The 72,089-nt window shown below is 43.0% G+C and overlaps 2 protein-coding genes across 2 annotated transcripts; both read left to right on the top strand.

The window, feature by feature from the left end:
- The first annotated feature begins 43,430 nt into the window (after positions 1 to 43,430).
- LOC119742758 (leucine-rich repeat serine/threonine-protein kinase 1-like) lies at positions 43,431 to 57,001 on the top strand. Its single transcript, XM_038218926.1, has 12 exons — positions 43,431 to 43,496; positions 44,474 to 44,653; positions 46,021 to 46,287; positions 48,035 to 48,200; positions 48,923 to 49,196; positions 49,368 to 49,622; positions 50,411 to 50,637; positions 51,774 to 52,744; positions 53,599 to 53,931; positions 54,624 to 54,791; positions 55,504 to 55,605; positions 56,759 to 57,001. Exons 1-12 carry the CDS (start codon positions 43,431 to 43,433, stop codon positions 56,999 to 57,001), a joined length of 3,252 nt encoding a protein of 1,083 aa, XP_038074854.1.
- A 1,363-nt stretch (positions 57,002 to 58,364) lies between these two features.
- Positions 58,365 to 59,429, top strand: LOC119742757. The gene is made up of 2 exons (XM_038218925.1): positions 58,365 to 58,532; positions 58,621 to 59,429. Exons 1-2 carry the CDS (start codon positions 58,365 to 58,367, stop codon positions 59,266 to 59,268), a joined length of 816 nt encoding a protein of 271 aa, XP_038074853.1. The 3' UTR covers positions 59,269 to 59,429.
- Positions 59,430 to 72,089: the final 12,660 nt, after the last annotated feature.

The following is a 72,089-nucleotide window of genomic DNA, read 5'->3' as shown; positions in this document are numbered from 1 at the left end:
CATTTTTCAAAGTAAAGTATAGTTGCCATAAAACATTAACCAGTATGTAACCGTTTAGGGAAGGACACAGGAGAATAACATTAAATTGATTTTCAATCAGCTTTTATTGTGTAACAACAATTTCGTTTGGCCAAACAATTCAATCAAAATACAATCAATGTTTAATTAAAAGGATATGGATCCACGATGCTCAAGTAATACACACAAAAATGGGCCCAATGATGCGCACAGTAGATGGCCGGCCGGCAAGAAAGTCAATGTTACTCTTGGAGCTTTCAGTTCCAAAATAGTGACGTCCAGTCAACCGACTTGACTGAACCGGTGACTCCAACGAAGTCAGTAAACTAGCCCGGTACTGCAAGGCAGACGAAGTCGTTGGTCTCCTTGAGTAGGCTCACTCCAGTAGTTTTACGGAGCACCTCTGATGACCACTGGCCTACTGTAGTAGTTTCCTTTACCAGGTGAACTTCAGATCTGGCAAACGTCAATCAGGTGAGGTCGTCCCTTCAGTTATCTCAACGAGAGACTAAGAAGTTCTCACTTGTATCTGAGAACCTGAGAACTGAGAGCAAAATGCAATACAAAACATGTACATAAGGTACAAAACATAATATAGCCACGTGCACACAAGCTATAAACTTTTCAATGTGTGTCCATTTCAATAGGGCGTTGCAAGGGCATGCAAATTACCATAGCAACATGTATTTACAGGTACAGTTACCCATGCAGCTGATCCACCATGAATCCATCATGAGCACTAAACAACTTTTAACCAGCGCAACAATCACTTTAATTATTTCCAATAATTAACAAATCTAGACATGCACATGTTTCAACTACGCATGTGTACTAATGTGCATGTAAACTAACATTGACCCACTGCATTTGCAATCGCAACAAAGTTTGTCTGGGAAAACAAATCAACGGAAATTACTGCTTTCCCTAAATAACAAGAAGGCACAATAAATGCAAACAAAGAAATATAACCCAATGTGAAAAGCTACACGTCAACCCATTTTCTAATCAAAAGCTAGCACTCAAAAATGTCCGATTCAATCCCCTATATATATCCCTGCATTACACGCGTTTCCCAAATAAACGTGTGCTTTTACACAGCATGAAAAGTCATTAATTCACACCCCTCAAATATAGGAAATATCACACACCTGAGAGCCAACAGTATGCTGAGCAGAAATAACGGCTCAAAAAGCGACTTTACAGCAAGATGATTCTGGATAAATTTGTCGAACAAAACTTTTATCGACAAACAAACTTCGTGAACAATGGCGATGGCAAGAAAACAGGCGCGTTTTTAGCGAACGCTTGAGGGCGCTATATCAATTGTCGCGACTCCTGGAAAGCAAGTGGCTACAAGTAAAACTACTTCCCACTCAGATTCAAAACGTTTGGGATGTAAGTAGATACATACATATAATTTCCTTTTACTTTACCAACAATTAAAAAACTTACTTTGAAGTACCAGAAAAATCACAAAATTCATATTACATATTTAAATATAACCTTGTTAATAATTCAGAACACAATATAAAACTGTTTGATAGAATCGTATGACATTTCGAGGAATAAGCTGAGATAATTGCGGTAATAGACATATAGAACCAGTGTTTGTGTGGGAAAACACGCAAAACAAGTGCAAGAAAGCGGAGCTTCTGAACCCAAAAGAGCAAAGAAATGGGGGAAAAACAAAGGTGGCTGATGGGGTGGTGGTGGGTTATTTTTCATGGGCAAAAGATTTGCCTTTTCTCCAGTCAGAGGTGGAATCGAGAATGAAGAACTTTCCACCAATTACCGCCAGTTATTCACGCGTTCAGCGTGTGACGTAATCGTAAACAACCACATAAAGGAATCTTCTCAAAAAATCTCGAGGTGTCCGCGCGTCCATAAACCTGATTAAACTGCGCTTAATCATCATTTACGGACTTGCGTTACTCGAACTCAAAATGAATACACATCCAACTGAAACAACCAATCTCCATTTGGGTTCAGGAGTCCTTAATATTTTATTTAAAATTTAACACATTGTATATTATTTATAGTTTATATTTAATTTAGTATTTGCAGTTTTATGTAAATTAAGAAATACATTGCAAGAAAATATTCATTTAAATCTTTAGATTGTTTTCATAGCAATATTATATTTTTCAAAGTAAAGTATAGTTGCCATAAAACATTAACCAGTAATACTACTTCCCACTCAGATTCAAAACGTTTGAGATGAAAGTAGATACATACATATAATTTCATTTTAGTTTACCAACAATTAAAAAACTTACTTTGAAGTACCAGAAAAATCACAATATTAATATTACATATTTAAATATAACCTTGTTAACAAGTTAGAACACAATATAAAACTGTTTGATAGAATCATATGACATTTCGAGGAATAAGCTTAGATAATTGCGGTAATAGACAGATAGAACCAGTGTTTGTGTGGGGAAAACACGCCACAAGTCGTCCAAGCAGATCGGGTTGCCAAGCAGCATCTGCGTAGGACGGCTCCCCACAAAACACTCGGAGAAAAAAAAACGCCAACAGGTTAATGACGAAAACCCAAAAGCAAAGAATACTCGGAATAGTTTACCATAAATGGTTCAGATTGAAACAAATCATTTCATATGACGACATGTAAACGCATGATAGAATGTACAACCATATCATTTGCTACCTCCTTCCTTGGGCGGTGCTCCAAAGGTTGTAGTTGTGGACCCTGGTAGGGTTTCAGTCGATCAAAGTGCACTATTTGCATCTTTCCCCTAGGCTTCTTCTGGATCCTGTAAGTAACGTCCGACAATTTCGTGAGTATCAGATATGGGCCTTCCCAACGAGATGTTAGCTATTTTATTCTTACTTTACCTAACCCCCCTTGCAATATTGTTAATGATCTTAATGTTATGTTCTTTAATTTTATTTGGAAAGGTAATGATCGAGTATCCAGAAACCAGATGACTCAAGATTATAAGTTGGGTGGTTTACGAATGGTTGACGTTAGGGCATACATGGACTCTCTTAAAATTACTTGGCTGCGTCGATTGATTGTTGCAGATAATTCTGGTTGGGCATACCTGTGTCGTAAAATACTTGGTATTCATGACCGGTTATTGCATATAGAAGGAGGATCAATCGATTTACTCTTTGTTCGTAATGCTTTGTTTCATAGTAATCAATTTTGGGTTGATGTACTGAACTCTTGGCAGAAATTTACTCTGATTCACAAACCCTCCTCTCAAAGTGACGTTTTAAAAACCACGCTGTGGTACAATAACCTGATTAAGGTCGGTAATAAGTGCATCCATTATGAGCACTGGTCGTCAGCCTGAGTTCACTTTATATGTGATCTTTTAGACGACAATGGTTGTTTTCTATCATTGGCCGACTTCAGGGCCAAGTTCAATGTTCGGTCAAATTTTATTGAATATGGAGCTGTAGTCTGAGCAATTAATTTGTTGGTGAATAATATAAACGTTCCGTTTCCATTTGTTCCCTTCAATTTTCACGTTCTTTTAAGCGATAAAAAGGATTCTCTTAGATTGTATGATATTTTTATCTCATCTAAAAAAGTCGTTAGAAAGTTTGTGGACAAATGGGAAGGGAAACTACAAATCAATTACGATTTTGGTAAATGGTCTCAGGTATTTAATGTACCTTTTAATTGTACGGTTGATTCGAAGCTTAAATGGTTTCAGTACCGTTTAATCCACAGAATATTGGGCACTAATTCGTTTTTATTTAAAGTTAACAAGTTAGGTTCCAATGTTTGTACTTTCTGTAAGGACGAAGAAGTACGAAAGCCCATTAGCGCCACTGTAAGTATATATGTTGCGGATTATTTAATTCGTTATTACGGATTATTAATTCGTTATTACGGATTACTAATTCGTTATAACGGATTATTAATTCGTTATTACGGATTATTTAATTCGTTATTACGGATTACTAATTCGTTATAACGGATTATTTAATTCGTTATTACGGATTATTAATTCGTTATTACGGATTACTAATTCGTTATAACGGATTATTAATTCGTTATTACGGATTATTTAATTCGTTATTACGGATTACTAATTCGTTATTACGGATTATTTAATTCGTTATTACGGATTATTAATTCGTTATTACGGATTACTAATTCGTTATAACGGATTATTAATTCGTTATTACGGATTACTAATTCGTTATAACGGATTATTAATTCGTTATTACGAATTATTTAATTCGTTATTACGGATTATTCATTCGTTATTACGAATTACTCATACGTTCTGAGTCATTACTCGGCAACTTAGTATGGCACAGGAGTGGTGCTGGTGTAAAGCAAACGTATGCAAAGATAGCGCCGCCTAGCGGCGTTATATACATAGGCCCCTGGTCACGTGCTCTCCACATGTGAGAACATCAGACTTAATTCGTAATAACGAATTAATAATCCGTAATAACGAATTAATAATCCTTAATAACGAATTAAATAATCCGTAATAACGAATTAGTAATCCGTTATAACGAATTAATAATCCGTAATAACGAATTAAATAATCCGTAATAACGAATTAATAATCCGTTATAACGAATTAATAATCCGTAATAACGAATTACATAATCTGTAACATATATACTTGCAGTGGCGCTAATGGGCTTTCGTAAAGAAGAAACCCTTATTCACCTCTTTTGTAATTGCCGTCATGTCACTTCCTTCTGGAATTCAATTATAGATTGGATCAAGGACAAGACTAATACTGGTTTCGTGGTAGACAATGAGCTTCTTTTGTTTGGTATTACTGATAGTAGATTCAAATGTCTCAATCTTATATTTTTAATTTGTCGATTCCACATTTACGAAATGAAAATGAGTGACAAACGTCCATCTTTTGTAGCTTTTAAAAAAGATCTCAGGAGGTACTACATGTGAAAAATATATGTCTGTTGTAAATGGAGTTGTACAGAAATTTTGTTCGAAATGGGCAAATTATTCTGTATTGTGTCAAGAGTAATCCCTTTTGTTTAAGTTGTCATTGATTAGATCTGTATCCTTAGCCAGTACTGTATTTGTTTGTCAATGGATGAGAGCTGATTGAAGAGCAATAAAATGTTATCCCCGGGATAAAAAAAAAAGATGTTAGCTTGGGGGAAACTCCCTTCTTCTTAGCATGGACGTACAACCATGCAAATTGGCCTTCCTCGAGACCAGTTCCTGCCGTTCTCTTATCGTATGTCTTCTTCTGATGTCTCGCACTGGTCCCAAGCTTCTGCCTCGCCCGGTCGCGGGCAGTTTGCATTTGATGGCGTAGGTTTTCCCCATAGTCCGTATTGGGACCCCTGCCCTCCACTGCAATCGTTTGCGTGGTAAGGTCAACTGGCAGCCTGACTTCTCCTCCAAGCATGAGCATATTAGGAGTCTCTCCTGTTGACTCCTGGGGAACAGACCGGTACGCACATGTAGCAAACGCCAACTGTTTATCCCAATCCTTTTTGGTGCTTGGTAGGGTCTATCATCATTTAAACAGTGTTTAGTAAGGTCCGATTAAATCGCTCCACAAGCCCGTCAGATTTCGGTTGTAAGCCATCGTTCGGGTTTTCTCAATACCAAGGATCTTGCACATCTCTGCAAATACTTCTGACTCAAAATTCCTTCCTTGGTCTGAGTGTAGTTCGCGCGGAACTCCGAATCTGCACACACAATTCTCCACGAAGGCCTTTGCCACTGTCTCCGCAGTGCTGTCCGGAAGGGCATATGACTCCATCCATTTTGTGAAGTATTCCCCTATTACGAGGATCCACTTATTTCCGCTTTCACTCTCCGGTAATGGTCCAACGAGGTCCAAAGCAACCCTGTCCATGGGCATGTACACCTGGTGTTGTTGAAGAGGTGCCCGCCTTTTCCTGGGCGGGGATTTCCGCAGGGCGCACCTCAAGCATCTTCGGCAAAATGACCTTACGTCCGCCGCCATCCCAGCCCAGTAATATCTGGTCCTCACTTTATCGCCAGTGTACGCTCCACCCCAAAGTGTCCACTGGTCACACCTGCGTGTAGCTCCTCCAGGACAACCTCCCTGTATTCTCGTGGCAAGATCACCTTCCACTCAATATCTCGCCCATCATGCGACTCCCAACGTCGGCACAGCACTGAGTCCCTTATTTCCAACCGTTCCCATTGCCCCCAGTTTATCTTGCCCACTATGCCTCGTGCTTGAGCATAGCTCCAGTCCGGACGTTCTTCTGATCCTGTCTTGCAGTTAACAATCCCGCAAAGTGTGGGGTTCCGGAGCTGGGCCTCGGCGATATCCTTCAATGTTATGGTTGGTTCCATTTGCAACAACCTGGTCACCATTTTCTCCTCTCGTACTACACTGTCTTCACCTGACAGAACGTCAGTTACTTCAACTTTGGCTCCAACCTCTGTCTTAACATCATCCGCCAGGCCACACTGACTACAAGGCTTGCGCGACAAACTGTCCGCATTGCCATGTTTTTTGCCTGGGCGGTGAATGATCTCGTAGTTGTACTCTCCAATCACTTGTAGCCAGCGGGCTACCTGTCCTTCCGGGTCTTTGAAGTTGACCAGCCATCGTAATGCGGCATGATCAGTACGGATGGTAATCTTTCTCCCATACAAGTACTGTTTAAAGTGCTTGAGGTAGAAGACGACCGCCAAAAGCTCTCGGCGAGTCACACGGTAGTTTCTTTCAGGACGGGAAAGAGTCCTACTCGCATAAGCGATTACCCGTTCTTCTCCTTGTATCTGCGACAGGACTGCTCCGGTGCTTTCCCCGCTGGCGTCCGTGTCCAGTACAAAGTCACCTGTTGGGCCCGGGTATGCCAAGATGGGCGCCTCCTGTAAGTGATTCTTCAGAGTCACGAATGCCACCTCACAGCTATCATCCCAAAGGAAGTCCCTTGACTTCTCTGTGAGCCGGTGGAGTGGGCGAGCCACATCTGCAAATCCCTTAATAAATCTGCGATAGTAGGAGGCAAGTCCTAAGAAACGTCGCACTCCTTTCACATCTGTCGGGGTAGGTCATGATTTAATAGCCTCGATTTTGTCCGGGTCAGTGGAAACTCCGGCTGGTGAAACCACATGTCCCAGATATTTCACGGTCTCCTTGAAGAGAAAGCACTTTTTCGGCTTTAACTTCAATCCAGTCAATCTAAATCTCTGCAGCACCTCGCGTAGGCGCTGTATCTCCTCCATGACGCTTCTCCCGTACACGATAACGTCATCGAGGTATACGAGTAAAGTCTCCCATTGTAGTCCGGATATGACCCTTTCCATCAGCCTTTCGAAGGTGGCAGGGGCATTGCACAAGCCGAAGGGCATGACCCTCCAGCTGTACAAGCCCCCGCGCACCACGAAGGCTGACTTTTGCTTCGCATCCTCATCGAGCTCGACTTGCCAGTAGCCAGATGCGAGGTCTAAGGTGGAAAACCACCTCGCACCTGACATGCATCCAGGGTGTCGTCGATGCGAGGAACTGGGTACGCATCCTTGATAGTTGTCTCGTTAAGTCCGCGATAGTCTACACAGAAGCGTTGGCTTCCACCTTTCTTACTTTATACTAGCACCACATTTGAGGCCCAGGGGCTGTCTGATGGCGTAATCAGTCCCCTCTTCAACAAGTCCTGCACCTGTCGGTCAATCTCCTGTTGCTTGCACAATGGCTGCCGGCGGGGCCTCTGCCTGACAGGTCGTGTTTCTCCCGTGTCGATATGGTGCCCCATCCAATCATTTCTCCCAATGTCATGATCGCCCTCCGAAAATACATCCGCGAAATCAGTGAGCAGTCGAGCCACTGCGTAGTGATAACAGGGATCCAGATTCTCCACACTGCGTTTCCAGAGATCCTCAAGGTGGCCGGGGACATGTACATCCATGTTTTCATCTCCGGGTTCAACTGCATGTGCCTGCAGCACATCTCTCTCTACCACCGGTGTGAGGCGTCCAGCTGTCGTGCCCGACCGAACCGTGCACTCCCGGCTGCCCGGATTAAGCAACCTTAGGATCTACCAACGTTCTTTCAAGAATCAAGCCTTTTAGCGCCAACTCACCATCTCCTTCAATCGGTTCTATAATCCCCAGGTCATCTGATTCGAAATCACGGGTCACTCTTCCTTGAACAAGAGCTTCATGTCCGGGCGGAATGGCAGTCGTTTCTGCCACAACCACCCTGGCATGCAAGGTAGTTCCCCATCTAGTTGTGCACCGTATGTGTTCTCTGTGAAGCAAAAGTTCACACTTGTTGAAATCCAGTGTCCCTCCAGTTGGGAGCAGAAAGTCCATCCCGAGTATGCCTTTGGTTTTGACTTTGGCAATGACTGCCCGTACTGGGCACGCTGTCCTTCCATTACGCAAGTCCATGTTTGCCACACCTACTGTTTCCATGACACTACCATCTGCCTGCACGACTCGGATGCCATCCTGCTTCAACGGTGGGCGTCTCTCTGTCGGTATCTGATAGTAAACCTCCTCCGAGATTATTGTGTCCGTCGTCCCGGTATCCACCAGGAACGGGATAGTGACTGACCGAAACTCTCCTTGTGCGTAAAGTCCCTGCTTTGGAACAACCAATGGTGCAAATATTTCTCTTTTGTCGTCAGGGTTGAGATGAGTTTTGTCCTGTTGAACTTCTGAGCCCATTGTCGGTTGACCCTTCTGTTCGCCCAGCCTTCTCTTGGGTCGCAGAGTCGGTTGGCGGCCGTTTCCCGAGCACCTCCGTGCAGGGGTAGTTGGGTTTGGGCAATCCTTTGCAAAATGTCCCTTTCCTTGGCACCCGTAACACCTGTCATCCGGGTTGGCTATCCTACGCGGTCTCGGGTGGTATACGCGTGTGTCTCTTCTCTTTTCAGGCTGAGGTGACTTTTCCTTAGTTGCCTGCTCGTCTCTCACATTCTTGTAGTATTGCTCCAGATGGTCGACCACATCAGCTATGATGGTGTCCCGGTACTCCTCCTCATCTCGCCCCATGCGGCATTTCTTGTCCTTTTTTCCACAACGTTGTTCCTCAATCCGTTCAAAATTCTCCGTCGCCAGCGCCGCACGAACGGCGTCATTCAGAGAAGACGGCCTTGACCGGAAAACTCCCTCCCGAATGCTCTGGCTGGCGATTGCGTCTGAAAAATGTCCACGAGCCAATCTATCCCTACTGTCTTCCGTTAACTCCGGATATGATAGGGTAGCCAACTCGCGGACTGCTTCTCCAAGTTCCTGTAAAGTCTCCTTTGGGCCTTGGCGACGGTTTCTCAGTTCCATAAGGAAGTTCTCAGCCATCTGCCCCGGCCCAAAACTTGTATTGAGTAGTCCAGTATACTTGTATCGCCGGGCTTGTCCTTCCCCTTGGCGATTAGTCAAAATTTTCACAGCGGATCCTTGCAAACTTGCGGCCAGGAACGCTGCAGCTGCCTTATCATTCCAGCCATTTACTCGCCTAGAAGAGACTCGAAGAGTTCCCTGTAACGTATCCAGGGCTGTTTTCCGCTGAATCGATCCGGAACAATATTAGGTCGTTTGGCTTTTCCTCGATTGAATCCGCTCCTCTCTCTTCAATGGCCACGGGGTGCTAGGATAGGTCGGCCAGCCCTCCATCACATCACCGTGTTTGTCGTTTGTGGGGGTGGCGCCTCCACTCTCTGGAGAGCCCTCCACCGGAGGCGTCATCGCTCCTCCACGATCAGTAGTCGGATGTGTCTGTGCCGTCGACTGTGGTTGTGGCAAGTATGTTGTATTTTTTATCATCGTTCTCATCGGTGTAGATGTGTTTTACGCGCCCAAATATGGAACCATAACCAGAGGTCTCCATGTCACGCGTTAAGTCATACTTAAATTCGATTTCCTTGTCATCCCTCTCGGGCCTTTTGTGTATCCACCCACGTTGGTGGTGTTCCTCTTCCGGAGACCCCGGGGATTGAGACAGAAATTGCCCCAACAGGGTCTCGGCACGTTCCTTTTCTCTCATCGAGTTTGCCAACTGATCCTCTTTCAGTTGGACTTCCATACGCAGTAGGTCAATTTCCTCCTGCAATATCGCCACAGGACGCTCGCCTGTCAGGGTACCTGTGCTTTCTCTCTGTTTACTGCTCATCTCGTCCGAGCACTTGGCCTTGGCCATTCAATGTCAGCGTCCTGAGAATTATCCCTCCAAGTCCTCCGCAAAATTCGGAGTGTCCAACTTTGTCTAATCACTCGCAACACTTGATCAACTCCAAATTGATTATGCAATCAAGATTAGTTATCAGTCTGTTTACACGTACGCTCGTAAAGAGGTCAGTGCACACACACAAAAGTGTTCCAAGCGTCCAATAATAAGCTGAGCATACAAATCCCCCCGCTGCCACCATTTGTGGCGGGTTTACTATTGCCAGGTCGGTTGTCCTCGGCGAACACTCGCGGGTAAGGCGAGTAACCCTAACAGCGCCGAGGTGCAGGTCCGTTCGGTTGGAAATATACCACCACGTATATTAAGTCTACTCACTAGATCGCTCTCTTCCAGACAGACAATACAGACTGACAAACATGTAAAATGACTGTGACGCAATGACAAAAGGAAGAAGGTTTCACTGATTTATTTAATTAAATCAATTATTATGATTAAAGTGATTTACTTGAATAAGCCCTAAATAGCGCCTCAAGTTAGTGTTATGGCGCCTCTAGTGAGTGTATAGCGCCTCCCGCCACTAGTTTGCACTTATCCACCACGCAAGTGCCGCATTTATGAACTTCTAAATGTCGCGCACGGTTGTTCCCTCGGCAACGCCTCTCGTCTTCTCGGGCCTCAAAGGGGTAGGCTCCTCGTGAGCCTGGTTTATATGGAGCATGTAACTCCTCGATGAGTCCTAACGCCTCCACCGCTACCTACAGCAGCCCTGCGCCTCAGTGCTCGGACCGATGCCTCAGTAGATGTACGCTCGCTAGCGTACGTCGTCCCTCGAGGCGTCCGGCCAACAGTCGCGCTTCTATGGCTCCGCTATATGTCCCACGCTAAAGGTAGGTAGGCACATATACTTACTGCAGTACACCCTTTCGCCTCCTTGAGATTGACGCTCCGGTAGGCTTGGTTGGTCCTTCCAGCACGAGTAGCGTTCACCAACTCACTAGCCCGCTGGCGGCGACAAACTAATCGCGCGTCTATCGATTTCTATGGCGCGTCAAGTCAAAACAAATTGTGTCAATGGCACACATGTTCATGTACATTATTCACTGAGTTATATCTTAACCTGAAGCGCAGTGTAGCCCATGCAACTTTTGGCTTGGCAGACTGACGTGAATGCGAGTTAACAGTTATTTACTAAATTAAAATTTTATAAAAAGAAATTAAATCGTTTTAATACCATAAAGCAATATCCAGCCTAATCTAGACTGGCAAAAAAGCAATTGATAAAATACAAAGAAAAACAAGTTTAGGTCACAATGCTGAACTTGCTAAGAACTTGGCCATACAGATGCCTTCAAATGGGAAGTTAGGGCGACTCACAGCTTCACACAGTTGTGTTGTATGATAGTTAATTGATTCGTTAACAATAAACAGGTAGTCCGGGATCCTAATTTTTCCCAGGAGCTACAACAAATGCGAGCGGCCCACCAAGAAATAAACATCCCATATTACATTTAGGAGAACAAATTCAATCGAGATCAAGCGTCGGAAAAAATGACACTTTTTCAGTTATAAGTACACTTTCATGGGCAACAAGAAAGTGACGCCCTCCTTAAGTTGTAATTGCTCCCAGGAAAGGCGAAAACCCCATCAAAAAAAAAAAAAAAAACCTCATTAGTGGGGAAAAAGGGAACATTCCCTTCCAGCCCCTAGTCAAGGCGACCAAGTTTTCCTCAAACTCTAGAAACAATCTTTATAGTGTGTCATTGTTAGAAGGAACTAAATAAATGTGTGGGCCTCATCACTTTGTTCTCGCTCCCTTCTCGAATAATAAATACACAATTGAAAGCAGCCAAAACATTGCCAGTGCAGAAATAAAATATGTTAACTTACAATCAGAAAAATAATTAACCACGGCAGTTGTGCAACTCTACAGCCCACAGATAATTCGAATCGAAAATCAAAAATCGCAAGGAGCGCGTTTGATTTTTATGAACAAATTGGCAATGGTGCAGGCCGGTCAAGTTGTGATAATTGCTAGATTATTATCGATATCAGACAGCTGTATTCATGCCATGCATGGATTTTCACGCCACTTTACCACCTTTTACCATCATACCATGCATGGCAAAGACATTACACTCAGCAAATCATTGTTCGCAAAATTGCGGGTTGAATATTCTTTCTCCTAAATATCGCACACCTAGCATGTAACCAAACATTGTGCACTGCGGCTAAATGCATGCATGTCAAGAACCGAGGTCACGCAATGCGCGCAAAAAGAAAGGTCACGCGTATGCAAATTAGGCATAGAATACTTTAAGCCAATGAAATGTTTCGCCCTGGCGTGAGGATACACGCCTAGAGCGCGCCTGGCGTGCACGTAATAAAGTACGTGCTTGATTGAACGCAGCCTGAAAATTATTCATTTTGGGGTCATGCACTCGTGATCCCCGCCAGTGAATGTATTGCGCGTTGTTCGTTTAAATTTATACATTTCTATTTTCTAGGTCACGTCCACAACGGGGACAATGGCCTTGTTTACTAAAACAAATGACGTTATTTGCCATGATGTACAGTGTGTATATGATTTTTTTATATTTTCGCAATTGTTAAACAAATATAACAGGAGGATGGCTGCATAAAGAAGTTAGCACCCATTCAACAACCCCTCCGTTAAAGTGTGAGGGTTGTTTATTATTAAAATATCTGGCCGATAGAACAAAGGATACTGAAAACAAAGTTCAACCTTGTTTTATTCCATGTTTCCTTTCAGTTGTCGTTGGACGCACAAATTGTCCAAGGCTCTTGATGACCGTTGTCCACCGATTGTAATCAGAGTTCGGCCCCTGCCCGAATCCCGAGAATAACGGTGTTAACGAAAACAGTGACATGTCCAAAATTCAGTTGTGGTTGGACGCCAAAAAAGTCCAACGTGATGACCGCTGTCCACCGATAATAATCAGAATTCGGCCACTGCCCGATTCCCGAGAATACCGGTGTTAAGGAACACAGTGACATGTCCGAAGTTCAGTTGTGGTTGGACGCAAGAAAAATGTCTAACTTGATGACCGCTGTCCACCGATAATAATCACAATTCGGCCCCTGCCGAAATCCCGAGAATAACGGTGTTAACGAAAACAGTGACATGTCCGCTTTTTGCCGAAATGACTGTCCGGTAACCGAAGTGGTGGTGGTGGTCGTGTCTCGGACCGTCCCAACTCATCAGACGTTTCTCCACACAGTTCAATTTAGAGGGAGAACAATACCTGTATCCATCATGACCGCGCACTGGCCTGTATCTTGATCAACTTATGAAGATTGTGAAATGAAGACCTTGAAATGAATTCCATGGCTGCCCTTCGTGCAATCACGGTTAGAAGTTCCCGTCCTCAGATGAAGTTGCCGAACCGTTTTGCCTTGGCATCCTGGGTTCCTGCAAACAGATAAAACACTCAAAGCAGCAGTTGTCTGTTGCGAACTATAATGTTCTGAAATAAATAATCAAATGGCGTCCTCAGCCAGCCTGATTAAAAAAATCACAAGGAAATTCAGCTGGATGAGTGTGCAAATTTATAGCACTGAATGTTCAATTCGCGATGAAAAAAAACAACGACGACGCAATTCAAGCACATTAAAACAAGTTCACTCTTCATTATGTATCATTAATAAATACCTTGGGGAGTTGATGGTTTCTGATTGGTCGAGACTCGATCACGTAGCCGGTCATTAACGGTGATAACGGACCGGCTTCAAAGATCAAGCGAATAAATGGCCCCTGAACCAGAATTGATCCAGCCCCGCTCAGCCCCATGCAAGCCAATGATTGGTCAAAATAGTGTAACGAACACGGCCGGGTCACGTCTGCTCTAACTTGTGTTACTGGGCAACAAGCCAGGTTTTTCGCGGGCTTTTAGTAGCGCGCTCACTTTCCAGCTGGGCGTCGGACTGAGAGGATCGTGCTAACGATTCGGACAGCTTTTGCGACAGACCAGTGACTCGTGCAACTTATTTGACAGGAAAGATGTAAGTGGAATAAAGTGGAATAAAGTTATATCGATCACAAGAAGAATTGTTCCTGAACCCAACATCTGTGTCCGTGTTTATTTTACTTTGCCTTTTGTCTGTCTGTGTGCCGTCCACGTCCGTAGCTATTTGTCACAAGCACCCGACCTAATTTTCCCTAGCAAATCCGCCCTGAAAAGCCCTTGACCGCAACCAGACCCGTTACATTGGTGGCAGCGGCGGGATATGAACTCTTTTGTGTTATGATTTTAATCGAAGCTAGGCTTAGAACGTAGGTTGTAGTGAATTTTCAAACCAAATCCCCCCCCCCCCCCCGTGTCCGACAAACCGCCCGGAAAACCAGCCAGCCGGCCGGAATTCCAAAGCCGCCCGGAGAGCTAGACAACCGGCCGGAATTCCAGAGCCGCCCGGAGAGCCAGACAACCGGCCGGAATTCCAAAGCCGCCCGGAGAGCCAGCCGACCGGAATTCCAAAGCCGCCCGGAGAGCCAGCCAACCGGCCGGAATTCCAAAGCCGCCCGGAAAGCCAGTCAACCGGCCGGAATTCCAAAGCCGCCCGGAGAGCCAGCCAACCGGAATTCCAAAGCCGCCCGGATCGAGAGCCAGACAGCCGGCCGGAATTCCAAAGCCGCCCGGAGAATCACAGAACCAGCCGGAAATCATAAAGCCGCTCAGAAAGACATACATTGTAGTCTGCTAAATAAATAAAAGACAGAATTAATTTTGCTGTGAGAGAAAGAACGATGGCCTTTGCGATGAACTGTGGAACTGACTTCCACCTGCTTTCATCACCACAGGGACAAAGTCGGTTGTATAAGCTTCTCACCAGAGAGTTAGAAGAGGTTGGTAAAGAAATTGAAACCCTGTCGGCAACTATAGCCAGCAAATGTGAGTCAGTAAACACCAAAAGCATGCAACAGGAACCCAGTGATGCTTCACAGCCGGACCAATATTTCTTGAATAGCGGAACTGAGTCTTCTAGACCCGGAATAGAGCAAGTGGCGCCTCAACAGAGCACCCCATATGGTGTTCCAGATTCCAGGATTTCCAGTCATGCCGCCGCAGGCTTCGAACCAAGGTTTAGCTATGTTCCTGATTCACCGCCGATGGAGAGCTACCAACCTTTCCGGGCGGATCCAACCCAAAGTTTACCCAGTCGGTTCAGCTTACAACTGCCTAGGGACCACATCAGCCCCGATGCTTGCATAGAAGCGAACACCCATTTCGCAGAAGAGGTGCAGGTTGGAAAATCACGTGCTACAGACCACAGCGGAATCAATTTTGGACTGCGTTCTGACAAAATGCACTCCAGCAAATATTGTGATCGTCGTTCCACCGGCGAACAACTAGCGCCAGCTGACCGAGCCCCCGGTGCCGGCAAGCCGGCCGGAATGAACCCATGGCATTACGGTGTGCAGTCTGGAAATGCGAGCCCAGCCTTTGCAAATGACATGGAAGCTGACGATTCATCTTTGAATGCAGCGGCCGGAAATCGCCGTGACCTGATGGCCACAAATACCTCGACCCGCGAGTCTACCTCTGCTCACCAGAAACCAGGGCCGGCGCTGACCGAAATTTTCCCTCCTTTGCCTCAACTCACAGAGTATATGAGTTACAGTCCAGGTAGAGAGCCAGGCCGTGCAGACAGAATTGCTGACGCTACGTGGCCTGGGATAGAACCTCCAGTGAGGTATGCACCATTGGGGACGACCCTGTTTCCCGACCCGTCTTGCTACTTGCATGAGCCTGAGCGTAACCTAGGCAGGATACCGGATTTCTACACCAGCAGTCAGCCGCTTGCTAACTGTGACAAAGGAACGGCACCTAGGCCTATCGCGAAACCGTTAGGAGGTTGTGAAAAAGTGTCAAGATTGAGTCCAACCCAAGGAACACCAACTGAGCCGACGGTAGATCGGGAAAAGCCTAGTCAGCCAAATCCGTAAACACCAAAAGGGAAAGACCAACCGCGGGAGAGACCTTTGATGAAACCGGACCGTTACGACGGAAAGACATCATGGACAGCTTACCACAAGCACTTTGAACTGTGTGCCGAACTGAACGGCTGGCGTGAGCGCGACAAACTTCAATACTTGGCAGTGTTGCTAAATGGTCCTGCTCAACAGATATTAGGTGGTTTGCCTAAGGAAACAACAAGTGACTACAAATTGTTGGTAAAGGCTCTGCAGGCACGTTTTGACCCTACGGGCAGACTGGAATTGCACAGAGCGCAACTAAGGAGCCGCAGGCAAAAGAACACAGAGAGCTTGGTGGAAATGGCTGAAGACATAAGGCGATTGGTGGACAAAGTCTATGTCGATCTCTCGGCAGACAGCAGAGACCGCATGGGTAGGGATCATTTTCTGGACGCTCTACAAGACAGCGAAATCAGGATTCGGGTCATTCAAATGAGGACAACTACCCTTGACGACGCAGTGGCAGCGGCAGTTGAATTAGAAGCTTTACAAAAGGCCGAAAAGGCCCGCAGCACCTTTGAGCCTAAGAAAGTACGGGCCGCCGCAGCACAGGTAATTCCAGAAGGGCAAAGCAGTAGTGATGTTCAGCAAACACCAACTGCCCTTCAACAACAAGTCCAAGAACTGGCAGACCAACTGCAAAAGTTACGGAAGTCCATAAACACCCGAAACAAAGGCAAAAATCGAAGAGCCGATGGAAAGGGACCTAGGTGCTCCAAGTGTGACGAATATGGTCACATCAAGCCAAATTGTCCCCAGCTGGCTAAGGACAGAAGTGAGGAGAAGGGGGAGGCGACAGTTCAAGTTTCAAACCCAACAAAACCCACGGGAAACTGTTAGGAGCTGTGTCTGTGGCCCAAGACGCAGCTATTAGGGAGGGGCCTACAAAAGATCTACTGAGCCGGAGTGTTACTGTTGTTGGAGAAGGATTGCACATGGACACTGTCATCAATGGAATGGACGTCGTAGCACTGATTGACACGGGGGCAACAGCGTCTATTCTGTCAGAGAAAGTCGTGAGTAAGTGGCCTGTCGAGGCCCAGGCTGGTATAACCAAATCTGATGTCCGGGTTCACCTCGCCGATGAAAAGGACTTGACAGTAATCGGAGAGGTACGAGCAGAACTCCAGTTGGGAGGTCAACTAATAGCACACAAGTTCATCATAGCTGATGTCAGCAATGACGTGCTACTGGGGCTTGACTTTCTGCGGGAGGAGAATTGCATTATAGACATCAACGGGAAGAGTCTGAAGTGGAGGGGGACTGAACTCTCCCTAAGGGATACAGCGGAGCCACTGCAGTGTTGCCGCGTGACTGTGAAGGAAACAGTTGTTGTCCCACCACAGACTGAGATGGTTATAGTCGGGAGCCTTGGCGAAAGTGACGTAGGTGTGGCCTATGGGTTAATAGAGCCAACACCTGGAATGGTGCAAAGAGAGAACCTCATTGTGGCCTCGTCACTCGTGAGCACGACTGAAGAGACAGTGCCAGTGAGACTGTGGAATCCAACCAGTGACCATGTGACCCTCTACAAGGGTGCCACAGCAGGGACATTCCTGACAGTGGATGCAGTAGGGCCCGCCATTGACACAGAATCCGATCGGACAAATGTGATAGAGCGCGTTAACTTGGTCTCTACAGCTGAAAGCGAAGCAGGCTACCAGGACGTAAAAGTTGCGGTACCAGCTCATCTTCAAAATCTTTATGAGCAAGGCTCTAAAGAGATGGGGCAAGGCTCGGGCAAAGAATGCAACTCAAAGAATTGCTGGTCAGGTACCAAAATCAGTTTTCTGCCAACTCGGAAGACTTAGGTTGTACGAAGCTAGCTAAGCACCGTATCGAAACAGGATCTGCTACTCCTATTAAGCAACCGGCAAGGCGACTGCCAATCCGACAAAGGGCCGTAGTGGAAAAGGAAATTCAGTCGATGCTGAAGAAGGGAATCATCAAGCCGAGTTCTGGACCGTGGGCTTCACCAGTCGTGTTAGTCCGGAAAAAGGACGGCAGCGTACGGTTCTGCGTGCATTATCGCCGCCTAAATGCAGTGACTCGAAAAGATGCGTACCCAATTCCACGCATAGACGACACCATAGACACGTTGTCGGGTTCCCAGTACTTTACAACCTTGGACCTTGCCTCAGGTTACTGGCAACTGCCAATGGATGAAGACCACAAAGACAAGACGGCATTTGCAGCCCACTGCGGCTTTTACCAGTTCGAGGTAATGCCCTTTGGGCTGTGTAATGCCCCGTCCACATTCAAAAGACTCATGGAGGGGGTCCTCCGTGGTCTGCAATGGCAGACCTGCTTGGTCTATCTTGATGATATAATTGTCTACAGCCGGACATTTGACGAACATCTTGAACGCCTGCAGCAGATACTGGCCCGCATTCAGGAAGCTGGATTAAAACTTCAGCCGAAAAAATGCCATGTGCTGCAGCGACACGTTTCCTACCTAGGTCACATTGTGTCAAACGAGGGCGTCAAGACAGATCCCGAAAAAGTTCAGAAAGTACAGAATTGGCCAGTCCCGAGCAACTTACACGAAGTCCGTAGTTTCCTCGGTCTCGCGTCCTATTATCGCCGCTTTGTGCCAAGTTTCGCTGAGCTGGCCAGACCCCTCCACAGACTTACTGAAAAGGGCAATGCTTTTGTTTGGTGCAATGAATGTTAGGTGGCGTTTGATGCTCTGAAGCTTCGACTGATCTCCTCGCCAGTCCTTGCGTATCCCTCAGCGACCGGCGAATTCATCTTAGACACAGACGCCAGCAATTATGGAATCGGGGCCGTATTATCACAAAGACAGGACGGAACTGAAAAGGTCATAGCTTACGCCAGTAGAGCCTTAACGAAAAGCGAAAGAAACTACTGCGTAACGAGGAAGGAACTGCTCGCACTGGTGTTCTTCGTAAAGTACTTCCGGCCTTACCTGTATGGACAGAGGTTCAAGCTCCGGACGGACCACGGTGCGTTAAGATGGTTATTTGGATTCAAGGAACCCGTTGGGCACTCCTTGCCGTTCCAGCTGAAAGCGAAGCAGGCTACCAGGACGTAAAAGTTGCGGTACCAGCTCATCTTCAAAATCTTTATGAGCAAGGCTCTAAAGAGATGGGGCAAGGCTCGGGCAAAGAATGCAACTCAAAGAATTGCTGGTCAGGTACCAAAATCAGTTTTCTGCCAACTCGGAAGACTTAGGTTGTACGAAGCTAGCTAAGCACCGTATCGAAACAGGATCTGCTACTCCTATTAAGCAACCGGCAAGGCGACTGCCAATCCGACAAAGGGCCGTAGTGGAAAAGGAAATTCAGTCGATGCTGAAGAAGGGAATCATCAAGCCGAGTTCTGGACCGTGGGCTTCACCAGTCGTGTTAGTCCGGAAAAAGGACGGCAGCGTACGGTTCTGCGTGCATTATCGCCGCCTAAATGCAGTGACTCGAAAAGATGCGTACCCAATTCCACGCATAGACGACACCATAGACACGTTGTCGGGTTCCCAGTACTTTACAACCTTGGACCTTGCCTCAGGTTACTGGCAACTGCCAATGGATGAAGACCACAAAGACAAGACGGCATTTGCAGCCCACTGCGGCTTTTACCAGTTCGAGGTAATGCCCTTTGGGCTGTGTAATGCCCCGTCCACATTCAAAAGACTCATGGAGGGGGTCCTCCGTGGTCTGCAATGGCAGACCTGCTTGGTCTATCTTGATGATATAATTGTCTACAGCCGGACATTTGACGAACATCTTGAACGCCTGCAGCAGATACTGGCCCGCATTCAGGAAGCTGGATTAAAACTTCAGCCGAAAAAATGCCATGTGCTGCAGCGACACGTTTCCTACCTAGGTCACATTGTGTCAAACGAGGGCGTCAAGACAGATCCCGAAAAAGTTCAGAAAGTACAGAATTGGCCAGTCCCGAGCAACTTACACGAAGTCCGTAGTTTCCTCGGTCTCGCGTCCTATTATCGCCGCTTTGTGCCAAGTTTCGCTGAGCTGGCCAGACCCCTCCACAGACTTACTGAAAAGGGCAATGCTTTTGTTTGGTGCAATGAATGTTAGGTGGCGTTTGATGCTCTGAAGCTTCGACTGATCTCCTCGCCAGTCCTTGCGTATCCCTCAGCGACCGGCGAATTCATCTTAGACACAGACGCCAGCAATTATGGAATCGGGGCCGTATTATCACAAAGACAGGACGGAACTGAAAAGGTCATAGCTTACGCCAGTAGAGCCTTAACGAAAAGCGAAAGAAACTACTGCGTAACGAGGAAGGAACTGCTCGCACTGGTGTTCTTCGTAAAGTACTTCCGGCCTTACCTGTATGGACAGAGGTTCAAGCTCCGGACGGACCACGGTGCGTTAAGATGGTTATTTGGATTCAAGGAACCCGTTGGGCAGGTAGCGAGGTGGCTTCAGGTTTTGGCGGAGTACGATTTTCAGATCGAACACCGACCCGGGCGCAGGCATGGGAACGCGGACGCCATGTCCAGGATGCCGTGCAGGCAGTGTGAATGGGTTCCTGGTGAAGTCACTGATCATGATGAGGTAAAGAGTGACTGCCCCACTACCGAAGTACTGTTGCCATCTAAGCCAGAAATGGAGCCTTCAGCAAATGACCAGCAGACGGACATGCCACAAAGTAAGGAAGGAAGCAGCAGTCCAACAAGGGAACTGTCGATAAGGCTTGCCGTTGCCCGGGGTGTGGAGCCAAACTGGCTGCAAAGCATGACCACTCAAACGTTGCGCAAACAGCAATTACAAGATCGAAGCCTTGGGATGATTATCAGGTGGATCGAGTCGAAAGAACCAAAACCAAAATGGACAGAAGTCTCTCCGGAGAGCGCCGAGTTAAAGAGCATGTGGGGTGCCTGGGATCAACTTTGCCTTCGGGAGGGTGCATTGCACAAGAAGTGGGAAGACGATACCGGCGACGAAGTCCGTTACCGCCTTGTCGTACCCCGAAAACTGCAAAAGGAAGTTTTGCAACAGCTACATAACTCACCGACTGGAGGGCACCTTGGTGCCAAGAAGCTGTACGAGAAGGCGAAAGCACGATTCTACTGGTCAAAGATGAAGTAGTCCGTGGATCTGTGGTGCAGAAAATGCCTAGAATGTGCCAAACAAAAACTACCAGCTAAACACCAGAAGGCATTTTTAAAGCAGCAAATCTCTGGTGTGCCACTGGAGAGAGTGGCGTTAGATATTACAGGACCACTACCAATGACGAACGATGGTAACCGGTACATTTTGGTGATCTCTGACTATTTCTCAAAGTGGACCGAAGCATATCCGATGGCCACCATGGATGCAAGGACAGTTGCCGAAATGTTCGTGAAGGAGTTCGTCTGTAGATTTGGAACTCCCCGCCAACTTCATAGTGATCAAGAAAGACAGTTCGAAAGCCGGTTGTTCCAGGAGATTTGTGCCTTACTTGGAATCGATAAGACGAGGACAACCCCCTTTCACCCACAGAGCGATGGTCAGGTCGAACGTTTTAACAGGACGCTAAAGACCATGCTATCCTCATATACAGCGGCTAACCAGAAGGACTGGGACAATCACGTTCCGTTAGTCATGATGGCATATCGTGCCTCAGTGCACGAAAGTACTGGCCTGACGCCAAACCGGATGCTGTTCGGAAGAGAGGTGGAGCTCCCGCTGGACTTGATGTGCAGTTTCCCGCCAGAATCCGACTGAGTGCCCATAGACTATGTAGAAGACCTGCGGGACAAGTTTGATGCCATCCATGAGTTAGCCAGAGAACAACTCAAGAAATCGGCCAAACACCAGCGCCGCAACTACAACCACAAAGCCAAAAAAGGGCGCTACGAGATTGGCGGAGCTGTTATGGAGAGGGTGGGAACAAAGAAAGTCGGCCTTTCCCCCAAACTGCAGCCGAAATGGGACGGCCCTCTTCTTATCACCAAGGTACTCAGTGATGTACTTGTCCGAACGTGGTTAAAACCACAGACGGGAGATAATTCATCACCGCATAGCCCGGAGGACGACGACTCCGATATTGATGGGCTCAGTGATAATTGCCCTGACTGGGACTACCAGGAGAATGACAATGTCTGTGGAGGAGACCGAGGACCCGACCTTATAGGCCCAGAGAATAACAGTCAATTTGAGGCCCCGGACAGACCCGCTAGTTCCATGCCAATTTCTCAAGATGAGGGTGGTCCCCTGGCTTTGCAATGTAACCCAGTAGTAGAAGTAAGGCCCAAACGGCCTCGGCGGCCCCCGCAGCGGTATGGAGAATGGCAGTTAAAGCCTATCTTGCAGACAAGCAGGAAAGTCCAACCAGAAATTATACATGTACATAACCAGAGGTTCTTTTCGTTTATATCATTTCAGAAAGATGGGACGAGACCTAGCTCGAAGCCGTTCTCCTCAGGGCGAACATACCTGCAAAGTCTGCCATAAGCAGTTTACAAGTGCAGCCAGCCTGCGAAGACACATCGATGAGCAGCATCTCGAAAAAGGGAAGTTGAAGTGTCCGTCATGTCCGAGCCTCTTTCGTCGCAAGCACGACTTAGATCGCCAGTGGGAGGCCGCACACGAGTCCTCGACAGAACCGGAGGTTCCCCGCACGCCTGGACGGAACCTCGACGTCTTGCAACTTCACCCTGACAAGGCTGATCGTCGGGCCGTGGAGACTCGCAATGACCATTGCCCGGCCCCTGTACGCAGAGTGACAACTATGACATCGATGGTGGGGACTCTTTCAACGGCTTAGATGGAGACGCGTAACAAGGGAGTGCAGACAGAGCATGGGGAAGGACGAGTTGTGGAGCGCACCACACAGGAGCTGTTCGACGGCAAGACTGTCGTAGCCAAGATCACCAAGGAACGTTTTGTTTACGAATAATGCCCACGCGAATTAACAGACAGATTTTTTTCCCAGGGGTTTTCTTGATTAATAATGTTCTTTCAGACGTTTCTAAAATAATTATTCTGATGTCTTGTTTGCGCAAAAGAAGTTTATATTTGAGAACCAAAAGTTTGGCATATTTTGTTTAGAAAGCATAAATTTGTCTTCCGAGAAGTAAAGACGATACTTTGTTAAGTTTATAACAGTTATTTCTTCTGAGAAAGTCCGATGGAAAACTTGCCATTCATTAAAGTTTTTGAAGTTTAAGTGTTTGAGCTTTAGACTTTGATTAAAATTTGTGCCAGTATAAGGAGTTTATCAATAATTAGAAATAATTGTTGCCTGATTTTTAAGAGAAATAATTGATGTTTGTAAAAAAGAAAAAAAAAATAATGAGCGAGCACGAGTCACTTAAAAAAAAAAATTGTTGAATTTGCTTATTAATTAAAATTGGCCGATGTGAGGACACATCTCCCTTAAAGGAGGGGGTGGTGTAACGAACACGGCCGGGTCACGTCTGCTCTGCGCGCTGCGTACGTGACACGCGCGTTGTACTTGTGTTACTGGGCAACAAGCCAGGTTTTTCGCGGGCTTTTAGTAGCGCGCTCACTTTCCAGCTGGGCGTCGGACTGAGAGGATCGTGCTAACGATTCGGACAGCTTGTGGGGCAGACCAGTGACTCGTGCAACTTATTTGACAGGAAAGATGTAAGTGGAATAAAGTGGAATAAAGTTATATCGATCACAAGAAGAATTGTTCCTGAACCCAACATCTGTGTCCGTGTTTATTTTACTTTGCCTTTTGTCTGTCTGTGTGCCGTCCACGTCCGTAGCTATTTGTCACAAGCACCCGACCTAATTTTCCCTAGCAAATCCGCCCTGAAAAGCCCTTGACCGCAACCAGACCCGTTACAATAGTAAAAGTCCTGCGGTAGCTTTTAACAATTGAGCACTGCACATGCGCTCAACCCCCATCGCGTGAGACTGACGCGCGCGTACGCAACACAGTTGCTAAGGATGCTGCGTGCGCGCGCGTAAGGAAGTTTTGAAAGGACATCGTACAGCAGTGCAGTATATACTGAGGAACTAGTTTATAAAAAAAAACTGTAAGGGCTCCCCGGGCTCCGCAGTATGTTTTGTTTTTGTTTGAGAAACCAACGCACAACATTATGATTTAGCTGGTGAATATATTGCGGAGTGACCAGAAAAGGTTTATTGCTTTACTCCTACAAATGAAAGAACTGAAAAGGGCCTCACTGTAGGCCTCAAATGAATAAACATAAAAGAACGCTGAACAAATTGCTGTGAAAAACATGACCACATTGGCCTAAATGTTGAACCACACCTCTCGCCATTATTTACAGTCGAACCAAGCGACACGCCCAGGAGTCTCATTTGTGAATGCAGTGCAAAAACGTAGGCCTTTAGTTGTTGCCCTTCATGTACAAAAATACAACCATGCATGTCAAATGTGACAGAGTTGTAATGACTCGAGTCAATGACTCGACTCGAGTCCGACTCGAGTCACATTTTTTGGCGACTCGACTCGACTCGAGTCCCGACGGGTAAATGACTCGACTCGACTCGAGTCACTGCGAGCAAATGACTCGACTCGACTCGAGTCCCTCATCAGAATGACTCGACTCGACTCGAGGAAGGCTAATAAGACTCGAGTCCCAAAATAAAAGCAAAACTTACTTGCGAAAAATATTTGCAATGACTTACGCTGCGCCGTTCGCGTTGCCAGTTTTTGTTCACGTCACGTTAATGTTCGCGAATAATGTACGTTTATATACAGCGGCAGTCTGTTTCCTTCCTCCATAATGAAACAACAAACATACACCGTGTCGCGGACTCCCACCTTGTGGTTCTATAGCATGTAATGCTAAACCCGGAACCAGACTTAAAACGCATTTCTCAATCCGTGGTTTCATCATTGGTTTCGGGCGATTTTGAAGTTCTTGGTGGAACGCTGGCTAAATTCATGTCCCGATTTCACACAAAAAAATGGATACGGACGGGCCCACCTTTAAATAATCAGAAACAGTTTTGTATAATGCAATTAGGTTTTAACGTTGTCAGCAATCAGCGAACAACAAAATCTAGACCCGAAGCCAAACCAGTTATAAGACCGAAGTTTCACATCTTCTTATCTGTGACGTGAGCTAGCAATGGAAACTGTTGGTTGGGTACCATACAGCATACGCATACTTTATGTCTTTGGATTTCCGTAATAGACTGGTGCCTTGTATTCTTTCTCTCTTGTGTTTGTTGCTTTTTATTGTAATTTAGTGTTCAAATATTTGTGACTCGAATTGACTCGAGCTAAATACTTGACTCGACTCGACTCGACTCGACCACACTCTGTGACTCGACTCGACTCGACTCGACCTTGTTGGCCTAATGACTCGACTCGACTCGAGTCACTTCTTTAAAATGACTCGACTCGACTCGAGTCACAAAAATCAGTGACTCGTTACAACTCTGAAATGTGATTCGGAGTAGGCTGCTACGCTACTCAGTCGGCATATTCGATTGTAATTTTGCTTGTGGTTTCGTACAGGCTAGGCCTCCATGTCTATCGCCTTTGAATGAATGATAATAAAACACTGAACACAGACCAATAATGATATTAGGCCTATAACTGTATAAGAGCAATGTTTGAAAGGCCTTCAGCCATGGGCAGAGTTTCATGTCAGCACGTAGTTCAAAACTAGTCTTGTGCCGTGCCGTGTTTCAACGTCAACTAGCCAGCCGGTCGGCGGCCCGGCCGAAGCAAACGTAAATTCAATACGGAAACAGCACTTTTGGCACTGAACGAAAAACTGCCCCAAAATACGGGCTGTTATTGGAAATTCCTCACCTCGAATTCCACCAATCTTGGCGCTATCCTAGCCACGATGAACCACAGGGGAGAAAACCATCACAGAATACAGCAGGACGGTTGTAGATTTGTGTAAAATCACCTTAATTTTCATGGGCAAAACATTTGCCTTTTCTCCGGTCAGCGGTGGAATCGAGAATGACGCGACGCCAAACTATTGCGTGCTTTTTACATGTACGCGGAAGAACTTTCCACCAATAACCGCCAGTTATTCCCGCGTTCAGCGTGTAACGTAATCGTAAACAACCACATAAGGGATCTTCTCAAAAAATCTCGAGGTGTCCGCGCGTCCATAAACCTGATTAAACTGCGCTTAATCATCATTTATTGACCAACACTTAAAGAGGGGCCCGTATCACAATCACCTTTTTATCATGTAGCGGCCTCTGAACTTTAAGGCCTCTAAAGGCGTTCGCTGGCGGTGTACCGCGGAGGCTATGGTGTATAAAATAAATCTAAATGGTGGAGTAAAGGGTATAGTGTTATAACGATTTTTGACGGATAAAAGCTGGTCCTGGTAGGTATTTAATTAATATGAAAAAAAGCACATTGATTTTATGACAATTATATATTAAAAGCAAATTATCGCTCTGCGTACGCATGCATTGGCATGGACCCCCTCCCCACGTACGCATGGTGAACGCAATGTACCCCCCCCCCTTCTTGCGCACGTATACTTTGTGGACGGTCCCTTAGTCAGAAAATATTGGTGCTGGTCTATTGCCAAAATCAACATTTTAGATTGCGACAGAGATAATCACTGTGGGGGGGTTTTCTTGGGGGGTCCATGGAGTCCAAAGACTTTTTGCAAAGATTACTTTGTTGAAATTTATAGCATCCTCTTATAGTTCAATGGGTTTCCTATCACATACTTGAACTTTGTATCTTTATCTAACGCTTCAGAATGAACAAATAGTCTGGACATTTTTTTTTTGCGTTTTATAAAACCGAATGTTTCAGCTCAAAGTTCTCAAACTTATCAAAGGCAGAGCGTTCACAGAAACATTGCCCGCATCCAAAAGTAGGTAAACCGGTACATTTGTTTTACTTTTAAATGGCATTTCCGTGCTATTTGTTCATCTCACCCCGAAAAAGAGATAACTTTACTTTGAAACTGCAATTTTCTAGCAGTACAAAAATTAATCACTTTGGACTGCGACATCAATCCCCTTATAGAACATCCGCTTTACAAATTGAGAATTAATTGGCGACCGGTGATAATACAGGCGTATCTTTGTGTACATTCAGTGGACGCAACCCCCCCCCCCCCCCGAAAAAATATATAAATTAACGTTTTCAGCGTAGGGTTGAAAACGTCCAAAATATATATATATATAGTCTTCCGTATAAATAAAACACATCACAAATGAAAAAAAATGCGTTAGAAGCAAAACAATTATGACGGACTAGCTTGGGAAATCCCATCTCTGTTGCTCATGATATCACATATTTCCGATGTCATGAGCATTGCAGCTTCGGTTTCCCAACGTAATTGAAGACCATGCACACGTAAATGAACTTCAAGTAATGGGATTATTTTTTTTTTTAAGTAAAACAAATTGTATTTTACAGTTTACACAAGAAGTGCAAAAATGACTTGCTAAAGATACCGAAGCCTAAATGAATGGGTTGCCAGGCGGTTGCCAGGCGGTTTCCCGGCGGTATACAGTAAAGTAAAGAGGCCGAACATGTGCTAACCGGCAACGGAGTGCCCATCTCTTTTTGTTAGCGATTGGGCCAGACTCATATATGCTGCTGTGGGGGGATCGCCACACCTCTGTTACCTTCCCAGCATTGAATAATGCCGGTACCCATTTAACACCTGGGTTGAGAGGAGTAATTGAGGTAAAGCGCCTTACTCAAGGGCACAACACGCATGGCCACGTCGGGGCTCGAACCCACAACCTCACGATCACGAATCCTGTGCTCCACCGCTAGACCACACCTGCGGTATACTCTCTTCATATAAAAGAGTGAAAACCACTCGAAGTGGTCCCCCATAGGCCTATGGCTCTTTAACAAGAGTGGGAGATAAGTAACTCTTTTAGAGTGTTTTCACTATAGGTCATTGTGATAAACCACTCCAAAAAAAATGCAAACTTTACTCTTAAAGAGTGAGAAAAAAACACTCAAAAGGAGTTTCCCCATGGCTCTCTAAAAGATTGGTTTTTCACTCTTTTACATTAATTTTTGGAGAGTATGGCGTCACAGTACACATGGCCTATACCTTTCACAAGAAGAGCCCACACAGCTTAGCCCATAGGGTCCGTTTCTGTTTTAGATAAGTTTTTAGGCTTTTGATTAAGTCTTTAGGGTTTGTTCTCGTCAAGGAGTTGACAACATTTTGTTAAAAATGTTTTCTTTCCATGAGTTATACCGGGGTCCATAATTACTTGTGGTTTTGATCATTTCAGTTTGACGACCAGAAACGTTTGTTGACCTGTTCAGAGCCGGCCGCAGAGAGCAGGCCTAGCAATGGACACAACATATGATAAAGGTATTAACATGTACGGTAATGAAGGAAGATTCAACAACAGATCAGTTATCAGTTTATCAATTTATAAATTGGGGATAAATGTTGACTTGCACATCAAGCCTTTTGGATGACGACTTCATCTCATCGTGATATTCTTTAATCCCCTGCACTGTTAAAATAATGTCAAGACAATGGATTTTCCAATGTTAAGAAGACAAATTTGCTTTCGTTCCGTGCCCACAAGGTCGAAGGAAATCAGCAGGGCTCCTTTCCGCACTCGTGAAAAGAATATTAACTGTGCTTTGGGGTATATCATCCCCCACATTTTGGGCCGAATCGCTGTGATGAATCATGGGCTGTGCCGTACATCGTTTGTGCTGGACGAAAAGCAACATTTTCAGTTTTTATTTTGTGCCCCCAAAAAACCTACTGAGGCCAGAAAGTAATGCCTATGGCGATTTAAGGGGCTTTCCTAAAGGAACAAGTGACAAATCCTGGACAAATTGAGAGAAATGAACCGAATGCCGAACGTTTAGCCCTGTACATTTCCAAGAGACCGCTTTCGCTGTTTGCCATCATGATGCATTTATGCGCATTCCTGCAAAATTATGAATATATTAGCAAAAAAAGTCCCTACATCACTTCTATTTGGCATTGTTTTCCGTAATTAATAACGTTTGGAGCCGTTATTTTACGACTATTTTTTCGAATACTCATGTAGAAGTTTCCGTCACTCTTTCTTTTGATTGTTGAAAAGGGTGATCCGGGACAATTTTAACTAGGCTTGATGGTTATTCCACCTGTTTAAAAATGACACCGTAATGACCTAGTGATTTCACAGGATGTTTGATCCTACAATTAAGTGAGAAGATTTCATTACATTTTGGCGGTTTCCTTTTTGAATGTTTGCAAATGGTGTCCATTAATGACCTTTAAATAAATGTGCTGTATCAGTTCTGTTGTCATTCCTTCTGTGGTTATAGCGGTTGCTGAGGCACTCCTTGATAACATCAGAGAAAGAAGCATCGTTGATGTCGTTCGCTTCCTAAAAACAATCCCCCAGGAGAGTAGGAATCGTCTGTTCCCGTTCACGGATGAGAACAGGAAGATCCCAGGTAAGAAGTTGAACCCAAGTGAGTTATGGGAGAGGTTTCCCCATCCCTTCCTTCAAGTGGCCTGTGAGCGCGGAGATGTGAGTGTTGTGCACGTCTTGTTGGATAATGGCGTGGACACAAGTCATCGCACGGAAAGGGTAAGTTTGAATCTTTCAATATCCAGAGTCCTTTCACGATTACTTACAAACAGTCTTCGACCTGGAACACTCCTCATGCGTCGATTTATGGGAGCGAAGAAGCGAAGACGCCCTCGTCAAGAGGGATTTTACCGCATAAATTACGATAGGCACCCTTGAATTCAGTGCCCGATATTCCTGATCTGAAAAGTTCTCACGGCGCACTTCCAGAACCATTGTGCATACCACCAGTGGATTACAATATCATCGAGACTTTGCAATCCGACATTTCTTGCAGATTTTAGGGAAATTGGTCAAAGAATAGAAGAAATTACAATTTTGGTACAATGTACGGCCCATCCCGTATGGTTCTCAAAAAATACCAAAGGTTACCCGTTCCCAATCGGGTTTTTTTTTCATGACTATATTAACCAGTCTATATCACAAGTTACAGTCGGTGAGTCAGGCATTTAGTCAGTCAGTGGGTATAGGTACACAGATGACACTAGGCTGACCCTGTCGTACCTCTTTTATACTTCAGAAATTCAAGTGTGTGGTTTTTTATCCCGGCCCAGAACACATGGAAAGACCGCTATATATAGACTGGTGAAGAGCCGGGCAGTGATTTCGATTAGGATTACCCACAACGCCAATGGATGGAATTAATCCGGCCCATTGCGTAAACCAGATAAATGAAAAGACAACCAGTAAATAGCCATTCTCTTTACTATAGGCCCGCCTTGTGAATATACCAACTTACTGGGACATTAAAATGCCTCCAAATGTAATTGATTATTCTTCTCAATGTTGTGAGATCATCCGAGAATATAATCATTCATAATTGTATCTCACTTTACTTTCAATAAATAACATCATGAAAAATGTATGATTATGTGCAGGAGGGAACAGCATTGGAAGTCGCTAGCAGACATGGGAAACTGGACATCTTGACGGCTCTGATTGAGTGGGCGCCAGGTAGGTATTGATAGTCTCGCGAAGGAGATCATTTCTGTTCCTTTTCGAATGGTCCGGTCCCATGCTAACCTCAATCTTTTGAAGGGTCATTATCAAAGTTATGTTTTTTGTGTCAAATTGCAGAACTCATCGAGGATGAAGACACCGTGAAGGATTTAATGGCCATAGCTTGCTTCGCTGGACACCGAGACATAACTGACTACTGGCTGGACAAACTTACTGAACTTAAGAAGGGCGAAGCACCTTGCAAGGAAGACTTTGTTGCGGCGAATGATCCACTCATTGCGGCATGCAAAGGTAGTTGGAGGTTGTATTTCGAATTCGTGGAATGGTGAGGCTTATGTACGAGAGATTCCTTTCAAAGTCTTGAAAATGATGTTCCGAAGGTTTAATAAATAAATAAATGTTGTTTCATAATATATACTTGCTTCTCTCCACAACCGGAATATATCATGTACGTAAAAAGTCCCAGGCCAAATTTAATCCAAAATCTTGGTCCGTCCGATACATTTCAGAGTCAAAATGACATATTTCCGGGTCGAATTGACACTTCTCTGTGTGTTTTTCCAAAAGTATCATTTTAACCCAGAAAAGTGTCGTTTTGGCCCGGACAAATCGGACCCGGTGTCACGGTTTCACTTCTCCAGCGTGCTAGCATCTCCGGGTTGATTCAGCGGATAATATTGAGCACGTTGCAGACTTGCAGTGCACTTTGCATGAGCACGATATATCTAGCCTAACTGCCCATATCAAATTATCCGCTGTGTATCATCATAGACGTGAGACTTATCGCACAGCCCTTTGATCCTTTAGGGGAGAGTCCTGCAGGGTAGCTAGCGGCCTCAGGAGACAGTTAAAATAAAACGTCCCAACCTCGTCCCCAGTGCTTACTTTATTTCCAACCTCGTTTCCATTAGTAAGCCCTGGATAGGAAACTTTCTTCCTGTATCCTGATTCGATACCACAATTTGCTAACAATGGATTTATATCGTGTAGTTTGAGTTGTTATTTCCAACGTACATTACGTGTTTTCACGATTATTGTAATTATAACGCCCACACCTTTTCAATAACACTCCTTTTATTTCCAGTTTGCTCACATTAATATGAAATGTCATACTGCATATTGGCGGGATAAGTTGTAACATTTTAACAGCCCCCTAAAAATCGTATTTTCATAACTCACGAGTCACGGCGCGACGAATTGATACTGTTTTTACCCCAGACACCGCATACAAAAACAAACGCTAATGTAACGCACATGCAGGCACCAGACTATTTCTCATTTGCTTACGTGTTCAAAAAACTTTGCCCATGCAAATGAGCCAATCAGGGTGAAAGAACAGGTAGTGGTGGGTTTGTACTGCTCGACATCATGGGGACGAGGTTTAAAACGTCCCCTCTTCTTCTTCTTCTGTCAGTCTCGTGTCTGCCGCCAACGACTTAAAAGCAATCGACAGGGATATGCAACCACAAGTTTACAGCGCACACAGCGAAAATTCTGCTCGACTGTTATACCCTGTACATGTGACGTGTACATATCTTATGCTCTTACGTACACCAGTACAACCCTCACAACTAAAAACTCAGCACACCAATCTAGTTGGAGAAAATGCACTTCACTGCGCAATTTCGTGCATCGGTGTTGAAGCGAAATTTCCCTCTCTGAGAAGCTATCGCGCCGGAGAATTGAGACCGTGGGACTTCTTAGGCCTGTGGGTGGATCATTGTTCACAGTATAGACTGCCTATAAGGGGAGGTCTACCCTTTGTTCCCCAATACCTATGTTCCCCAACACCGATGTTCCCCGAAATCCTTAGAATTAGGGTTAGGGTTAGGGTTAGGGTCGGGGAACATCGGTATTGGGGAACATAGATATGCACCCCCTATAAGAATGCCTTACACAGAAGTGTGCTCTTGTTATAGAAAGTGACAGGGAAGATGGAATGATAAACACGCTGCCCCATGTAACAATCATGTATTATTAGTGGATTGGGGGGTGGGGGGGGGGGTAAAAGCGTTTATACAATGTACTTTCTTTACAGGGGGGCACTATCATCTCGCGGTCTATCTTCTTGAGAGGAAAGTGACAAACGTCAACAAAGAAACTGCTGTTATCATTGGCCAGGAGTTTTCTCATGTTCTACAGCTGTGGTGTCAAAAAGAAGCACATGCAATAGAAGGACAACAAGAGGTAAACTGATGACAAAGATAATATAGGTTTTCCCAGACAATTTTGGAAAATGTGCATTTGAATTTGTAAAACATAAATTCAATTAGGCGCTGATTTTGAGAACGACGTTTATCCGGGTTTCAGTTTGGCAATAACTAGCATTTGATTTAATTTTGCATCATTCAAATAAATGAATGTGCATTACGTTTCATTTAAATGATTACAAACACGTGATTAGGCTTTCGGTTCGACGGATGCGTTGCCGATTATTACGAATCAATGTGCTATCCAATTTGCAGAAAATCGATTTGTTATTGTGACACGGGCTGAAGTGAACATTCTTTTCATTTGTCATTTAAATTAGCAAAGTCTGCATTCAATTTAAATAAACTATACAGATTACAAAAATCTTCACACAGCTTTGATTGATTCACTGATTAATCAATGTAAGGTAGGCCTAATCGATCATTAATGTGTTTGTTCTTATGAACACAAAGGCCTATTTGAAATAGGCAAATGAAATATTAAAAAGATATAAATCTTACCAAAATAAAACAATCAAAATAATCTTGTAGGCATATTATTGGGACGGTAAAGGGAAACACCACGTGTCATGTTACATGGCATCCGGGGGACTTTTGTTTCTTTGTATTAATTTTAATGTCTTTCTGTATTTCTTTAGGTTCTGTCTCATTTGATCAGTTCAGTTGCTTGGTTATATAATGCGATTGTGGCAAATGCTGAGCAAAACAAGAAGGATTGTCTTCATCTTAGATTCTATATCGGATTTATTACAATAGTTGGTATGTTTTGAAAGACTACACGTCGGTTAGGTCAATCATCATGCATATTCAAAATTCAATCATTCAATCAAACATTCCTCATATGTTACTTTTGTGAACACATAAATTAATTCCAATGCTTGACGTTAAATTATGGAAGTGTAAATAGGACTAAACCGTACGTACGAAATACTAATTCGTACGTACGAATTACTAATTCGTTCGTACGAATAAAAAAAAAAAAATCTAATTCGTACGTACGAATTACTAAACCGTACGTACGAAATACTAATTCGTACGTACGAATTACTAAACCGTACGTACGAATTACTAAACCGTACGTACGAAATACTAATTCGTACGTACGAATTACTAATTCGTACGTACGAATTACTAAACCGTACGTACGAATTAATAAATCGCACGTACGAATTACTCAGTGGCGTAGCCACGGGAGGGGGGGGGGGGTGGGGGCAGTGGCGTAGCCAGGAATTTTTCGTTGGGGGGGGGGGGGGGCGCTGGGGGGCTGGAACATTTCATGGGGGGTGTCATTTAGATCAATGATAATTTTTTTAGAAACTCAAAATCTCAGTGGGGGCTGTCACCCCCACGCCCCCCCCCCCCGTGGCTACGCCACTGCGACAGCCCCCCCCCATGAAACCTTGTCGCCCCCAAGTCGCCCCCCCCCCAACTGAGATTTTGAGTTTCTAAAAAAATTATCATTGATCTACATGACACCCCCCCCCCCATGAAATGTTCCAGCCCCCAGCGCCCCCCCCCCGCCCCTTACTGAAAAATTCCTGGCTACGCCACTTCCCCCACGCCCCCCACCCCCTCCCGTGGCTACGCCACTGAGTAATTCGTACGTGCGATTTATTAATTCGTACGTACGGTTTAGTAATTCGTACGTACGGTTTAGTAATTCGTACGTACGGTTTAGTAATTCGTACGTACGAATTAGTATTTCGTACGTACGGTTTAGTATTTCGTACGTACGGTTTAGTAATTCGTACGTACGGTTTAGTAATTCGTACGTACGAATTAGTATTTCGTACGTACGAATTAGTTTTATTTTTAACCATGTCCTATCTACACTTCCATACATTTTCGATCTTCCTCGCCTCCTGTGTCCGTGGGTTGGTTTCCAGAGAATGACTTTGTGTGCCTCCAGCTCCGGGTGCCAGTAACAGTGGCCTGCTAACTGCATCCGACGAGCTTCGATTTTGTCTCGGACCCTAAGGGTCATTGGCTACTTGGTCCTCCCAGATATATTGAATATAAATTAAAAGGAATACAGGATTGCGGAGCAGCGGAACGTTCACTCTATTTCGCACGAAAACGAAAGCTTCTTTTTCAGATTCTTGTACACATTGTCCGAAATTGTCCGGGGAAATCTATATAATATAAATGCAGAATCAATCTTTCACGGTGATTACGCAAACCAAAAGTAAATTTTGACATGTCGATTTTATTATTATGATATAGGTTTTCCAGGCCAGTTTCCTAAAATGTTCATTAACTACTGAAAATTGGTCATTCATTTTCGTCTGAATTTGAATGCACGTCTTTAATCCCATTTCAATTCAATGAACGTTCAATCGTTTCATTGTCCGTGCATTCGGAAATGGAATCGAATGCTCTGGTAGCGAAAATGAAAGGCGTATTCAGAGCGATTCTCAAATTCAGAGGAGAATGAATGACCGATTTTCAGAAGTGAATGAACATTTTAGGAAATTGGCCGGGAAAACCTATACTACTACTATTACTGTAATAGGGCGACAGGTTTTGCAAACTCCGTCCACAATAGGGCGATACACCTTATTGAGGCGAATTTTTGTTTGCTGTCGCTAACCATCTAGATCGATTCCTCATGGTCCAATTAGTATAAATACTAAATTTCGTGAAAAAAACATAAGGTAAACTTGGGTTAGGTGACAGTTTAGGTTTGTGCACAAGTCTATGGGAAAGTCACCCTATTGGGGCGAAAAGAGTAATTATTATTATTATTATTATTATTATTATTTATAATATTGACATTTTGTCAGTATTTATCAAAATAATCTCACTTAATGTAATAATAGCGCGAATTTCCCATAGACTTGTGCACAAACCTTAATGTCACCTAACCCAAGTTTACCTTATCCTGCCTCCACGAATTGCGACAAGAAAAATTCCCTCTCCTAACGGTCGTTTTTACAAAAAGGCGACACCAATTCACTCCAATAAGGCGTGTCGCCCTAATGTAGACGCTATAAGCAAAATCTGTCGCCCGTGCACAGTATTCAGTAGTTGAACTGAACCTACCCCAACGAATTTCGGCATACATATATTTATTTATATTTTGGGCTATGAACAATCGATCTAGTCTTTTTGCAGCAGCAAATTTGTTGCCTCTACATAGGGTCTGTGACATTAAGGAGACATGGAAATGTCTCACTAATGTCCGTTGTCTTCCTAAGATATAATGAATGACTTCAAAATGTCTCCCAATGGTACCACCATTAACAGATATATTACTAACTGGTCTAATAGGACGACAGTTTGTTGTTAATTTGCTCTAATAGGGTGACACACCTTATAAGGGCAACACTGTCGCCCTATTTTGACCCATTTTGACAAGAGTTAGGGCAAGGCCTCGGGCTATGGTTGGATTTAGGGGTAAGGATTGGGGTTAGAGCTAGGGTTGGGGCTATTGTACACAAGTCTATGGACGTGTCGCCCTCTTGTGGTTGTGAGTATAATTATTATTACCGGTACTATTATTTGTTTTTTAATTTAGATACATTTATATTTGTAACATTAAATTGTGAACCTATACGTTTGTGATAATAAGATTTGTTTCGTGATGTAACCGGTATTTTATGTCGGTATACACTTACGAATATTTAACTTACAATATTTCAGACATCTGGGCCTTTTTTGTGTTTTTCTTCTCAGAAGTACTGGTATGTTGCCCAATGGAGCAATCGTCTGTTGCATCGCTTTGACGGTACTTGGCTCACTAATCAAGACCTACGAACGCTGGTTCAAATCAACCTATCCAAAAATGCACTCAAGAAGATCCCAGCAGCGTTGTTATGGGGAATGCCATGCTTGGAATCATTGGACCTATCCCAAAATTCAATAAGGAAGCTTCCCCGCCCAAATTCTTCAGCGGCGCTTCAAGAATCGAGGTGAGAAAGAGATATATTAGGATATTCTAAATATAATAGGAGTTTATACAGCGCGCGTATCTACCAACAATTAGGTGCCCTGGAAATTATGTCTATAATTAAAGACAGGTAAATGAAGCTTATGAGAAATATGAGACCCATTTTGTAGTACATTATAAGGGCATACAAGGTGTATGCTGCGGCGCATATTGCAGCCACTGCCGGAAACACAGGGGAAAACCTCATCTCTTAGTGTTACTGGGTTCTTTAACGTGCGTTACACAACACACGGAATCTACGGCTGTACGTCCATCCAAGGACGAAGCAATAATGGTAAAGTGCCTTGCTCAAGAGCACAAGCACCATGTTCCCACGGTCAGGAACCCATGTACCACCGCACACGAGTCGAACATCGTAGTCATTGGACCACAGCACCCCACAAAGGTGGGATGAACATTACTAAGCAGTAATAGTAAGTCATAATTGAATATTAAAATATTGATATACAGGGTGAGTAAAAAAAAAAACGAAACCCAAATGTCGGGACCATTGTAATAGTGACGTTCTGCATGTAGCAGTTTCAAAATCTAGGATATAAAAGCCCAATTCATAAGCTTTTTTTTAGTTTAAGAATCATTCAAATCATTCATGTGCTTTTCAAGTTACGGAGTTTTAAACACCACCACCGCTTTAAAGTTCTGTCCACGGATCACAAAAAAGGCGTGCGTTCTTTCATCAAAACGAAAACAATTCACACACATCCCCATGTGATTTGTTTTCGTTTTGCTGAAAGAACACTGAACTTTTTTTGTTATCCGTGGACAGAACCCTAAAACGATGGTTGTGTTTAAAACTCCGTAACTTGAAAAGTGATTTGAATTATTCTTGTACTAAAAAAAAAGCTTGTAATTGGGCTTTCATATCCTAGATTTTGAAAGTGCTACATGTAAAACTTCACTTAAAAAAATTGGTCCCCACATTTGGTTTTTTTTTTTTTTTTTACTCACCCTGTATTGTGATTAGCATGACTGGAAAACATATGCAGAAGTGTCATCAAGAAAGGTAACCCATAAACAAAGAGGTAGTGTGAGTATTAAGATCAACTGGAGCCAAAAAGAACTACTCACTAGCATCGACCGCTGGTACCCGCGACGCATCAGAGAAGCCATCGAGATCATCAAGCATAACACTGTTCCCCGAGACATCGGTTTCGAACATCAGCGACATCTGGCGCCCCATCCTCAAGTCCAAGTCCGATGGGTCACCTATACCCTTAGCTCCTTCCCTTTTGCCCCCTCACTGTGTACTGACACGCTCCAGTGATCATCCAGCATCCCCCAGTCAACTTGCATCCTTTCTCACCTTCACCGGTTTCGAGCTTCCTCAGTTTGCATCCTTCTCCTGACGACGGGCAGAGCATACTGTTCGAAACGTTGAGTCCTTCCGGGTTTTTTGCAGAACCACACATACTCACAAAAGAGATTTATTCACATAGTGTCAACGCAAACTTATCTTGTCTTGAAAGCTTTGAAACTTCGTGCAATGGTAGGCCTTGATGAATACTGTTAAAAAAAAATTTTTTAATGAAAATCTGAAAAAAAATATGGTTTAAAACGTGGAGTGTTACTTCGTGGTGTCGGTGACGATATGTCTGTCCTGATTTGTCACTCTGTTGTATGGCCCTCTGGACCTGTTTCCATTTTTTTAAAGCAGCCATTGACCTATGTTATGTAGATTTCTGATGTTCGAAGAACAAATCGATTGAACAAAGATGATTTCAATCCTATCATTATGTAGAAATTGATTGACCATTGATCACTTGGAATGACCAATGACTAGATTCATTTTAGCATTTGCTGGTTGTAGTCTTCTCGAGACGAAATTGAAGTTAATCGTTTATGAATTTGAATGAAAACAAACTTTTTAAAATGTGCAATCATTATGCTTACAGGTTGACAAATCTGAAGGTTTCCTACAATAAACTGGATAATGCTATCCTGGAGATTTTCATGCTGCCTCTGCTTGAGCACATGAATTTGTCTCACAATCGCATCACTAGTCATCGCATGCGCTCCATCTTCAAGCTGGTCAAGCCAGGTAGGCTTATAAGGAAAACATGTTGTTGTTTTAACTTATAGGCCACAACAGAAATGTCACTCCTTTAAATATCTTGAGAATAATTTCGAATCCAAAATCCTATTTCTCCCCGTCAGATGAGGGTGAAATTGTCTGGGATTGCAGCAGCCTGACGGAGTTAAATCTGTCCGATAATAAGATCATCCACATTCCTCCTGGTATCAGCGCTGCCAAATGTTTGAAGAAACTCAATGTTTCTAATAACAGACTATCAGCGCTTCCTGCTGTCTGGAATTGCCCATTGGTAAGTAGCCGAACCATTGGTAAAATGTGTCAATGTAGTCCTGATATTTAGTTTTGGGAAAAACCTATTGTGAGGAGTAAAGTGTGGTAAGGGCTGGGGGAGGGAACCACCCCTCCCTTGAGGCCTGTGCGCCCCCCCCCCCCACACACACACACCACCACCACCACCAACACCATGTGCCCCTCCCCTTTTTATTTAATTTTGTATCAAAACAGTTTAAGGAAACATAGATTTTCTCGGCTATTATAAAAGCGTTTGTCATTCGAATTCGACATTTGTAACATCGATTTAGAGCACTTTCATTGTCTGACGTCTTTTGTCAGACAATTTAAAATTTAATCCAAACAAATTTAAACAATGAGCATAATTATACATTTTCGTCCCGGATTATTCAATTTCGTTTCGTCTACGCCAAACCTTGTTATTCGGAAATCAAATTCGTCTGATACTGCACAATTTAATCCTAATTTTGTTTAATTATGTCATACTCATATCAATATCTTCCAAGGCACAAAGACCTCCACGAAGAATAAGTCTGTATTTTTTTCTTTCCTCATTTTTTCATAACTTTGTCATTTTTTTTTTATTTACACTCAATACTTTAGGCATTAGACAAACTTGATATCTGAATACTGCCATTTAGTAACAGCTATAGACGAATTTGATCTGTAATGACGAATATGCTAACCCAGAGGATGACCAAACTGTGAAACTGAATGGTTAATGGTTTAAAGTGGTTTTAGTAAAAGCGTGTAATTTTTTTTCTCGGACGAAAATGCCTGTTAGAGTTGGGGAATTCGAATGAAACACGTTTATATCAGAATGATTATGTACTTTTTTCTTTCCCTGTCTCTTCATAAATTTATTGTCTTTCTTTTGATTTTATTGTCCTAAAGAAAGTTAAATATATGTAATGCGATAAAGCTATATGAGTCGTTTGTCGACCCTGGTCAATTTTTTTTATTACAGATTTTGTAAAAGCACAATCTCAGCATTACTGCTGTGAAAACCACATGCTGGTACCATCTTTAGTTCAAGAATTACGGAAGTCGGAACACCAAAAGATGTGATGCAGTGATGTGATGAAGTGTCTCTTTTTTGGGCCTGTATCTCCAAATAAAAAATCCCGACAAACGACTCATTTAGCTCGATCGCATCACATATATGTTGTATTCAATATAACAGTCCCCCCGGAAAAGCCACAAAAAAGGAAACAAGGGGGGGGGGGGAATAAAACAGGCGCAAAGTCATATTGTTATTAATTTAATGGGTTGGGGCCAAATGTCCCTGTCACCCTCGAAAAATGATAAATCGAAAATATGCTGGAAAAGTACAGGGGTTTCGGGTGAAAAATATGCTTTAACCCCCTCTAGACAAAAAATGAATGGTTAACGACTAACTTGGTTTGGGAAAAAGCGTGTTTATGGACGACATTGAATGTTTGAATGGAAATTTGAATAAAAAATGTTTTAAAATAGCCAGGAAAACCTATAATTAATTTTTTTTTAAATGTTTATACTCGACAATAGCGCGGGAAATGCATCTTTTAATGCTCGCCTCCCTCAGTGCACCAGGCATCCATAATTGTCCTTCACATAAGAAGATCCAGGTTTTGCTTATGGGAGGGGGAAAATCAGGCATGGATTTTGTTTTCTGAATGATGTTCGTATTTTGTGTTCCCCAATTGGGAGGGGAGGGGGTGTTAGACCCTTTGTGTAGATATAACAAGGATTTTAACCTGTTCTTGCAGAAACGCTTGGATGCCTCCAACAATAAGATCGAGAAAATCCCTGACATGCATGAGTACTGGAATCGTTCCCTCACGAACTTAAACCTCAGCTGTAACCACTTGACGGAGATTCCTTGGACTGTCTGTCAGCTGACTCTGCTGAAATGGCTGAATCTGTCTGGCAATCAGATCACTGAGCTTCCTCCTGCTGACTACTGGAACATCTACAGCCTCACAGAATTGTTACTGGCTGATAATCGTCTCAGGTTTATGGCGACCCCGTCCTCCCCGTCCTCCCCGTCCTCCCCGTCCTCACCTGCCAGTGCCAAGAGAAAAAGGTTGGAATGAGAAACAGTGTTTGGTTTTTTGGGGAGTTGGTTGGTTGTTATTTATAGAACACAAGATTCGTATACCTCAGAGATAATGCGATCAAGCAAAATGAGTCGTTTGTCGGGAATTTGCATTTGGAGATAAAGGCCAAAATAGGGCCACTTCATCAAATCACATCTCATGGTGTACCGACTTCCATAGTTTTTTAACTAAAGATGGTATCAGCATGCGGTTTTCACATCAGTAGTGCTGAGATTGTGTTCTTTTCAGTACTGTAAAAAAATCGACCAGGGTTGACAAACGACTCGTTTAGCTTGATCGCATCATCCATCTTGCCGCTGTCACAGTTTACTGTTGTATTTTTGTGAGGTTCGATGAAGAAAGGTTTAACACAATGACCTTATCAGTCGCCGTGTCCTTTTGACGACCAATGAAGGGCGTGGACATTGCAAATGAACCGCCCCTTTGGACTGGTTGATTACCAACCGTCAGTTGTCTTACACCTCTTTTTCCATTATTAGGCCTAATTATTGCCACAGAGTCGATGTTACACCAAACCTCATACTTTTCCAGCTTTTTCAAGTCCATCTCAAGGGATAAAACTCCACACGCCCGGTTGGAAGAGCTACCCATGATCGGAGATGGCAAACCTTACTCAGTTGTCTTCCCAGAGATCTTCAACGATTCTCTGGTGACCCTTGACCTGAGGAATAACCAGCTACGGGACGTGCCCCCTAGTCTTTGCAATTTGGCTCGCCTACAAAGACTGGATCTCAGTGGGTATGAGCATCATACATGTAGATCACCATCAATATTACAGTAAAAATGGTTAAAGAGATGTATTTAAAAGAGCATAAGCAAAAGTTGGGAATGAAAAACTCAATGTACATAGTAACCCTTGCATAAATCAAACAGCGGTTTGCGGAACTGCATTGAAGGCAAAGAAAGAGCCACTACGTCATCAGATAATACAAAAGCACAGTTCTAAAATGGAGTTGTTTGTGTTGTACAGTAATACAGGCATAGAGAAACTCCCAGACAACCTGGCGCGATTGAAAAGATTGTGGTCCCTCCAACTCGACGACTTGAAGATAAAGGAGCCAGATACTCTTGTGCCTGTCATGCAAACAAGGGAAATCCTGGAGAAACTCAACGAAAGATACTTGAATTGCAGCCCCTACCGCGGTATGAAACTCGTGTTAGTGGGGCCGGAGGTATGTACCACTATTGACAAACTAATAAGTTTACCATTCTGTACCAGTCATATAGTCTTGTTTCCCGACCAAATAATTTTTATCCTGACAAAGTTTTATAGGCCAGCTCGGTGTCACGGTACGTGCCAAAACGGGCAGAATCCTGCGCCCGTTTCCGAAAACATCCGAACACGTTTTCGCTGACACTCGGATATGTTCCCGGTTGCTCGGGTATTTCTGAGTGTAATATAAATCAAATTAGGTTTTGCCCTTCACCGACGTTTAAACACTGTATACTGAGTGTGTTACCTCCCGACGGAAAGTTGGAAAAAAATCACTCGGGTGGGACTCGAACCCACGACCTCCTGCTTTCTAGTGCAGACGTCTTACCACTCGACCAGGGAGCTAGAGGGATCGGTTGGCTGGTTCGAATCTGATGTACATAGCAGCGGGTACCGCATTAACTATTTATAAGATGGAAATTTGCGTCGGGTTGATATGTTTGTTATATATACACAAAGTACCTGCCATGCTTTTTATCGGTCCTAAAAAAACGTGAGTTCATAAATCCAAAAGCTTGCCCAGCGTGATGCCCAGTATATGAAATTGAAAGTACGAGGGCCAGGTTTTGCTGCAACATGCTCTATTTTCCTGAACTACTTCAGGATTGTCTTGTCATGGAACTGTACTACCCTATACAAAGCGTCGCTACAAGAGGTGTAGGATGCAGGGGATGTGATCTTATAGAGATGCTGAGGAAGGACCCATCGTGTGCCAGCAAGTTTGCGTTTATTCATGGACGGTTACCGAATGTCACTAATAACAGGAACTGTCCCGGATGACAACATTGTACTTTCCTTGTTCCTTACACCTGTCGTTTATTTTAAGAATAGTAATTGTTACTTTGTCTGGTCAGAAATGCGGCAAAACTTCCGTGATGTCCTGTTTGACCAAGAGCGAAGTTCTACCTGATATGGGCATCAATGTTTGCTCTTGGACTCTTCAGAACCCTGACAAAAGCCCTCAACAAAACACCATTTTTAGGAGGATTGCTAGGCCAACGGATCAGGTAGGATAACTATAATGTGTTCTGATCCATTTTCTTATAAGAAAAATAGAACGGCGAAGCCTAAATGGCTCGCAGTCGAAGGTGGAAATGGATTCTGAAGCTAGGGGTGGCCCGGGCACGTCAGAATTCAAATTGATGTTCCAAATTGTAGAGGTCAGTTTTTAAAAAAACTTGCCAATATAAAGTCATCAAAATGTCGTTACACATGTGCACATGTACCTGTACCACATAACCGCCATCAGACATCCCCAGCCCCATCCTTACCCAAACCCCGTCCCCTCCCCTACTTCCACCCCTACCCTTATACCTCCCCCTACTTATCCTCACCCACCCCTACTCCAACCCACCCCTACTTCCACCCACCCCATGAAACTAAAATACAACCAGAAGCGTCATGCACATACACATGAATTCCCCCCTCCACAAAAAAAGTACATGTTGTAACGATACAAACTTTAACATTTTCTTGAATCGAAATTCATTAAAAAAATCCTCAAATTTACTGCAATGAAATTAACCTATTGGAAATTGGAAATTGTAGAGTTGATAAAGAACTTTTTAACCAAATGAGCTAGAAGCAAAAACTTCAACAATGTAATCTGAATGCAGACGGCCGGATGGCTGGACGTCCTGGCCATCACCCTACATGTGAAACCTATAGACAAACATTACCCTGGATGTGAAACCTTTAGAAAAAGAGATAAAAGGAACACACTGCCATCACCCCAACGTCTCATCCGTCTAGTCGTCAGCCCGGGCGTCCGGAGGGATGGAAATCGGTATTACATAGGCTCGCATCTGCTTCGCAGCTCGCCAGTAAAGGCTTGCAAGAACACAAAACAGAACTGTAACACAATGGATGGGAACGGTCAGAGATTGACACCTAAAAACGACGCAATTTCAGTTTTTAATTTTCAAGTTTAGAGGCATTTTTGTGTGAGGTTTATCCATCACAGAATGAAGAGAAACACTCAAGGGAATGATATGAGTAAAAAAAATAATGGGTTGAAAGAGTTTTCACATTGTGGGTAAAATGAGTTTGTTCACACGGTTTTTCTTTACTACACGAAAACAAAAGAATGTCCCCACTGAGTATGTAACGTAAACATGTTTTTCCCCCTTTGTTTCAGAGTGTTCCTGACCAAGGTGAGGTACATTTTTCGATGTGGGATCTGAAGGGAGGTGAGCTGGATACTATTATCCATCAGAGCTTCTTGACACCAAGGACGCTGTACCTGTTAGTCTGGGATCTCAGAGACGGCTTAAGAGGTTTCAATCAGAAGCTCAAACCCTGGCTGCTTAACATTCAGGTAGTAATTCTACACTGACCAAAACCAATGGAAGAATTCGGTAAAGTATTGTAGGTCTTCCCGGCTAAATTCCGAAATTTTCTTGGCCCACTTTCTTGGCTCTCTAACCACAGAATTCCGCGCTTACGATCACCAATTTGTTGTAACCGCGCTAGCATACAAATTCTGTGCTAAAACCCTGTAAGAAACAGAATCCCTAGTTACGGGATGTACGCATGCGCAGAAGCAAACATCCATCGAAAACACGTGAAATACGCTTACCGTAAGCGCGGAATAAGCAGGGATTTTTTCACTTACGTAAGCAGTGCCAAGAAATTGGGCACTCAATTTCGCGTAATTTGTAAACATCTGATTAAATTGGGGTTTCTTTTTCATTGTTGGGGCATTCATTTCAATTTTTAGGCGCCCAAGATTTTTCTCTAACGTTCGTTTTCGGTTGGTTGAAGTCAAAACTTTAATAAAATTATGTGTAGCATTCTCCGATGAAGATTTTTGACATCTTATGACGGTTGACGCATGCATTCAATCGTTGCGCATGACGTATCACCAACATGCTTTTCATTTCTAATTCGTTTATGGGCAATCATTTTCAGCGTTTGGTCATTCAAATTTAACAAGATTTTTTTTTATTGAGATTTTTTTCTTATTTTCCTTCGACTATTTTTTTTACATAATCTTTGTAACTGTACAATTGATAATGTAGCTGCAGATAATGTAACGAAATAATAAAAATAAAAAGGGCTAAGGATTTTTATTTTGTTCACTGTTGCTCAGTGTACTTGTTTAAAACCTTGAACATATCTAGAAGGGACATCTTAAATGTTGAAAAAAAAATATTCATCGCTGATTCACCCATCGACTTGCAAGACATCGGGGTATGTACATGTACATGTATGTATGGTAATGGTTGTACCATCGGGAACACTTATCTTCGGTAATTTCTCCAATTTCGTTTGGGCCACTTCCATCAGACGATCACGTCTCCACTTCTAAAGGTCATTCTGTTTTTATCTGTCTGAAAACTTAGTTAAGAAAGACAGGTGTGTATACACGGATTGAAGACTCTGTCTGGTACGATATACAGTGAGATAATACAGAATTTTATAGGAATACGGACATGCATTATAGTCTTAAAAGATGCTTGACAAAAAAATTCATGTGAAATAATGTTTAACCATTAATGAAAATGAATGCCCGATAAACCCCTTAAAGGACGACTGCATATAGTTTTCTCGTGAAAGCTTAGTTTCAAATTGCGGGCCCACAATACGCAGCAAATTAAAGAGAAAAGTAGGAATAATGAATTCAAAACAACCTACAATATGGAAACAACTTTTTGATTTGTTTTAAATCGTGATTTTATTTAGTCGAGGACAACGGAGAGTGCCACCATCATTGTCTCCACCCATTTAGACAAGGCAGAGAACGTTGAGATCATCAATAAATACAGTGGCCGAGACGGGTTTCCAGACATCGCTGATATTGTCGAGGTCACAGCAACGAGCCCTGACGGGGAAGGCATTGAAGAATTACGGCGTGTCATTTATCAGACATCTCTGGAAATGAAGATTAAGAAGAGGTGGACTACAGGAGCTGCTGCTGCAAAGAGAGACACTCCCCTGATTGGAAGAATGGTATTAATAAGGGTTTCACCTGGAATGGGAGTGTTTGAGACGTTGGTGGCAGCAAACACACCGGTCTTTTTTCAATTGTTTGCGTCATGTTTAAAAGTTAAAGCGCGAATGCTCAATCTGACGCAACCAATGAAAAAAAAGAACGGTGTGTTTGCTGCCACACAAACGTCTCAAAAGTATCCCGTTTTGCAGAGATCAAACTTGCGTAATTCCCTGAACTGTTTTGAGTAGTATTTACCGACTTCGGAAATTTCATAAACATCTAAAGATCGTGCTCGCCCAAGAGGGGGCGCTATTTATTTTTTAATTTTTTTACCACTTTTGATAAAAATGTTAACACATACGTGTACAATAACAACATGACACTTTTCATATGTGACATCTCTGACGGTAAATGACACCTCAGTACCGTCCTTCGAATTCAACTTGCCTAAAGAAATAAGTTTATAGTTGTTTGCTTTTTTTTCAGAAAGGCCTTGTATTTAGTTGTCTCATGCATTGGGTCACAACGAGGGAAATGTGGAACAAATCGTACATATAAAAATAGGCCCAATGGACAACATTAAAAAAACACTCGACCTCTTTCACTCAAGCATCATTACAGGCCTATGACAAATTGGTAGACCAGTTTGCACGATGGTGTATTATTTGGCCGCAAAATTGTGTATAGAAGTATAAGGCAAAGTAAAAAAAAATCATGTTTAGCGTCCCCGCCCGCTTCCTTTTTAGAGGCCGCCTCCTTTTTTTTTTTTTTTTTTTTTTTTTTTTAAAAGACAAAAATTGATAAATTTTAACGATCTCTGATGAAAGAAATCGTATTTTTAGACTTTTATACCGTGTATAAAGCTGTGGAAATAGTCAATTAGCACGTGCGTCTGCACGAGAGTCTATCATACATTCACCCCGTGTGAAATATTAACTGGTTCTCTACGTCTCAGAACTCAGGACTATCAAATAGCCCGGCCGCGTTGTCTTGAAAAATGTGTCGGGCGGCCATTTTGAAAAGAAAAAAAAAAAAAAAAAGGGCCTCCTCCTTCCTTTTTGTCAAAGAGGCAGGACGCTAAACATGTTTTTTTTTTATTTTGCCTAATCCTTGTCCCAAATAGTGGGACATTTATAATACACAATTCTAGGGGCTACGTTCGCGCAAGGCATGATGGGAACCAACAAGGCGCAGCAAGATCGCACCCATGAAAACGAGGTTGACAAAATGTTATTCTTTTGGGTTGTCTAAGGGGCATGGCTAACTCTCCAACGGCGATAGGTCAAGAATTTGAGCTCTGTAGCGACGTCGCTAGGACCCTCCATTCAGCGACAGTCGCTGCATTAGCGACAACTATAAACCGCGTGTTATGATCGCGCGTCAATTTTTCAATCAAGTGACCATCGGGATAATTCACCTTCTTCTTGTTAAGGGGTTCCTTGTGCACGGAGCACACTGGTAGAAACGACAAAGCTGCCACTAAAGATTTGACAATTACAATCATTACTGAGCCTTATTTGTGAATTGTAATACGGCAGCATAATTTTGTTACAGAATTTCAGCGAACAAAATCCGAATAAATAAAATTAGGTTTTGCCCTTCACCGACTTATAAACACTGTGTACTCAGTGTGTTACCTCCCGAGTGAAAGTTGGAAAAAGTCACTCGAATATGCATTCTTCAAGTCATGGTTCCTGAACTGAAAAAAAAGCTGACTCACCAGCAGTATAAATGAGATTGTTGTTATTTTTTGTCGATATCTAGGTCCCCAGCTCGTTCATTGCTCTCCAACAGATCATAGACATTGAGCGTGTGCATCGTAAGCAAAGCACGCCCTCTCGTCCACAAGTCTTGGAGGATGCGGAGCTGATGCATCACATGAAAACGATTCCATACAGTAAGATAGAAACCCAAGAGGACATCAATGAAGGTAAACGCTTCGTTTTGCCACGAAGGGGGGAACATTGACACTTACGTAATTGTTTGGATAGCCTTCTACCCATGTGCTCTTGGTGCTAGACGTCACTATAAATTTGATGTTTGTGAATAGGCTCGATGCATTTTTGTTTTACGATTCATCGACAGAACGGCAGCATATTTTATGCAATATTTTGATCAACCGTACGGTGGTAAGTCAGGGATCGAGTGTAAGTTAGAATCGGGGATAAAGTTCTAAAAGATTGACTATACAGGGCGAGTAAAAAAAAAAAGAAACCCAATTGTCGGGACCATTGTTTTAGGGAAGTTCTGCAAATAGCAATTTCAAAATCTAGGATATCAAAGCCCAATTTCTAAACTTTCTTTTAGTGCAAGATTCATTCAAATCACTCATGTGCTTCTCAAGTTTAAAAACAAAATTAAACACAACCACCGTTTTAAGATTTTCAAAGTGCTACATGCAGAAATTCCCTAAAACAATAGCTCCGACATTTGGGTTTCGCTTCTATTTTTGTTTACTCGCCCTGTATTGGAAACATAAAAGAAAACCAGCGTTTGCTTGTTCGGAAATAATTTCGGTTTTCACAACTTGAGCAAAATACAAAACCAAGAAGGTCTTGTATTAAACATATAGTACACAATCAGAGTTCTGCTTCGCCTATGCCCTGCGTAGCATTTAAATCCATGTTCTAAATTCGCTCTCCGTCTCTCAAGCGATTGAGTTCCTGAGCACCAGTGGCACCCTTGTACATTTCAATGACCACCTCCACGGTCTAACAAGCCTGTACTTCATCGACCCAGTCTGGATGTACAACATACTCATCAACGTTGCCGACGTCAATTCGTCCTTCGTCAAGGAGGGGCGCATACCCAGGACCATCTTGGAACAGAAATTGTTTCGGAATAGCGGTTTTGGGAAGGGACGGTTTGAAGAATATCTACAGCTTCTGCAGAGATTAGATATAGTACAACAGATCAGCAAAGAAGAGTGAGTTTTTTTTATTCCGTATTGGTGTTAGGTGTTGGCTTCGGCTAGGACATTTTGTTGAGGATTTTACAGGAGATCTTTTTAACCAAAGTCTTTCAAGTTCTTGAAGGAGTAATCTACCTTTTTCCACTCTCTTTGTAATAATGTGAAACATTTTCCCATTCTGCAAAGATTCCTGATTCCCAGTCGACTTCCCAAAAACAAGCCGGGTCGGGATTTCCTGATCTCCCATACCGAGGACAGTCTCTATCAGGTCCTAGAACGCCATTATAGGCTAGCCTACGATCCGCCAGGATTCTGGAGTCGACTGGTGTCCAGAGTCTACGTATTCCTCAAGTTACTGGATGAGGAGGGAAGCAAGGGGACTAAAGCCCGAAAGAGGCCCGAGAAGAGAGTTAGAAGCGAAATAACAGGGATGTCCTCAAGGTTTGCAACCTGCTCCTTAAATTTGAGTAATTTAATGTGCAAATAATCCTCCAATCATCCGAACTTCTCAATGCTTGTCAGTATCAAGACCACACAGGTGGTACACTCCAACCATAGCAATGACCCAAACTATAGTTTGGACGATCCCAGGTAAAGTTGGACCAGTCCCAACCCTACTTGGGATCGTCCAAGTTTGGAGGCGTTACCTTACACCACATTTCACACCTGCGAAAGTCAAGGGCGGATCTAGAACACAATTTGGGAGAGGGGGCCAAAAACATTGCTCCCTCTTCCAAAAAAAATGAACTGCATTTATAGGGTCCGGGACCCACTTATTGAGAGCCCGCCGGACATTATTTAATTCTTTGGTGTGATATAAGGCAAGTTCTGACAAATAAAACTCAATGTTTTTAGCAAAAGATGGTGGTTGGCTGCCTTTTTGCCACGTCACTTAAACAAAACAGTGCATGGTGCTTTGATTTGGGTATGGAACCCTTGACGAGCACAATATATCGATAACCGCATAAAGCGGCCGGCATTAGTCTACAAAAAATATGAAAATAATATCAAGCAAGAGGGATGATGGAATATTCCACCTGTATTTTTTTCATTTCAAAGCTAATTTTGAGATTCTCTGAATAATGCATAACGTGCTATGAATACAGAAGAAAACTGGATGAAGCTTGAAATAAAGTTTCCTTCAATTAGATCAATATTCTTTTGGTAATGTTAGGCTTTTTAAAGTTGCTTCAGGCGATTAATAATGACACGTTGTTTTGTATTCTTAGACTGAGCCAATCAATGCAAGCGGGACTGATGCTGACACACACCAACATCACGTATTGGCAGACGGGTGTGATTGTCCAACACGCATCTGGTGAAATCTTGTTGAAACCAGCCACCTTCGAAGACAGGCCCGGCATCTTAGTCCAGATTCAATGTCAAGTCGGCGAGTTTACAGCCATGGGGTTCATAGTGGATCAGATTGAACACCTCATTCATGATTGGTACCCTGGTAAGTGCTAGTTTGTATGGTGTACTACATCTACAACTTACCACGTCGCCTCTTTCGTACGCGACCCAACTGTACGACGCGACGGCACGACGGCTCCGTCGCGTGCATCGTGCCGTCGCCTCGTGTCGTCGCGTCCTTGCCATCACTCTTTGTTCACATTCTGGCGTCGCTTCGTGCCGTCGCCCGTCGCGTCGTACCGTCTCGTCGTACTTTCCATATTGCGGATGTTTCTTCCTAAAACCCGGTTCATGATGCTTAAGGTGTTCTATATACGACAGATCGCGTTGCCTTTTGAAGAGCCGACGGCGACGCTGCATGAGCGATGCCGTCGCCGTAGCCGTAGCCGTTGCCCTTAGCCCATAAACTTGTGCATAAAGAAAATCACTATTTACGTTAATTGCTCGGATTGCTTGATTGCTGTTCCTGTCTTTGTCAACCGCTTTCGGTCGATGGCCATTCGTGGCTCAACCGAAGAATGAACTATTAGAAAGTCCGGTTCTGCAACACCTTTATATAGAAGCCCATTCGTGCCAGGTTTTACAAAGGTGTTTAAGAAAGTTGTTGCAGACCCAGACTTTGAAATGTGCGTAGGTTTCCCGGCCAATTTCACCAAGTGTTCATTCAATTTAACGCCTGGCTCATGCAGTTGAGATTGAAATAGAAAGATCACGCAGATCGTCAGTCGACAATCAAAAAGAACAATTCACTTTCACTATCCGAGCATTCTATTGTCTTTTAGCTTCACTCGTCCCTGTAAAAGATTCATTCAAATTAAAAGTATCGCGTTGTAATATACCTTTCTTATGTTTTTTAAACATTGGTGCCGTTTTGTATGGGCTGCCGCAAGCGCATTATCAATCGAATTCGAGGTAACATTTTTTTTTCAGAAAAGTCATCATAGCGCCCTCAATACGTAGAAAAAGAACATTTTTAGGAAGTACTTTGCAGCTTTGTTGACAATTTTGTATTTTCGACATTCAAATAATTTTTTTTTGTAATTTTAAATAACTAGTTTTCGCTTTTGCAGTGCTGGATCTTCTATAGTTTGGCACCCGTGGTTGGCAAATGCGTACATAAAAATATTCAAACAATTTTTAAATAGCATGAATTAACTTTTCTGTTATAATTTTTGCTAGGCCTGATTTACAGCGGCATAACTGGAAAACCTTTGGTTGAGAGATTTGTCCCTTGTCCGGTCTGCAGCATTACAAAGTTCTCTGTCAGCAAACTCGCCTTGAACGCTACTTTGAAGTTTACAGATGAGGTGAAGTGTCCCAATCATCCCGAGGAGGGCGTGGCTATACCTAATCTCCTCCCCGATCTCTTTTTGATGGACCTACCAGTGAGGATCCTTGATAAGAAGGAGTTTGAATTTGATCCCCGGGTCAGTAAGTCCCTTGGCAGAGGAGGATTCGGTGAGGTTTTTAAAGGGAAATATCGACAGGAAGATGTCGCCGTCAAGGTGTTGGCTAAAACAGAGATTTTGATTGGCAGGCCGGAATCGGGGGTGCATTCATCCTTTGGTGAAGAGGACAGCAAAACGTCCAGCAGCAGTAGCAGTCAACGAGACAGCGGCCACCAATCCATATCGCCAATGCCGTACGATGAGAGTATCGCCCCTGAAGAGATGCTGGTCATGGAGGGATTCTCCAACCTGCGCAGTGAAGTGGCCACCATGTGCAAGCTACGACATCCCTGTATCATTCAGCTCATTGGGATATCAATCCAGAATTTCTGCTTTGCCATGGAGTTGGCTCCACTGGGAGACCTCGCAAATCTACTCTATCAAGAATCCGAGAGCCGCCGTAAGAGCTTTGTGAGAAATGAGAAGGTTTATGGGACTATTCTAGACCGTGTTCTGACCTTTAAGATCGCCATGCAGGTAGCCCGTGGGGTGTCCTACCTTCACAACAAGAGGATAATCTACTCTGACCTGAAGACTGACAATGTGTTGCTGTATTCCTTGGACGTCGATGCTAACGTCAACATTAAACTGACCGATTATGGGATAGCTCGGACCATGGATTTGCAGGGAGCCAAGGGACGCGCTGGTCCTCTGGGATTCTGTGCACCTGAGATACTACGAGGGAGAATGTTCACAGAACAGGTATGAAATTGCTAACCCCACTCTTTCCAGCATACGCCGTGAAAATGGAAGTGCACTTTATCAAATTCGTGCAATATAATATTATTAGGTGAAATGAAAGTCTTTACCTTACATTTCCTGGACTGACTATTTTTGTTTAATGTATAGGTTTTCCCGGTTTTGTTTTAAATATTTTTTCATTCAGATTCACCAGCTCTAACATTCAATTTCGTCCAAGAAAAATTTCACATGCTTTTAACAAAACCAATTTAGTCAATTACCATTCAATTTCAAAGTTTGGTCACCCTTTTTAATCACCGGGTCGAGAATATTCGTCATTACAGATCAAATCCGTCTAAGCCGTTGCCGAATGGCAGCATTCACAGATCAAATTCGTCATATATAAATCAAAAAGACGAATTTGATTTCTGCATAACAAAGTCTTTCTAGACGAGACGAAATCGAATACTCCAGGAAGAAAACGTGTGCTCGTTGTTTGAATTTGCTCGAACTGAATTTGAAATTGTCAGACAAAAAGGCGAAATTCAACATTGGAAGTGCACTAATCGATGTTAATGGACGAATTGGAATATTAGAAACGGTCAATTCGAATAATAAACGTTTTAAAATAGCCTGGAAATCCTGTATAGAGCACTAGATACATAAAATCATTTTCTTAGGTTTAATATGATGAGGGAAAATTATTGAAAGTGAACATCTTATTCAGGAATTTTGTTCCGGAAGATTCAATCTGCTATACGGAATCACTTAGTCTGGCAAAGGAATGAACCATTGCCCTTACTTTTGTTAATAAGGCTATGAAATTGAGAGTGTATCTTATCCAACCAGGTTAACTAATTTACATTGTTGTCTAGGCGGACTGGTACTCCTACGGTATGCTGCTGTATCACGTGATGTCCGGTAAATGGCCCTACGACCACCTCAAGACTAAAATGGATATCCATAGCGCTGTCAACGCCGGCACCAAGCCAACCTTTCAGTTCCGAGACTACGCGATCGTCACCATGTTCCCATGTCTTGAGAGATTAATGAAGACTTGTTGGAATGATAACCCACTACAAAGGCTTAGTAGGGATGATATCATCAAGGCAATGAAGAACGGAAGTTTCACTTGCTTGGAAAAGGTCATCAGTTTAAACAGCGATGAGATATCTTGTGCGCATCTTGGTTCCGACGAGAATAATGAGGTATGCATTATTCATCCACGCTAACCGTGGCAGTCTTACGCCGTAAGACGTCTTGGAAAACCCAGTCCGACTATCTTTATTGAAATTCATTGTCAACTCCGATCAGATTATCTGCATAGACCCCGTTATGTTTTCCTAGACAATCATGCTGAATATTCAGGTCTGGAATTATAGGGTAACTTTAAAGTAGGGAGGCGATTTTCAGGACAGTGCAGCGCAATTATATTTGTATAGGACGTCAATTCTGGGTCGGCTTCCGTAAAGAGCGATCTGATTGGTCAGTACTTGTCTCGTGGAAGTGTTTATGAATAATTAGTCTCACTAGTTCATCAAAGGAAAGACATACAATATATGGATTTACTAAAGTAATACTGCCCGGACTAGCGAGAATATTTAAATGACATACTCTATTGACTATGGATATATTTTGCAGACTCTCCTTTTAATTAATCCTTAATGCGACAAAGTGAGGATATTACATTTCCTTTATTTACGGAGTGTCTTAAATAACTCTCAGTTAAGGTCATTGTTTATAACTTTTCACCACAAACTTCACAGAATGCGTGCCCTGTACATGTTGTCAACAGACAGTGGCCGTAATTTAAAGTACCATTCTTTCAGATTTGTCAGTGACAGGAAATGTAACGTATTTGAATTGGTAAAATGACTTTACCTTTGGTTAACTATGTCAGAACTCGGATTATTTGTGGCTCTGGACTGGTGAGGGTGCCAATCGTCGGTTTGCAAAAATCCACGTCAAGTTTTTCACCGAAGGAGATGGCGAGACGGAAGTATCTAGCTCGGGCTCGCGGGCTAACTGTATGGTGCAAGTGGGAGACTGCCACCTTGTAGGCACAGAGGTATATATAAACCACATTGAAAGTATTGCCGAAAAATACTGGGTTCGCTTCGTCAGAATTTTTGTCACACTTGTGGCTGGCCATAAGAACAACAAAATAGCAAGTCTCATAAAGGTAGTTCCAGACTGTTTGGTCTCAGGTGTCTGCACGTAGTCATCTTGAGTAGGTATAGTCAGTGAGTCAGCGAGTCAGTCACTTATAGTTGCAAAGAGGAATGTCGACTGGCCCTCTGGGTCTGGGGCCACCGAAAACATGAAGGAAAACCCCCTTAAATTTAACCCGAGACGATGACAAACCTGAAAAGGAATAATCATCTAAAATTTCTATAGACCTACGACCTAATGACGTAATGGCCTTGTTTACATATGCGCTTTTCTATGGGAGCGAAGTCAGGACGCCAGACGAAGTAGGGACCGTCTACGACATAGGAAAGCGCACACGTAAACAAAGCGTGACGTCATTTGGCCTCAGGTCTATTGGAGCCGAAATATACAAGGTGTCTCTAAAAGAAAGGCCTATGATGTAATGTATCATAAATGCATTAAATATTTCAGAAACAAATGTCTGTACAAGGATATTAAGTTGAGTATGTCATTGTTATGCATGAATGAGCAAACAAGGCCTCTATGGAAGAGGTCAAAACAGCACTGTGACAAGTTTTTACCTGAGTGGCAAAGGGAAGACAGATTTTATTTATATTTATGTTTTAAAGAACAACCACATTCAGATCTTTGGACCACAAGCCGTCGATCAGCATGGTTTCAACCTGGATGCTGAGGTTCTCTCCCTCTGTTACCTACCCGTCGAAGACAAGGTGAATTAATCGTCCTGAAACCGCAGAATGTTGTATGTTTTAGATTGTTTACGTATTCTGTTTCAATGGTCTGGTTGAGGAACCTAATCTCCTTTATCGTTCCTTAGAAAAGGGGACAAAAACCAGGCTGTTTAATTATTTCCGACGTAGCGATATTTTGTGGCATAGGCATATAGTTCCAGCCGTAAATAAGCCTCGATGCTTGTACACGAGATCCGCGCACAGGAGATAATCAATTGAGATTTTCCGAAATGCCTGATCATTACATAAAGTTGGTATGACACATGACGCAATTGAACGGATTCCTAAATAACTCACATTTTGCGTATTGTGTAAAAAATATTGACTTCATGTTTCGAGTAGTGTAGTAAAACTATTCTCTCCAGGTGACAATGAAGCGTCATCTCCGTGGGAGGCTAGTTTTACTATACACCACGAGTATAGTAGCATTCAGTGTTTATTTTAAATGGCCTCTTCCTCCACATAGGCTATTCTGCTGGATTTTAAGCGGTAACTGATTAATTTGATCTAAAAACATTTAAAATGTACTTCTATTTGAATACAAAGTTAGTTGAAAATGTACTTGCACTTTTCTAATAGCTGTGCACAGCAAGATAGCAAAATAGCGAATGCCATGTGTTTGGCTCTCGGCCAATCATGGGGTGTTGTATTAGGTGATTTGTATCTCGGCCAATTATCTTGTGCGCACGAGATAATTAATTTAGCTCATGCAAACATAGGGTAAATCGTGCCTACATAGGGTACAATACAATAAAAATGTTACATTCATACTACATTTACTTTATTTCTCGGGATAAATACCAACAAATACAAATTAAAGGAAAACAGCAGAAAGCAAAAAGAACCTAACAGCTCCCGAAGGATCGCCCAAAATATACAAAGTCAAGGGGCTCTTCTGACTTAGAGGTTCACACGAAAAATGAATTGAATTAAATTAAATTAATAAAATTACATTAAATGAACAAAAACAAATCTTCGAAGAAACCTCAAAAAGGAACTGACTACATTATACAACAATACCATAAAGGATTTAACAAAAATTTGGCAAGGTAATACAGATAATTTGTGCCACGTTTTTGTTTTAAACGAAGCACGATATAATCATTGTGTCGTGAATTTTTTTTTTTTCCAGGACACGCACGGGCTCCTGTTCGCTGGTTTGGCTGATGGTCACGTGGTTATCTGGAGGAACAATCCAGCAGCAACCAACTGCAGCAACAGGCAGCAGGAGCCAGTTTGGTCCCGGGTGAAGACATTAACCTTTGAGAATAAGCGTTGTAATCTGCTGGAGCCAGTCCCTGAGAGAGATGAGCTGTGGATAGCCTGTGGGAATAAACTGCGTATTATTAGCACTGAGGTACATTCCAAAGTCTAAAGATACTCTCAACCAAAAAAGAAAATCCCCCTTCCAATACTTTTTTGTCTTACTCAAAAACTACTGAGCACATTCTGCTCAAATAACGACTAATCAGTACAGAAATTGCTTAGCAATCCTGCCATACACTTTAATTGGCCGAAAACAGTGATAATGCGTATGAATTCATGCAATTTATGACAAATGATACCGAAAACAGTTGCACTTTTGTATACGTGCAGGTTGTAGTTCCCACTCACCTTGCACGTATACAAAATTGCAACTTGTTTCGGTACCATTTTGTCATAAATTGCATAATTTTGTACACATTATCACTTTTTGGGGCCAAATAAAGATTATGGCTGGATTGCTAAGGAATTTCTGTACTGATTGGTGGTTTTTTGAGCAAAATGTGTCCAGTAGTTTGTGAGTTAGACAAAAAAAAAGTATTGGAAGGGGGGACTTTCTTTTTGGGTTGAGTGTAGCTGCATGGTCGGATGGAGTGGATTTTCCCCCGAATGGAGGGACTTTTCACGTTTTAGATATGAGGGAGTAAATTGCATACGTTTGTACACATTATCACTGTTTGGGGCCAAATAAAGAGTATGGCTGGATTGCTATGGAATTTCTGTACTGATTAGTCGTTGTTTGAGCAATATGTGCCAAGTAGTTTGTGAGTAAGACAAAAAAGTATTAAGGGGCGACTTTCTTTTTGGGTTAAGTGTAGTACAGGAGTCTTGCCTCAGGCAGAAAGTTCCAGTTTCCAGTCTTCTATACCCTTAGTGTCTGCGCTGTGTCTTTTTACTGATGATCGCCTCTAATTCCCCAGCACAAACCCTTAGGACCCCTTAACACAGGGCTGCGACCGTTGTACCACCTGCGAGCGACCAAAAAATGGCCACGATGCTCATGGTCGCCTAAACCCAGAAAATCCTGTGTCTATGTAACTGCTCAAGCGATCCTTGTGCCTCCCTTGAACCACCAAAACTGCAATTTTCGGGTATTTTCTTGTCGAGCTACCAGCAACCTGTGCGTCCACTGAGCCACTTGCCTGCCTCCCCTGTGCTTCTCCTGTGCAACCTTCGGCAACCAACGCCGAATGGAGACACAGTGGTCGCCACAGTCATCGTTCAATGCACGCTATTGGTCGGCCAAAAAAAAGGCACAAGGGAGGCACAAGGGAGGCAGAAGCATATCGCCCAAATTGAAGGTAAAATTTGCAACAGAACGGATCTATTACGTGCGTGGCGACCATAGGCCGATATTTGTGCATCCATTCTGCGACCACGGCAATGCTTGTGCCTCCCTTCTGCCTCATTTAAGCCACCTTTGAGCAACAACCTCCTCGGCGATCTTTGTGCGACTGTTTTGAACATGTTCAAAAATGTACGGCGACCATGGCATCCGTGGCGATGTGTGGGCATCTTGTAAACCACCTTTGAACGACCTAGGCAACCATTCGGCCTCCTTAGAGCCTCCAACGGCGACCTGGCCAGTTTTATGGTCGCACAAGGGAGGCCCAAAGGTCGCAGCCCTGTGTAAAGGGGTTTTAGTACTTCAGGCATTCAGCTCCTAACCATCATATTGCTGAGAAGTATTTACTTTATCAGACTCGATCGTTTCCTCTTCCCAAACATTAGATCTTGTTGCTGGATGCATCAGGCATCACAGTGACTTCAACAGCAAAGCGCTCTGTGGTTGGTTTGGCTCATGACCATGACAGCCTCTTCTGCATCATCGAAAGCTCCTCCCAAGTACTTCAGTATAACATGGCTAACAGGCAGCTTGTTAATATCCTTCAGTGTGGAAACACTATGCTGGCTAGAGGAGTCTGTCTAGTATCTCCACCGGATGATGGCATCCACGTAATAGATGAGGAGCAAGCCCAGGATGATGAAGAAGTTCCTAATGAGGACAAGGCCATCCAAGTACTGTGTATTTTAACCGTCAAAGACACCCTGTGGATTGGCACAAACACCGGCAAAACCCTAGTCCTGTGCCTCGACTCAGAAACACAGCACAGTTTCGGCGAAGTGCTTGCCATTCTTGGACTTCTTCCAGAATTTGACGATAAAAGTGGGCCAGTGAAAAAGCTCCTTAGGGCCGGGGACGGGCACGTGGTGGCGATGCAGGAGCTCACAGGATCATCACCACCACCACTCAACCAGGAGACGCGTCTCAATCAGTACCAGCTGCTGTTATGGCAAGCATGGGGTTCACAAGAGGTGGCAAAGTTTGATCACATCCACTGTGCGTTGGATGAGGCAGAGCTGGCTTTGGGCAACTGAAGAGACACGTTGCTGCAACATCGTGATTTCAATCGAAGATAAAATGTATTGTTCCACAAGCATCATTGTTTATGTTACTGTCATTCATATGGTTTGTTGGGAACACATCTGTATACATTAAAGTACAGTATAGGCAAATTTGAAAACGCAATAACAATTGATATAATTATATTGGTCTGTTCAGCTTTTGTTATTCTAATTAAGAATTTTAACTGGTTCATTATGTTAATATATTAATTAAGGTTTACTGTTTACTGGTCTGTTGATTCCAAGAAGCATGCGAAAGGACCCTTTAGTTTACACGTAGAACAGGGAACACAGATATATCCCGAAGATAGGGAAAATTGACCAGCCTGGCCACTATCTGGCAAAAGTTTTGCTTGTCTAATTAAAGAATCATCATTAATATTTTGATAACGAAAAGTACTGTAAAATTTTTGTAACGAAACGAAACTAAGTAAAGTCTGTCACGAACCAATTTGGCCCATCAGGTTCTCAGTAGTATGAAACGACTGATAATATTTGCACGTATAAATATATAAAAGTGCAACTTTTTTCCGGTAACATTTGTTATAAATTGCATAATTTTGTACACATTATCACTGTTTTGGGCCAAACAAAGAGTATGGCTGGATTGCTAAGGAATTTCTGTGCTGATTGGTCGTAATTTGAGCAAGATGTGTCCAGTAGTTTTTGAGTTCGACAAAAAGTATAAAGGGGTTTTTCTTTTTTGGTTGAGTGTATGAAAAGGGCACGTTCGGGCGTATACCATTTAAAGTTAGCGTTCCTGTGGTTTTTCAAATCTTTAAAGAAAAGGCCTAATGCCCCTGAAAGAATTATTAGAAACAAAATATTTAGAGGCAATAATTCCTATAAAATAGCTTTGTATATTGCGCTTTTTTTTTAGGTCAGAGCTGGATTTAGACTTGACCGAATTCCGGTGTTGCACTGAGTCTGCGCATTAGGGCGTGCCTTTTTATTTACATGGTTCTCATATTATGTTTGCCTCTGATGTAGGGTCGGCAGGTCGGGGGTGGGGAATCTGAAAAATTGTTTTGCAGTTGCACCCTTGTAGATGACTAAATTAAATGATGCCAAGTGCGTTGAGTTGATATCATGAGTTGATATTACTGAATAAAATAGTTGACTCACATAATAATCTGCACTAAGCAGCTCACTAACATTTTAGCTGAAGTGACAGCCATGACATACCAGTCAAGGGATACTATAAACATCTGATACCTATGATGAGAGGCATCATCCTCTCATCTTCTGGGATTCCACTGGTTGCTACACGCCGTACTTTGCGAATAATCGGGAAGTAATTGTTACTAGCTTTTCAATAACCCGGAACCTGATTGCCTGAAGTTTATGTTCATTTTTTTTTTTTAATTGATTATTAGTTTTGTTAATGGGGTGCCAAACAGGGTCGGTTACATAAAATAGCTTGAACCAAAGAAAAAAAAGAGGGTGCCCTTATTTGTAAACGTACACACACTGAAGTGGCATGCGTTTCAAGTATTAGTATCATGGCACTTCTCTCGCTTCAGGCGTGATGTGTGATATTGGAATTCAGGGCTGGGTTGTGATGGCAGTGTTTGCTGTGGATGTTGACTTAAGTTCGACTTAAGTCAAGTCTAAGTTTTCGTTCTTTATTCAAAAGGTGAATTGGAAAAAAAATGCCTAGCGTAGACCGATTTTTCGTTCATTGTTGTAGTTCATAACTTCGGCTGTGCTAACAACTGATGAGTTCATTTTTCAGTGTAATTTTTTAAGGGTGCCACACCCAAAATGCATGGGGAATCTCTTTGTAATGTTGAAGCTCATCAGCATGTATATTTGTTTCAACTTGGTTAGTGAATATTGGTCTTATTAATTCTTCAAAACGGCTGAGTTATCGCCACGTATAGTGATGACGAATGAATGACAGAGATGGAAACAATTTAGTACGAATATAACCGATCACTATATACAAATGTTTAGAGAAGTTCTTCTGGTGTTTAGAAAAACAATCAGACTAAAATAGAGGCAAAATAAACTATCGATATTGACCACGCAATGTTAAATATGTGCAAGATGTTTAATGAAATGATGATAATTTTCTTATAGTCATTTTCACGGTGAAGTAGTTGATCTAGCAAAGTATTAAAATACTTTTCGATCTCCTTGTGGACTTTCAATTAGTTTCTATTGTTACCTTCACATTAAATTCAATTACTTTCTTCATTTGTAAACATTTTAGTTAAGAAAAGCAAGTTTTTGTTGTTGTCCGCATTTAATCGAAGTTCGTCAATAAAGTAGTTCGCGGTTTACTTCGCCCAACATCAAAAATGTCATTGTGTGATTAATATCATTTAATTGTTGTCAAAACATGAAAAAAATCCAAACTAAGGCTCGACATGGGAGAAAGAGACTCCAATCCCGTTCAGTCTGAAGAATAGTCTGAAGAACTGTAGAACCGAAGTTGTTGTCGCCCTGAGAAGACCTAAAATACCCCGTCTTAATATTCCCTGGGGAAAGGCCGTTTAAAATTTAAAATAAGGCCGCAAAATGTTATGATTAATAATAATAATAATAATAATAATAATTAGCATTTATATAGCGCTTAATACGCAGTGTTTCAAAGCGCTTTACAAAAAGTAAACATACGTAAGTATATATAGTACCAAAATATACAGGATACAATGTAGTGTAACAACTAAAGAAATGTGCAATGTGTCTAAGTTGACTTGGAGTTAAATAGGTGTGTTTTCAATCTGGTTTTGAAAATGTCCAGAGTTTGGGAATCACATATGACGATGGGGAGATTGTTCCAAAGTTTGGGAGCACAGACGGAGAAGGCTCGATCGCCGTATCGAGTATGGGTACGAGGATCAGGAGCAAGTTGCAAGTGTGCTGTGGATGATGAGCGGAGATGGATGGAAGAGGTTTGCAGTTTGGGTGTGATGAGTTCCTTGATGTTTGAGGGTGCAAATCCGTTCCGAGCCTTGTAAGTGAGAAGGAAGATCTCGAACTGGATGCGTTGTGAAATGGGGAGCCAGTGTAGGGCACGAAGGATTGGGGTTATGTGTTCATGTTTCCTTGTGCGCGTGATGAGACGAGCTGCTGTGTTCTGGATATGTTGAAGTGCCGACAAATGGGAAAAGGGTGAATTTATTAACAAACTATTACAGTAATCAAGGTGGGACGTAACAAAGCATTTACTAGACGCTCGGTGGAACTTTGGTTGAGGAACTTTCTGAGTTTCCCAATTTTGTGGATTCCAAAGGCAGCTGCTCGACAGGAGTTGCGAATGTGCCGTTTCACATTCAGGGTGGTGTCTACTGTAACTCCAAGGTCCCTAGCAGATTCTGAAGGAGTGATTACTGTGCCATCAATGTTGAAATCTGGTAGCTCACCAGAGTTCCGAAACTGAGAAGTGACGTGCAGGATTTCTGTTTTGGCGCCGGTCAGCATTAGGTTATTGCTACTCGCCCAGGCTTTAACATCAGAGATGCACTGCTCAAGTCTCACAACCCCACTGGAAACCTCACTTTGTTTGAGTATCAGATACAGTTGTGTATCGTCAGCGTATATCATATGTTGAACACCTTGATGGGCACTTATGACGTCACTCATGGGACCAGTGTACAGGATAAAATCCAGAGGTCCCACGACGGATCCTTGAGGTACTCCCCACGAGAGTGGAAACGCTTGTGACAGTACACCATTGGTAACAACGACCTGCTTCCGATCTTCCAAGTAGGAAACAAGCCACTGTAAGACAACTCCATCGAGTCCGTACTTATGATGGAAGCACTGTATCAAAGTGGTGTGATCTATCGTATCAAACGCAGTTGAAAAGTCTAGCAATATGAGGACAGCTTCCAGTCCTTTATCAACCGCTAGCAAAAGATCATTGTGAACCTTCAAAAGGGCTGTTTCAGTCGAATGGTACTGCCGATACGCAGATTGCATGACAGGAAACAGACCATTATCATCGAGATAAGTTCGTAACTGAGCAGCAACGATCCTCTCTAGAACCTTAGCAATGAACATCTGGTTGGCAATCGGTCTGTAATTCTTAAAGTCATTTGGATCTAAGCTTGACTTCTTTAAGAGAGGAACCACATGCGATGTTTTGAATGCCATGAGAACGACTCCAGAAGACAGAGAACGATTCACCAGTTGAGTAATAGATGGCACGAGCTCATCCAGACACTCTTTCAGCAGCCAAGTGGGTGCTGGGTCCAGTTGACATGATTTTGATGGACTGTCTCGAATCACTTTTCGAACTGCACCTTCAGAGACAGGTTCAAATGCGCAGAATGAGTGTGCCATGTGTTGATATTCACAGTCTGTTTGATGCTTGGAGTCTTTCAGACTGGCGACGATGTTACTAATCTTATCGTGAAAGAACTGTCCGAATTCATTGGCCAATTTCGTATCCGAATCGTGGTCAGGTAGGAGCTGCTGTGACTTTGGACAGGATAGTTTTTGCACAAACTGAAATAGGTGCTTAGTGTCACACTTCCCTATCTCATCGCTCAAATACTGGCATTTTGATTTAGATAAGATGGCATTGTAGGATCTACATTGTTCTTTGTAGAGTTGACTGTCAATTTCCAGACCGAAATTTCTAAATTTGCGTTCAGCACGCCGTCTAACTCGCTTTGCCTCTCTAACCACATCAGTATACCAAGGAGCTTTTTGCCTGAGTGAGACAAGTGTGGATCTCTCTGGCGCATGTCCGTCTAGCAGTTCTTGTAGAACAATATTGTACTGATCTGCTAGCTTAGAAGCATTCTTGGCTGTTGGCAGTGCTAGCGGCGAGTTCTGTATGTCATTCATGAATTGAACCATATCAATTTCACGCAGCTTCCGACATGTAATTAACTTCTTGGAGGATGCAGGACGAGCAAAATTGAGGGTAGCTAGCACTGCCAAGTGGTCAGAAGGTAGTCCGGGTAAGACGCATGTGTCCATAATGGGATGATCGATCTTTCTGGAAATCAAGAGATCTCGTGTATGACCAGCTTGATGGGTTGGTTCTCTAACATGTTGCTGGAGATCAGCTTCATATGAGATGTCAAGGAAGGTCTTGGCATTTCTATCAGTTCCGTCATCAACATGGATGTTGAAATCCCCAATCAGAAGAGGCTGCTGTTCAACAATTGTCACCGATTCCAGCAGAGTAGAAATATCATGGACAAACATATCATATTTGAGTTTGTTTTTTGATGATGGGGGTGGCCTGTAGATGGCATATACTCTAAACACGATGGAGGGCGAGACTCGTACCAACAATTCCATGTGTTCAAAAGATGAAAATTTCACTGAGGCACTTTGTGTTATTTTCAAACATGAGCGATATATAACACATTAATATTAATCCTAATATTATATTCTGTTGTAGGATACCTTGGGACATGTTGTAGGATACCTTGGGACATCCAAAAATGGTGCTTTTAAGTTGCACAGCCGGTTCTTTTGCCTTCCAGCTTAAAAAACCCTGTCATTTTGGGGTTGTTGTTTTTTAACAGCCAAAATCATATTTTTGGCCACTGCTCTCTCAAAAATGGTCCCGTCGTGACCTGTTTCAATTTTTTACCATCTTGAAAGGATGGTTAAGAAAACAAGAAACAAAAATCATATGGTTCAAAGATTATCCGCATTCATGTTCTCTGTGGGTATATTGCTTCGAGGATATTCCCTCCCAAATCCTGTGGCTTTGCCCTATTTGGGACGGAAATGAGTTCAAAACTCTTGCCTATTCTTAATTGATACACACTTTCTTTGTAATTAAAAACTGCCTGAGACCACAAGCTTTAATATGAGTGGTAGACTGAGTGTTCTGTCTTGAAAATTGGGCTCCGCATGACCTTTTTTGCTTACCCTACCCCTAAATCACTCATAGCCGCTGCAAATGATAACAGCGCCAAATGCGGCATAGAGATAGACTTATATCATATTTCTTGTTAGTCATGGGGTGTCAAGGGTCAAGCTGGTTAACAGTTGGAGGGGAGGGGTTGGGGTGGACTATCTTGTATATTCCTAATATACATGCACATTTGATGTCTATACATGTTAGGGTCATCGTTTAGCGAAAATACACAGCACATTTATTAGGTCGAGTGTACATTTGCTAAAAGGAATATATAGGCCTATACGCAATGGGATAATTTATTTTTATTTATTCTTGGGGGGGGCAGAACATGACACCCCCCCCCCCTTTCCCCATGATCCCACTTTCCCCAAGCCCAACAAGATCCCCCCCCCCCCCACTTCCCGATCATGTCCAATCTGTCCGTAAAAAAAATGGCTTTGCATGTATTTCATTAATTAAACGTTTTAGTGCAGCCCCGGCACGTTGGTCATACAGGTCCAACTTATAACGAAGTCTGACAGCTATAGAAATCCATTGAAATTGCTTCCACACAGCAAAATAAGCAACATTGATAAAACCAATAAATAAGACAAATATGACATTTCTGTTGGTTTTGAGAATAACGGATGACAAAGTGGCATCAGCCCCCACACAAACTGACCTCCCAACGGCCACAAGGATTAAGAAGGGGGGGGGGGGGGGAGGGGGCGGGATAGGGCCAACGGGGTCCATGCCCCCGCCCCTTTTAGTAACGTCGCAAAAAAAGCCAGCCATTGCATACACCACCCACAAAACTCAACAAAAGCAATACATTTGAACCCCTCCCCTTGTTTTTCATATTAAATTTGGGGCGGAAAATATTTGGGCCCACTTTTTCTGGAACTAAATTTGTTTTGCCCCCCCCCCAAAAAAAAAACACCACACATTGTGTTCTGGGTCCGGCCTTGACCTTACCTTCCCCTCCAAGAAAATAAGGTATAAATGGAGAGAAGTCTACAAAAGAATAAAAAAAGGTGGGATCAGAAGAACGATACTCCCAGATAGAGGGCATATAGCAGTGGTGCATATTGTTACAATATAAGATGAGCATTGTTAGTTAGTACTGTACAACTTCTCATCGGGGTAACAGAAAATCTAAAAACAAATAATAATAATAATAATAATAATAATTCATTCAGTCAGATTAACGTATTTCCCACCCTATTTGAATGTTTGCAGATACAATTTTACAAAGTCCTTGCGTTTAAATCCCCCTTTTTGCGACTTTTCCAAATTAGTCAATTTTTCCACGTCTATTACATGTAACAGTTGGACCTGTATTAACAATATGTTCTGGCTGAAATGCATTTCTCCATGCATGGATGGCGATCTGATAATTTTTGGGTAGGGGCGTTGCCCCCTCCCCCATAATTTATCCCAATGAGTGAGTATAAATTTTTTACCAAATGTGCCCGAATGTACACTTTATTTTTTCGATATGTTGTTACCGTAACATTGCTTATGTGCCACCCCTTTACCTCGGGAAAATGCTCATAATAGTAAAAGAAAATCCGCATATTTATTAGGGATATATTATGTATACATGTATATTATGAAAATGTGGCGCCCCAACAGTTAACTTGCTTGTATTTGCCCGCATGCCTGCATTCGGATACTTATAGGGTAAAGTTTACCACTAAATAAATATACTAAATATTTTTCAGCGAATCCGGCAACAGAATTGCATTGAAAAAAAGGCTGACTCCGCATTTTTTTGTGGCTAAACTCAAATCAATTTGTAGTGGGGTGAGGTTTTGTCAGAGTCTTTTCTGTCATTGCAGGACGTCATATTTGGCGGGTCAGAACTTGAATTGCCAACTAACTTTACTTCGTGTACATGTAATTTTTACTCGAAATTACACTGCAGTACAGTACAGTTCTTGCAGGTATAAAGCCAGACTTGACGTCATCTGGCAGGCATTATCAAGTTTCTTTTCAATGAGGTATTGAAAGAAATGCTTTAACACTTGCAGAAAATAAAAACTTAGGAGTGATTTCAGGGAACACTAATTTAAGGGTGGCGAGAAGAGCGCTGAGGGGGCGGGGCCGCAACCCCCTCTGTGTACATTTTATCTTATATCGTCGCAATACAAGTCTTTTTAAATCGTGCCGAATTTCTCTACTAAGTGTGCCGATGTCTTGCAGTTATTTGGACACCAAGTTTATGAAAACAGAGCATACCTTCAAAGCAAAATGTCGATTTTCCAGAACAGGTAAGCCGACTGCGGTGGAAGGTGGTCGTAATCCAAGAGTATTTTGTCCGATAAAGGTACAGTCCATCGTTTGTAATTTTGGCCATTATGTTCGTTTGAAGCAATGATAGTGCTCAAATTTGGGCGATTTACAATGCAGTGTGCCACCAACAATTGGCCACGAAGAGTTCATTTTTCAAGTTTATGGTCGACAAAAACATGGCCCATTTGAACGAGTGTCAGTAGAAAACTTGAGCTAATTTGTTACAGATTGGGGCAAAGCGTTCTGTTGCCTTACAAAAAACTCCATATGAATAAAACGAAAAGAAAAGGGCGAACAGATACTCGAATCATATGCTAACGAACTTTCTGGCCGGATAAACTTACAATTTCAAATGTCCCGCGCTGCGAATTTGTCGACCATCTCCCACAATGCACTGGGAAAAATTAACTCTCAGTTGCAAAATCTTGGTGGCGCACTGCATTGTGAATCGCCCGAATGCCGTGCAGACAGTGGCGTAGCCAGGAATTTTTCAGTGGGGGGCGCTGGGGGGCTTGAACATTTCATAGGGGGGCGTCATGTAGTGGGGGGGGGGGACATACCTTGATCAGAACTGATGCGAGCGCGAAGCGCGAAGCCCTTACGGCGTGGGGGTTCGGTGCCCGCTTAAGGGCCCCGAAAAAAATTGGAATCCAGATGTTCTGTGGTGTGATATGAAGCAATTTCTTACCACTTTCCTCCATGCTTTAACTAATATTTTCTTAGCAAAACATAATTATTTGAACATCGTTTTCGAGGTTGGAGTCATTGTATCAGCTATCGGTATTCTGAGCTGTAGGCGTGGGGTTCGGGGCCCGCTTAAGTGCCCCGAAAAAAACTGGATTCTCGATGCTCTGTGGTGTGATCTGAGGCAATTTCTTACCACTTTAACCAATAATAATCTCAGCACAAAAGATAACAATTTAAACATAATTTTCGAGGTGTTCTCAGCTAAAGGCATAAGAAAAATGTTTAACATCGTTTTCGAGGTTGGAGTCATTGAATCAGCTACCAGAATTCTGAGCTATACGCTTGGGGTTCGGGGCCCGCTTAAGGGCCCCGAAAAAATTTGGATTCTAAATGCTCTGTGGTGCTATCTGAGGCAATTTCTGACCACTTTAACCAATATTTTCTAAGCAAAAGATACATTGTAGTACATAATAAGGCCCTGTAAATGAGACACGAGTTCAAAAATCTGGGGGGGGGGGACATTTGATATTGTGTCCCTCACACTTCAAAAAGTGTGGGGGGGGGGGGGAGGACCAGTCCCCCTGTCCCCCCAGGATTGACACCCATGGCGTTATGTAGATCAATGAATTTTTTTTTAGAAACTCAAAATCTCAGTGGGGGGGGGGGGGGGGCGACTGGGGGGGGCGACAAGGTTTCAAAGGGGGGGGGAACTGTGCCCCCCCCCCTGGCTACGCCACTGATTTCAAGGAATTTTAATTGGTCTATTATTATTATTTAGCTTATATTAATGGAGGAAAAAGTTTGTGCGTGGCCGATTCGCGTGATATCGCTGACTGAAACTGTGTGACCCACGGACCACCTGTCTATAATACGCGTTCCGTGGTGTGAGCGAACAGTGCAGTGGTTGTTAATACGCATTTTAGATTATCATTATGCGCTATGTCACGCCGGTTGTCAGCTTACTGGTCCGCGGTCGCCGGTCGAAGGGTCGTTTCTCAGTGGTCATCCTGTGGATCATTCGCGACTATTTAGATTTAGATCAATGATAATTTTTTTAGAAACTCAAAATCTCAGGGGGGGGGGGGGGGGGGGGCGACTGGAGGGGCGACAAGGTTTCAGGGGGGGGGGGGGGCGGTCGCCCCCCAGGCCCCCCCCCCCCCGGTGGCTACGCCACTGCGTGCAGAACAACTAACCTGATAAAGTTTCAGCTCAGTGAATGCTGTATATTCCGAGAAAAACATTATTCTGTGATCTCAATATCAAATCAAAAGTGGCTGAGTCTTGTCTTGAATTGGGCCTGAATTCAGCGTCCGAGACACGTTCTCACTGAGCCGATTGCAGCTACGCAATGTCGCGCACTGCATGAACCGACGGAATAGTAGTAATAGCAACCGCGCGCGCATTTGCGTCGTGTCAATGCTTCGCCGAATCAAAAACGAAATACTAACGGAATTTTCCAAGAGTGCGTCTTTAGACGTTTCGCTGGAAATTGATTTCTTAAAAATGACAGCTTGCCAGAAAAAAAAAAATTGCAGGGAGTTTAGTCCCAATACTGTCTTTAAACCAAGTATGCTTTTCAACAATAATTACGTCAGTTACTTATTGGATAGCTGCAAATAATGGACTGCACCTTTAATAAACTGTAATCTACCTTGAGCAGCGGTCCTTCGTCTCATCTGCTCTTCATTATCTATTCCTTTCGACGTTTAGGATCCGTTGGAAACCTATGGAAGTTGACGGCTTGGTGGTGAACTCAACTTGTTTGTAGCACACGTTGGAATAGCACAGTGTTTCGCCGACATCTTGAAATGACTGCCTATACAGCCTCTCTTTGGCCCTTAGAGTATGACGTTAGCATAAATATTTAGAAAGGCGTATTAAAGACTATACAAGTTAACATTTTACCGAACAAAAAAAAACTTGCCAAGAACGATCCAAACAGGGGCGCTGACCTTTATTATTCGGCCTTCAACAACAGGTACAAAGTACAACATACATGAACAACATACAATTCCAAAAACCCCCACTAAAATTAGAGACAAAAACAACCCAATCAAAGTTGGCCAGGACTGACAAAATTATGATGAAACACTTTGATTCGAAAGCCTGCCGATCCTAACTTGAATAGGTTACACATAGAATAGAAATAAAAATATAAAAAATATAATTAATGCATAAATTACTTTGTGATAAAAATTTTGCTCAGAAAAAACACTGATGTAAAAAAAAAAAAAAAAAAAAAAATTATTAAAACATTATTTTATAATAACACTAAAAAGTACCTAGTTCTGTTGTCTGGCTAAGCGCGCGCTCCAGAGATTAGTTCCTATAAATAGACTATTAAAAGGTTTGGCTACTCCAAGTTGTTACAATGTAATACATTACCGCAGAGTTAGTGTTGCTAAATATATAACTAAGAGTTTCTTTTGACTTAGAAAGAGCCCAACAAGTTTACGCAACAGTATTTAAAGTATGGGCTTTACATATTAAAGCAACAAAGGTAATGGTTTATCCATATTATCGTGGAATTAATCAAGGTTTGATTCGCTAATTGAAAAAATGGCTTAAAATCAACATTTTCTATTCTTTTCGTAAGAGAGACATGATCAGGAAGCTGAAAAACTCTCTATTTACGAAAGCTTAATCAGGGGAAAACAAATATTATTTTTGTCACAATATCTATCTGACCGACCATACGTACAATACAAGTTGTTTTCGCGTGGGGGCGCCAGTCTTCTAGTAATTGCATTACCATTAATTTAGAACTAGATTTTAGTTCTATATCTTTGTGGCAACACGCTTACATTTTCGATACATTGATGTGGAAACGTGTTGTTTTTTTTGGGGGGGGGCAGAATTGATTTTGTTCACCAACGTTGTCTTTGTTTATGTGGGGATCTGCATCTTGTAGCCCATACGTTCAACCGTTCATTTCGCCTAGCATAGCAAAGCGTTGCCGCGCCTGTAGGGAAAGTAGTTCCAATAATAATAGTTAATACACATTTGGGTGTGGATAACTATCCTACGGAAGTGTATTTAGGACATGACCAAAACAAAAATGTCTATTACTATTTCGCCCGGGCAGATTACTAATTTGCCCAGGCGAATTATTATTTCGCCCGGCGGATTACTAATTCGCCCGGGCGGATTACTATTTTGGCGAATTACTATTTCGCCCGGACGGATTACTAATTCGCCCGAGCATGTTGTGACGTCAATTAAATTGATAAATATCTTCGAAAAAATGTTTACACGTGTCGCTGTGTCTCTTCCAGTTAGGAAAACCCCAATGATATTAATTCCAACCGCGTCAGTTCGACAAAATAATCAAAGAAATAAAAATGTTCAGAAATAGGTGTATTTACAGCTCGAATTAAAAAGGACTTTTAATTCAATTCAATCAAACACTCCTCAACTTGAAGTCAAAACAAAATAAAAGCAAAGAAAGTGGATAATGTAAACACAAATGAAAATGCAGATAATATTACAATAATTTATACAATAAAAAAAAGGATAAGCTGTCAGCAGTTACGTCTCCCGTGGTTTTGATCAGATCCAGCGATGACTGACGATTCGACTCCAGTCACGTCCGCAAACAGGCGAGTACAAAAGTTCACGGAGCGAGAATTAAAACATCAGAGAAGAAGGGGAGATCCGGGGACGTCAAAGGACTGCAGCAGGCGGGAAACTAGCGACTGCAACTTCCGGAAGGACGCAACTCGTCAGGGGACGGCCAGGGGTGTGATGAGATGAAAAGGTGATATGGAGGAAAGCGGAACAGAAAATTGTCACTCAGCTCCACAAGTGGTAGAAGTAGTAGTGCACAGGTCTCGTCCAAAATGACAAACGGCAGGAAAACCTGTGCCAGGAAAATGATGGGTTTACAAAATAATGAAAGTGTTCAGCGGTGATTCCAGTCCAGAGCAAGGAGAGTGATGTACTCTACACCAGTGCACGGAAAGGAATGCCGCACTAGCACACAAACAACCCATCA

The sequence above is a fragment of the Patiria miniata genome, unplaced genomic scaffold (genome assembly GCF_015706575.1).
Source record: "Patiria miniata isolate m_02_andy unplaced genomic scaffold, ASM1570657v1 HiC_scaffold_6, whole genome shotgun sequence".
Lineage (NCBI taxonomy): Eukaryota > Metazoa > Echinodermata > Asteroidea > Valvatida > Asterinidae > Patiria > Patiria miniata.
This window is presented reverse-complemented; position numbering and strand designations above follow the sequence as displayed.

What these genes read in the sequence shown, in the direction of transcription:
- LOC119742758 (XM_038218926.1), top strand. Translation starts at nt 43,431, where the DNA reads ATGGATTCTGAAGCTAGGGGTGGCCCGGGCACGTCAGAATTCAAATTG. An exon ending in CCAAGAGGACATCAATGAAG is followed by an intron (nt 48,201 to 48,922) that starts GTAAACGCTTCG and finishes CCGTCTCTCAAG; the next exon opens with CGATTGAGTTCCTGAGCACC. An exon ending in GTTCCGACGAGAATAATGAG is followed by an intron (nt 53,932 to 54,623) that starts GTATGCATTATT and finishes TAACTATGTCAG; the next exon opens with AACTCGGATTATTTGTGGCT.
- LOC119742757 (XM_038218925.1), top strand. Translation starts at nt 58,365, where the DNA reads ATGTACGGCGACCATGGCATCCGTGGCGATGTGTGGGCATCTTGTAAA. An exon ending in CCCTGTGTAAAGGGGTTTTA is followed by an intron (nt 58,533 to 58,620) that starts GTACTTCAGGCA and finishes CCCAAACATTAG; the next exon opens with ATCTTGTTGCTGGATGCATC.